This window comes from Vicugna pacos, unplaced genomic scaffold, assembly GCF_048564905.1.
Source record: "Vicugna pacos unplaced genomic scaffold, VicPac4 scaffold_20, whole genome shotgun sequence".
Taxonomy (NCBI): Eukaryota; Metazoa; Chordata; class Mammalia; order Artiodactyla; family Camelidae; genus Vicugna; species Vicugna pacos.
Window position 1 is genome coordinate 15,449,046 of NW_027328741.1, and position 72,089 is coordinate 15,521,134.

Sequence of the window (72,089 nt, forward strand, 5' to 3'; positions counted from 1 at the left end):
TGAAACTGGTGATAGGAAGAAACTACAAAGTCAAAGTAAATATTTCAGAGTGCATAGGTAACTTGTTTGGTGGTTGAAACATCAGTCATACGCATGTTCACAACTCAGAAATTCAAGTTTGAGGAATACGTGATGCATGAAACATGTTCGTAATACGGAATGCCATGGTTATGTAAACAATGTAAATTACATATATATTGGTGAGAATTCGCTCAAAGAGTGTTTTCTGGTGCCAAATGTCCGATTTTAGAACCTGGTGATAGGAAAAACCTATGAAGTCAGAGTAAATATTTCTAAGTCTTTATACGCCTTGTTCGGAGGGTGAAAGGTCTGTAATCCACATGCTCACAAGTCAGAAACTCATGATTGCCAAATCCGTCATACATGTATAATGTACGGAACCCGGAATGCCATGTTGTTGGAATACATGTATATTACATATCTGTTAGGTGGAAATCGTTCCAGAACTATTTTTCTGTGAAAAAATCACGAATTTGAACCTGGGGTTAGGGAAAGCTTGTGAAAATTTGTACACGTGTCTAGATGAAAATATTCCTTTTTTTAGAGGATGAAAGATTAGTAATCCACATGCTCTCAACTCAGGAATGCATGTTTGTCAAATCCGTCATACATGTAGCATGTACGGAACCCGGAAAGCCATGTTGATGGAATTCATTTAAATTATATATCTGTTAGGTGGAAATCGCCCCAGAAATATTTTTCTGTGAAAAATGCACGAATTCGAATCTGGTGTTAGGGAAAGCTTGTGAAAATGTGTACACGGGTCTAGATGAAATTATTCCTTTTATAGAGGATGAAAGATTAGAAATCCACATGCTCTCAACTCAGGAATGCATGTTTGTCAAAGCCGTCACGTATGTAGCATGTAAGGAACACGGAATATCATGTAGATGGAATCTACTCAAATTACATATCTCTAGGGTAGAATTCGCAACAAGAGGGTTTTTCTGGGATCAAAGTGTGATTCTTGAAACTGGTGATAGGAAGAAGCTACGAAGTCAAAGTAAATATTTCAGAGTGCATAAGTAACTTGTTTGGTGGTTGAAATATCAGTCATGCGCATGTTCACAACTCAGAAATGCATGTTTGATGAATCCGTGATGCATGAAACATGCTCGTAATACGGAATTCCATGGTTATGTCAACAATGTAAATTACATGTGTATTGGTGAGAATTCGCTCAAAGAGTGTTTTCTGGTGCCAAATGTCCGATTTTAGAACCTGGTGATAGAAAAATCTGTGAAGTCAGAGTAAATAATTCTAAGTGTATATACGCATTGTTTGGTGGATGAAAGGTCAGTAATCCACATGCTCACAAGTCAGAACTGCATGATTGCCGAATCCATCATGCATGTAGCATGTACGGAACCCGGAATGCCATGTTGATGTAATTCATTTAAATTACATACCTATTAGGTGGAAATCGCTCCAGAAATATTTTTTTGTGAAAAATGCACGAATTCGAACCTGGTTTTAGGGAAAGCTTGTGAAAATGTGTACACGTGTCTAGATGAAAATATTCCTTTCATAGAGGATGAAAGATTAGTAATCCACATGCTCTCAACTCAGGAATGCATGTTTGTCAAAGCCGTCATGTATGTAGCATGTTCGGAACACGGAATATAATTTAGATTTAATCTATTCAAATTACATATGTCTAGGGAAGAATTCGCTCCAAGAGAGTTTTTCTGGGATCAAAGTGTGATTCTTGAAACTGGTGATAGGAAGAACCTACGAAGTAAAAATAAATATTTCATAGTGCATAGGTAACTTGTTTGGTGGTTGAAACATCAGTCATGTGCATGTTCACAACTCAGAAATTCAAGTTTGAGGAATCCGTGATGCATGAAACATGTTCGTAATACGGAATGCCATGGTTAATTAAACAATGTAAATTACATGTGTATTTGTGAGAATTCACTCAAAGAGTGTTTTCTGGTGCCAGATGTCCGATTTTAGAACCTGGTGATAGAAAAATCTATGAAGTCAGAGTAAATAATTCTAAGTGTATATACGCATTGTTTGGTGGATGAAAGGTCAGTAATCCACATGCTCACAAGTCAGAACTGCATGATTGTCGAATCCGTCATGCATGAAGCATGTACGGAACCCGGAATGCCATGTTGATGGAATTCATGTAAATTACATACCTATTAGGTGGAAATCGCTCCAGAAATATTTTTTTGTGAAAAATGCACGAATTCGAACCTGGTTTTAGGGAAAGCTTGTGAAAATGTGTACACGTGTCTAGATGAAAATAGTACTTCTATAGAGGAGGAAAGATTAGTAATCCAGATGCCCTCAACTCAGGAATGTATATTTGTCGAATCCGTCATGTATGTAGCATGTACGTAACACGGAATATCATGTAGATGGAATCTATTCAAATTACATATGTCTAGGGAAGGATTCGCTCCAAGAGGGTTTTTGTGGGATCAAAGTGTGATTCTTGAAACTGGTGATAGGAAGAAGATACAAAGTCAAAGTAAATAATTCAGAGTGCATAGGTAACTTGTTTGGTGGTTGAAACATCAGTCATGCGCATGTTCACAAATCAGTAATGCATGTTTGAAGAATCCGTGATGCATGAAACATGCTCGTAATACGGAATACCATGGTTATGTAAACAATGTAAATTACATGTGTATTGGTGAGAATTCACTCAAAGTGTGTTTTCTGGTGCCAGATGTCCGATTTTAGAACCTGGTGATAGGAAAATCTATGAAGTCAGAGTAAATAGTTCTAAGTGTATATACGCATTGTTTGGTGGATGAAAGGTCAGTAATCCACATGCTCACAAGTCAGAAACGCATGATTGCCAAATCCGTCATACATGTAGAATGTACGGAACCCGGAATGTCATGTTGTTGGAATACATGTAAATTATATATCTGTTAGGTGGAAATCGTTCCAGAATTATTTTTCTGTGAAAAATTCACGAATTTGTACCTAGTTTTAGGGAAAGCTTGTGAAAATTTCTACACGTGTCTAGATGAAAATATTCCATTATAGAGGATGAAAGATTAGTAATCCACATGCTCTCAACTCTCGAATGCATGTTTGTCAAATCCGTCATACATGTAGCATGTACGGAACCCGGAAATCCATGTTGATGGAATTCATGTAAGTTACATACCTATTAGGTGGAAATCGCTCCAGAATTATTTTTCTGTGAAAAATGCACGAATTCGAACCTGGTGTTAGGGAAAGCTTGTGAAAATGTGTACACGTGTCTAGATGAAAATATTCCTTTAATAGAGGATGAAAGATTAGTATTCCACATGCTCTCAACTCAGGAATGCATGTTTGTCAAAGCCGTCATGTATGTAGCATGTACGGAACACGGAATATCATGTAGATGGAATCTATTCAATTTACATATGTCTAGGGAGAATTCGCTCCAAGAGGGTTTTTGTGGGATCAAAGTGTGATTCTTGAAACTGGTGATAGGAAGAAGCTACAAAGACAAAGTAAATATTTCAGAGTGCATAAGTAACTTGTTTGGTGTTTGAAACATCAGTCATGCGCATGTTCACAACTCAGAAATGCATGTTTGAGGAATCCGAGATGCATGAAACATGCTCGTAATACGGAATTCCATGGTTATGTAAACAATGTAAATTACATGTGTATTGGTGAGAATTCGCTCAAAGAGTGTTTTCTGGTGTCAGATGTCCGATTTTAGAACCTGGTGATAGAAAAAACTATGAAGTCAGAGGAAATATTTCTAAGTCTATATAAACCTTGTTCAGAGGGTGAAAGGTCTGTAATCCACATGCTCACAAGTCAGAAACGCATGATTGACAAATCCGTCATACATGTAGCATGTACGGAACCCGGAAAGCCATGTTGATGGAATTCATTTAAATTACATATCTGTTAGGTGGAAATCGCCCCAGAAATATTTTTCTGTGAAAAATGCACGAATTCGAATCTGGTGTTAGGGAAAGCTTGTGAAAATGTGTACACGGGTCTAGATGAAATTATTCCTTTTATAGAGGATGAAAGATTTTTAATCCACATGCTCTCAACTCAGGAATGCACGTTTGTCAAAGCCGTCACGTATGTAGTATGTAAGGAACACGGAATATCATGTAGATGGAATCTACTCAAATTACATATCTCTAGGCTAGAATTCGCAAGAAGAGGGTTTTTCTGGGATCAAATTGTGATTCTTGAAACTGGTGATAGGAAGAAGCTACGAAGTGAAAATAAATATTTCAGAGTGCATAGGTAACTTGTTTGGTGGTTGAAACATCAGTCATGCGCATGTTCTCAACTCAGAAATGCATGTTTGAGCAATCCGTGATGCATGAAACATGTTCGTAATACGGAATGCCATGGTTATGTAAACAATGTAAATTACATGTGTATTTGTGAGTATTTACTCAAAGAGTGTTTTCTGGTGCCAAATGTCCGATTTTAGAACCTGGTGATAGAAAAATCTATGAAGTCAGAGTAAATAATTCTAAGTGTATATACGCATTGTTTGGTGGATGAAAGGTCAGTAATCCACATGCTCACAAGTCAGAACTGCATGATTGCCGAATCCGTCATGCATGTAGCATGTACGGATCCCGGAATGCCATGTTGATGGAATTCATGTAAATTATATACCTATTAGGTGGAAATCGCTCCAGAAATATTTTTTTGTGAAAAATGCACGAATTCGAACCTGGTTTTAGGGAAAGCTTGTGAAAATGTGTACACGTGTCTAGATGAAAATAGTACTTTTATAGAGGAGGAAAGATTAGTAATCCAGATGGCCTCAACTCAGGAATGTATATTTGTCGAATCCGTCATGTATGTAGCATGTACGGAACACGTAATATCATGTAGATGGAATCTATGCAAATTACATATGTCTAGGGAAGAATTCGCTCCAAGAGGTTTTTTGTGGGATCAAAGTGTGATTCTTGAAACTGGTGATAGGAAGAAGCTTCAAAGTCAAAGTAAATATTTCAGAGTGCATAGGTAACGTGTTTGGTGGTTGAAACATCAGTCATGCGCATGTTCACAACTCAGTAATGCATGTTTGAGGAATCCGTGATGCATGAAACATGCTCGTAATACGGAATTCCATGGATATGTAAACAATGTAAATTACATGTGTATTGGTGAGAATTCGCTCAAAGAGTGTTTTCTGGTGCCAAATGTCCGATTTTAGAACCTGGTGATAGGAAAAACCTATGAAGTCAGAATAAATATTTCTAAGACTATATACGCCTTGTTTGGAGGGTGAAAGGTGAGTAATCCACATGCTCACAAGTCAGAAACGCATGATTGCCAAATCCGTCATACATGTAGCATGTACGGAACCCGGAATGCCATGTTGTTGGAATACATGTATATTACATATCTGTTAGGTGGAAATCGGTCCAGAACTATTTTTATGTGAAAAATTCACGAATTTGAACCTGGGGTTAGGGAAAGCTTGTGAAAATTTGTACACGTGTCTAGATGAAAATATTCCTTTATAGAGGATGAAAGATTAGTAATCCACATGCTCTCAACTCAGGAATGCATGTTTGTCCAATCCGTCATACATGTAGCATGTACGGAACCCGGAAAGTCATGTTGATGGAATTCATGTAAATTACATACCTATTAGGTGGAAATAGCTCCAGAACTATTTTTCTGTGAAAAATGCACGAATTCGAACCTGCTGTTAGGGAAAGCTGTGAAAATATGTACACGAGTCTAGATGAATATATTCCTTTTATAGAGGATGAAAGATTAGTAATCCACATGCTCTCAACTCAGGAATGCATGTTTGTCAAAGCCGTCATGTATGTAGCATGTACGGAACACGGAATAACATGTAGATGGAATCTATTCAAATTACATATGTCTAGGGGAGAATTTGCTCCAAGAGGGTTTTTGTGGGATCAAAGTGTGATTCTTGAAACTGGTGATAGGAAGAAGCTACAAAGTCAAAGTAAATATTTCAGAGTGCATAGGTAACTTGTTTGGTGGTTGAAAAATCAGTCATGCGAATGTTCACAACTCAGAAATTCAAGTTTGAGGAATCCGTGATGCATGAAACATGTTCGTAATACGGAATGCCATGGTTATGTAAACAATGAAAATTACATGTGTATTTGTGAGAATTCACTCCAAGAGTGTTTTTGGTGCCAGATGTCCGATTATAGAACCTGGTGATAGAAAAATCTATGAAGTCAGAGTAAATAATTCTAAGTGTATATACGCATTGTTTGGTGGATGAAAGGTCAGTAATCCACATGCTCACAAGTCAGGACTGCATGATTGCCGAATCCGTTATGCATGTAGCATGTACGGAACCCGGAATGCCATGTTGATGGAATTCATGTAAATTACATACCTATTAGGTGGAAATCGCTCCAGAAATATTTTTTTGTGAAAAATGCACGAATTCGAACCTGGTTTTATGGAAAGCTTGTGAAAATGTGTACACGTGTCTAGATGAATATAGTACTTTTATAGAGGAGGAAAGATTAGTAATCCAGATGCCCTCAACTCAGGAATGTATATTTGTCGAATCCGTCATGTATATAGCATGTTCGGAACACGGAATATCATGTAGATGGAATCTATGCAAATTACATATGTCTAGGGAAGAATTCGCTCCAAGAGGGTTTTTGTGGGATCTAAGTGTGATTCTTGAAACTGGTGATAGGAAGAAACTACAAAGTCAAAGTAAATATTTCAGAGTGCATAGGTAACTTGTTTGGTGGTTGAAACATCAGTCATGCGCATGTTCACAACTCAGAAATTCAAGTTTGAGGAATACGTGATGCATGAAACATGTTCGTAATACGGAATGCCATGGTTATGTAAACAATGTAAATTACATATGTATTGGTGAGAATTCGCTCAAAGAGTGTTTTCTGGTGCCAAATGTCCGATTTTAGAACCTGGTGATAGGAAAAACCTATGAAGTCAGAGTAAATATTTCTAAGTCTTTATACGCCTTGTTCGGAGGGTGAAAGTTCTGTAATCCACATGCTCACAAGTCAGAAACGCATGATTGCCAAATCCGTCATACATGTAGCATGTACGGAACCCGGAATGCCATGTTGTTGGAATACATGTATATTACATATCTGTTAGGTGGAAATCGGTCCAGAACTATTTTTATGTGAAAAATTCACGAATTTGAACCTGGGGTTAGGGAAAGCTTGTGAAAATTTGTACACGTGTCTAGATGAAAATATTCCTTTATAGAGGACGAAAGATTAGTAATCCACATGCTCTCAACTCAGGAATGCATGTTTGTCCAATCCGTCATACATGTAGCATGTACGGAACCCGGAAAGCCATGTTGATGGAATTCATGTAAATTACATACCTATTAGGTGGAAATAGCTCCAGAACTATTTTTCTGTGAAAAATGCACGAATTCGAACCTGCTGTTAGGGAAAGCTGTGAAAATATGTACACGAGTCTAGATGAATATATTCCTTTTATAGAGGATGAAAGATTAGTAATCCACATGCTCTCAACTCAGGAATGCATGTTTGTCAAAGCCGTCATGTATGTAGCATGTACGGAACACGGAATAACATGTAGATGGAATCTATTCAAATTACATATGTCTAGGGGAGAATTTGCTCCAAGAGGGTTTTTGTGGGATCAAAGTGTGATTCTTGAAACTGGTGATAGGAAGAAGCTACAAAGTCAAAGTAAATATTTCAGAGTGCATAGGTAACTTGTTTGGTGGTTGAAAAATCAGTCATGCGAATGTTCACAACTCAGAAATTCAAGTTTGAGGAATCCGTGATGCATGAAACATGTTCGTAATACGGAATGCCATGGTTATGTAAACAATGTAAATTACATGTGTATTTGTGAGAATTCACTCCAAGAGTGTTTTTGGTGCCAGATGTCCGATTATAGAACCTGGTGATAGAAAAATCTATGAAGTCAGAGTAAATAATTCTAAGTGTATATACGCATTGTTTGGTGGATGAAAGGTCAGTAATCCACATGCTCACAAGTCAGGACTGCATGATTGCCGAATCCGTTATGCATGTAGCATGTACGGAACCCGGAATGCCATGTTGATGGAATTCATGTAAATTACATACCTATTAGGTGGAAATCGCTCCAGAAATATTTTTTTGTGAAAAATGCACGAATTCGAACCTGGTTTTATGGAAAGCTTGTGAAAATGTGTACACGTGTCTAGATGAATATAGTACTTTTATAGAGGAGGAAAGATTAGTAATCCAGATGCCCTCAACTCAGGAATGTATATTTGTCGAATCCGTCATGTATATAGCATGTTCGGAACACGGAATATCATGTAGATGGAATCTATGCAAATTACATATGTCTAGGGAAGAATTCGCTCCAAGAGGGTTTTTGTGGGATCTAAGTGTGATTCTTGAAACTGGTGATAGGAAGAAACTACAAAGTCAAAGTAAATATTTCAGAGTGCATAGGTAACTTGTTTGGTGGTTGAAACATCAGTCATGCGCATGTTCACAACTCAGAAATTCAAGTTTGAGGAATACGTGATGCATGAAACATGTTCGTAATACGGAATGCCATGGTTATGTAAACAATGTAAATTACATAAGTATTGGTTAGAATTCGCTCAAAGAGTGTTTTCTGGTGCCAAATGTCCGATTTTAGAACCTGGTGATAGGAAAAACCTATGAAGTCAGAGTAAATATTTCTAAGTCTTTATACGCCTTGTTCGGAGGGTGAAAGTTCTGTAATCCACATGCTCACAAGTCAGAAACGCATGATTGCCAAATCCGTCATACATGTAGCATGTACGGAACCCGGAATGCCATGTTGTTGGAATACATGTATATTACATATCTGTTAGGTGGAAATCGGTCCAGAACTATTTTTATGTGAAAAATTCACGAATTTGAACCTGGGGTTAGGGAAAGCTTGTGAAAATTTGTACACGTGTCTAGATGAAAATATTCCTTTATAGAGGATGAAAGATTAGTAATCCACATGCTCTCAACTCAGGAATGCATGTTTGTCCAATCCGTCATACATGTAGCATGTACGGAACCCGGAAAGCCATGTTGATGGAATTCATGTAAATTACATACCTATTAGGTGGAAATAGCTCCAGAACTATTTTTCTGTGAAAAATGCACGAATTCGAACCTGCTGTTAGGGAAAGCTGTGAAAATATGTACACGAGTCTAGATGAATATATTCCTTTTATAGAGGATGAAAGATTAGTAATCCACATGCTCTCAACTCAGGAATGCATGTTTGTCAAAGCCGTCATGTATGTAGCATGTACGGAACACGGAATAACATGTAGATGGAATCTATTCAAATTACATATGTCTAGGGGAGAATTTGCTCCAAGAGGGTTTTTGTGGGATCAAAGTGTGATTCTTGAAACTGGTGATAGGAAGAAGCTACAAAGTCAAAGTAAATATTTCAGAGTGCATAGGTAACTTGTTTGGTGGTTGAAAAATCAGTCATGCGAATGTTCACAACTCAGAAATTCAAGTTTGAGGAATCCGTGATGCATGAAACATGTTCGTAATACGGAATGCCATGGTTATGTAAACAATGTAAATTACATGTGTATTTGTGAGAATTCACTCCAAGAGTGTTTTCTGGTGCCAGATGTCCGATTATAGAACCTGGTGATAGAAAAATCTATGAAGTCAGAGTAAATAATTCTAAGTGTATATACGCATTGTTTGGTGGATGAAAGGTCAGTAATCCACATGCTCACAAGTCAGGACTGCATGATTGCCGAATCCGTTATGCATGTAGCATGTACGGAACCCGGAATGCCATGTTGATGGAATTCATGTAAATTACATACCTATTAGGTGGAAATCGCTCCAGAAATATTTTTTTGTGAAAAATGCACGAATTCGAACCTGGTTTTATGGAAAGCTTGTGAAAATGTGTACACGTGTCTAGATGAATATAGTACTTTTATAGAGGAGGAAAGATTAGTAATCCAGATGCCCTCAACTCAGGAATGTATATTTGTCGAATCCGTCATGTATATAGCATGTTCGGAACACGGAATATCATGTAGATGGAATCTATGCAAATTACATATGTCTAGGGAAGAATTCGCTCCAAGAGGGTTTTTGTGGGATCTAAGTGTGATTCTTGAAACTGGTGATAGGAAGAAACTACAAAGTCAAAGTAAATATTTCAGAGTGCATAGGTAACTTGTTTGGTGGTTGAAACATCAGTCATACGCATGTTCACAACTCAGAAATTCAAGTTTGAGGAATACGTGATGCATGAAACATGTTCGTAATACGGAATGCCATGGTTATGTAAACAATGTAAATTACATATATATTGGTGAGAATTCGCTCAAAGAGTGTTTTCTGGTGCCAAATGTCCGATTTTAGAACCTGGTGATAGGAAAAACCTATGAAGTCAGAGTAAATATTTCTAAGTCTTTATACGCCTTGTTCGGAGGGTGAAAGGTCTGTAATCCACATGCTCACAAGTCAGAAACTCATGATTGCCAAATCCGTCATACATGTATAATGTACGGAACCCGGAATGCCATGTTGTTGGAATACATGTATATTACATATCTGTTAGGTGGAAATCGTTCCAGAACTATTTTTCTGTGAAAAAATCACGAATTTGAACCTGGGGTTAGGGAAAGCTTGTGAAAATTTGTACACGTGTCTAGATGAAAATATTCCTTTTTTTAGAGGATGAAAGATTAGTAATCCACATGCTCTCAACTCAGGAATGCATGTTTGTCAAATCCGTCATACATGTAGCATGTACGGAACCCGGAAAGCCATGTTGATGGAATTCATTTAAATTATATATCTGTTAGGTGGAAATCGCCCCAGAAATATTTTTCTGTGAAAAATGCACGAATTCGAATCTGGTGTTAGGGAAAGCTTGTGAAAATGTGTACACGGGTCTAGATGAAATTATTCCTTTTATAGAGGATGAAAGATTAGAAATCCACATGCTCTCAACTCAGGAATGCATGTTTGTCAAAGCCGTCACGTATGTAGCATGTAAGGAACACGGAATATCATGTAGATGGAATCTACTCAAATTACATATCTCTAGGGTAGAATTCGCAACAAGAGGGTTTTTCTGGGATCAAAGTGTGATTCTTGAAACTGGTGATAGGAAGAAGCTACGAAGTCAAAGTAAATATTTCAGAGTGCATAAGTAACTTGTTTGGTGGTTGAAATATCAGTCATGCGCATGTTCACAACTCAGAAATGCATGTTTGATGAATCCGTGATGCATGAAACATGCTCGTAATACGGAATTCCATGGTTATGTCAACAATGTAAATTACATGTGTATTGGTGAGAATTCGCTCAAAGAGTGTTTTCTGGTGCCAAATGTCCGATTTTAGAACCTGGTGATAGAAAAATCTGTGAAGTCAGAGTAAATAATTCTAAGTGTATATACGCATTGTTTGGTGGATGAAAGGTCAGTAATCCACATGCTCACAAGTCAGAACTGCATGATTGCCGAATCCATCATGCATGTAGCATGTACGGAACCCGGAATGCCATGTTGATGTAATTCATTTAAATTACATACCTATTAGGTGGAAATCGCTCCAGAAATATTTTTTTGTGAAAAATGCACGAATTCGAACCTGGTTTTAGGGAAAGCTTGTGAAAATGTGTACACGTGTCTAGATGAAAATATTCCTTTCATAGAGGATGAAAGATTAGTAATCCACATGCTCTCAACTCAGGAATGCATGTTTGTCAAAGCCGTCATGTATGTAGCATGTACGGAACACGGAATATAATTTAGATTTAATCTATTCAAATTACATATGTCTAGGGAAGAATTCGCTCCAAGAGAGTTTTTCTGGGATCAAAGTGTGATTCTTGAAACTGGTGATAGGAAGAACCTACGAAGTAAAAATAAATATTTCATAGTGCATAGGTAACTTGTTTGGTGGTTGAAACATCAGTCATGTGCATGTTCACAACTCAGAAATTCAAGTTTGAGGAATCCGTGATGCATGAAACATGTTCGTAATACGGAATGCCATGGTTAATTAAACAATGTAAATTACATGTGTATTTGTGAGAATTCACTCAAAGAGTGTTTTCTGGTGCCAGATGTCCGATTTTAGAACCTGGTGATAGAAAAATCTATGAAGTCAGAGTAAATAATTCTAAGTGTATATACGCATTGTTTGGTGGATGAAAGGTCAGTAATCCACATGCTCACAAGTCAGAACTGCATGATTGTCGAATCCGTCATGCATGAAGCATGTACGGAACCCGGAATGCCATGTTGATGGAATTCATGTAAATTACATACCTATTAGGTGGAAATCGCTCCAGAAATATTTTTTTGTGAAAAATGCACGAATTCGAACCTGGTTTTAGGGAAAGCTTGTGAAAATGTGTACACGTGTCTAGATGAAAATAGTACTTCTATAGAGGAGGAAAGATTAGTAATCCAGATGCCCTCAACTCAGGAATGTATATTTGTCGAATCCGTCATGTATGTAGCATGTACGTAACACGGAATATCATGTAGATGGAATCTATTCAAATTACATATGTCTAGGGAAGGATTCGCTCCAAGAGGGTTTTTGTGGGATCAAAGTGTGATTCTTGAAACTGGTGATAGGAAGAAGATACAAAGTCAAAGTAAATAATTCAGAGTGCATAGGTAACTTGTTTGGTGGTTGAAACATCAGTCATGCGCATGTTCACAAATCAGTAATGCATGTTTGAAGAATCCGTGATGCATGAAACATGCTCGTAATACGGAATACCATGGTTATGTAAACAATGTAAATTACATGTGTATTGGTGAGAATTCACTCAAAGTGTGTTTTCTGGTGCCAGATGTCCGATTTTAGAACCTGGTGATAGGAAAATCTATGAAGTCAGAGTAAATAGTTCTAAGTGTATATACGCATTGTTTGGTGGATGAAAGGTCAGTAATCCACATGCTCACAAGTCAGAAACGCATGATTGCCAAATCCGTCATACATGTAGAATGTACGGAACCCGGAATGTCATGTTGTTGGAATACATGTAAATTATATATCTGTTAGGTGGAAATCGTTCCAGAATTATTTTTCTGTGAAAAATTCACGAATTTGTACCTAGTTTTAGGGAAAGCTTGTGAAAATTTCTACACGTGTCTAGATGAAAATATTCCATTATAGAGGATGAAAGATTAGTAATCCACATGCTCTCAACTCTCGAATGCATGTTTGTCAAATCCGTCATACATGTAGCATGTACGGAACCCGGAAATCCATGTTGATGGAATTCATGTAAGTTACATACCTATTAGGTGGAAATCGCTCCAGAATTATTTTTCTGTGAAAAATGCACGAATTCGAACCTGGTGTTAGGGAAAGCTTGTGAAAATGTGTACACGTGTCTAGATGAAAATATTCCTTTAATAGAGGATGAAAGATTAGTATTCCACATGCTCTCAACTCAGGAATGCATGTTTGTCAAAGCCGTCATGTATGTAGCATGTACGGAACACGGAATATCATGTAGATGGAATCTATTCAATTTACATATGTCTAGGGAGAATTCGCTCCAAGAGGGTTTTTGTGGGATCAAAGTGTGATTCTTGAAACTGGTGATAGGAAGAAGCTACAAAGACAAAGTAAATATTTCAGAGTGCATAAGTAACTTGTTTGGTGTTTGAAACATCAGTCATGCGCATGTTCACAACTCAGAAATGCATGTTTGAGGAATCCGAGATGCATGAAACATGCTCGTAATACGGAATTCCATGGTTATGTAAACAATGTAAATTACATGTGTATTGGTGAGAATTCGCTCAAAGAGTGTTTTCTGGTGTCAGATGTCCGATTTTAGAACCTGGTGATAGAAAAAACTATGAAGTCAGAGGAAATATTTCTAAGTCTATATAAACCTTGTTCAGAGGGTGAAAGGTCTGTAATCCACATGCTCACAAGTCAGAAACGTATGATTGACAAATCCGTCATACATGTAGCATGTACGGAACCCGGAAAGCCATGTTGATGGAATTCATTTAAATTACATATCTGTTAGGTGGAAATCGCCCCAGAAATATTTTTCTGTGAAAAATGCACGAATTCGAATCTGGTGTTAGGGAAAGCTTGTGAAAATGTGTACACGGGTGTAGATGAAATTATTCCTTTTATAGAGGATGAAAGATTTTTAATCCACATGCTCTCAACTCAGGAATGCACGTTTGTCAAAGCCGTCACGTATGTAGTATGTAAGGAACACGGAATATCATGTAGATGGAATCTACTCAAATTACATATCTCTAGGCTAGAATTCGCAAGAAGAGGGTTTTTCTGGGATCAAATTGTGATTCTTGAAACTGGTGATAGGAAGAAGCTACGAAGTGAAAATAAATATTTCAGAGTGCATAGGTAACTTGTTTGGTGTTTGAAACATCAGTCATGCGCATGTTCTCAACTCAGAAATGCATGTTTGAGCAATCCGTGATGCATGAAACATGTTCGTAATACGGAATGCCATGGTTATGTAAACAATGTAAATTACATGTGTATTTGTGAGTATTTACTCAAAGAGTGTGTTCTGGTGCCAAATGTCCGATTTTAGAACCTGGTGATAGAAAAATCTATGAAGTCAGAGTAAATAATTCTAAGTGTATATACGCATTGTTTGGTGGATGAAAGGTCAGTAATCCACATGCTCACAAGTCAGAACTGCATGATTGCCGAATCCGTCATGCATGTAGCATGTACGGATCCCGGAATGCCATGTTGATGGAATTCATGTAAATTATATACCTATTAGGTGGAAATCGCTCCAGAAATATTTTTTTGTGAAAAATGCACGAATTCGAACCTGGTTTTAGGGAAAGCTTGTGAAAATGTGTACACGTGTCTAGATGAAAATAGTACTTTTATAGAGGAGGAAAGATTAGTAATCCAGATGGCCTCAACTCAGGAATGTATATTTGTCGAATCCGTCATGTATGTAGCATGTACGGAACACGTAATATCATGTAGATGGAATCTATGCAAATTACATATGTCTAGGGAAGAATTCGCTCCAAGAGGTTTTTTGTGGGATCAAAGTGTGATTCTTGAAACTGGTGATAGGAAGAAGCTTCAAAGTCAAAGTAAATATTTCAGAGTGCATAGGTAACGTGTTTGGTGGTTGAAACATCAGTCATGCGCATGTTCACAACTCAGTAATGCATGTTTGAGGAATCCGTGATGCATGAAACATGCTCGTAATACGGAATTCCATGGATATGTAAACAATGTAAATTACATGTGTATTGGTGAGAATTCGCTCAAAGAGTGTTTTCTGGTGCCAAATGTCCGATTTTAGAACATGGTGATAGGAAAAACCTATGAAGTCAGAGGAAATATTTGTAAGTATATATACGCCTTTTTTGGAGGGTGAAAGGTCTGTAATCCACATGCTCACAAGTCAGAAACGCATGATTGCCAAATTCGTCATACATGTAGCATGTACGGAACCCGAAATGCCATGTTGTTGGAATACATGTAAATTACATATCTGTTAGGTGGAAAACGCTCCAGAACTATTTTTCTGTGAAAAATGCACGAATTTGAACCTGGTGTTAGGGAAAGCTTGTGAAAATGTGTACACGTGTCTAGATGTAAATATTACATTTAAAGAGGAGGAAAGATTATTAATCCAGATGACCACAACTCAGGAATGTATATTTGTCAAATCCATCATGTATGTAGCATGTACAGAACACGAAATATCATGTAGATTGAATGTATTCAAATTATATATGTCTAGGGAAGAATTCGCTCCAAGAGGGTTTTTGTGGGATCAAAGTGTGATTCTTGAAACTGGTGATAGGAAGAAGCTACAAAGTCAAAGTAAATATTTCAGAGTGCATAGGTAACTTGTTTGGTGGTTGAAACATCAGTCATGCGCATGTTCACAACTCAGAAATGCATGTTTGAGGAATCCGTGATGCATGAAACATGCTCGTAATACGGAATTCCATGGTTATGTAAACAATGTAAATTACATGTGTATTGGTGAGAATACGATCAAAGAGTGTTTTCTGGTGCCAAATGTCCGATTTAAGAACCTGGTGATAGGAAGAACCTATGAAGTCAGAGGAAATATTTCTAAGTATTTATACGCCTTGTTCAGAGTGTGAAAGGTCTGTAATCCACATGCTCACAAGTCAGAAACGCATGATTGCCAAATCCGTCATACATGAAGCATGTACGGAACCCGGAATGCCATGTTGTTGGAATATATGAAAATTATATATCTGTTAGGTGGAAAACGCTCCAGAACTATTTTTCTGTGAAAAATTCACGAATTCGAACCTGGTGTTAGGGAAAGCTTGTGAAAATGTGTACACGGGTTTAGATGAAATTATTCCTTTTATAGAGAATGAAAGATTAGAAATCCACATGCTCTCAACTCAGGAATGCATGTTTGTCAAAGCCGTCATGTATGTAGCATGTACGGAACACGGAATATCATGTAGATGGAATCTATTCAAATTACATATGTCTAGGGAAGAATTCGCTCCAAGAGAGTTTTTCTGGGATCAAAGTGTGATTCTTGAAACTGGTGATAGGAAGAAGCTACGAAGTAAAAATAAATATTTCAGAGTGCATAGGTAAATTGTTTGGTGGTTGAAACATCAGTCATGCGCATGTTCACAACTCAGAAATTCAAGTGTGAGGAATCCTTGATGCATGAAACATGTTCGTAATACGGAATGCCATGGTTATGTAAACAATGTAAATTACATGTGTATTTGTGAGAATTCACTCAAAGAGTGTTTTCTGGTGCCAGATGTCCAATTTTAGAACCTGGTGATAGAAAAATCTATGAAGTCAGAGTAAATAATTCTAAGTGTATATACGCATTGTTTGGTGGAGGAAAGGTCAGTAATACACATGCTCACAAGTGAGAACTGCATGATTGCCGAATCTGTCATGCATGTAGCATGTACGAAACCCGGAATGCCATGTTGATGGAATTCGTGTAAATTACATACCTATTAGGTGGAAATAGCTCCAGAAATATTTTTTGTGAAAAATGCACGAATTCGAACCTGGTTTTAGGGAAAGCTTGTGAAAATGTGTACACGTGTCTAGATGTAAATATTACTTTTAAAGAGGAGGAAAGATTATTAATCCAGATGACCACAACTCAGGAATGTATATTTGTCAAATCCATCATGTATGTAGCATGTACAGAACACGGAATATCATGTAGATGGAATGTATTCAAATTATATATGTCTAGGGAAGAATTCGCTCCAAGAGGGTTTTTGTGGGATCAAAGTTTGATTCTAGAATCTGGTGATAGGAAGAAGCTACAAAGTCAAAGTAAATATTTCAGAGTGCATAGGTAACTTGTTTGGTGGTTGAAACATCAGTCATGAGCATGTTCACAACTCAGACATGCATGTTTGAGGAATCCGTGATGCATGAAACATGCTCGTAATACGGAATTCCATGGTTATGTAAACAATGAAAATTACATGTGTATTGGTGAGAATTCGATCAAAGAGTGTTTTCTGGTGCCAAATGTCCGATTTAAGAACCTGGTGATAGGAAAAACCTATGAAGTCAGAGGAAATATTTCTAAGTATTTATACGCCTTGTTCAGAGGGTGAAAGGTCTGTAATCCACATGCTCACAAGTCAGAAACGCATGATTGCCAAATCCGTCATACATGTAGCATGTACGGAACCCGGAATGCCATGTTGTTGGAATATATGTAAATTATATATCTGTTAGGTGGAAAACGCTCCAGAAATATTTTTCTGTGAAAAATTCACGAATTCGAACCTGGTGTTAGGGAAAGCTTGTGAAAATGTGTACACGGGTTTAGATGAAATTATTCCTTTTATAGAGAATGAAAGATTAGAAATCCACATGCTCTCAACTCAGGAATGCATGTTTGTCAAATCAGTCATTCATGTAGCATGTACGGAACCCGGAAAACCATGTTGATGAAATTCATGTAAATTACATAACTATTAGGTGGAAATCTCTCCAGAACTATTTTTCTGTGAAAAATGCTCGAATTCGAACCTGGTGTTAGGGAAAGCTTGTGAAAATGTGAACACGTGTCTAGATGAAAATATTCCTTTAATAGAGGATGAAAGATTAGTAATCCACATGCTCTCAACTCAGGAATGCATGTTTGTCAAAGCCGTTATGTATGTAGCATGTACCGAACACGGAATAAAATGTAGATGGAATCTATTCAAATTACATATGTCTAGGGAAGAATTCGCTCCAAGAGGCTTTTTGTGGGATCAAAGTGTGATTCTTGAAACTGGTGATAGGAAGAAGCCTCAAAGTCAAAGTAAATATTTCAGAGTGCATAAGTAACTTGTTTGGTGGTTGAAACATCAGTCATGCGCATGTTCACAACTCAGAAATGCATGTTTGAGGAATCCGTGATGCATGAAACATGCTCGTAATACGGAATTCCATGGTTATGTAAACAATGTAAATTACATGTCTATTGGTGAGAATTCGCTCAAAGAGTGTTTTCTGGTGCCAAATGTCCGATTTTAGAACCTGGTGGTAGAAAAAACCTATGAAGCCAGAGGAAATATTTCTAAGTTTATATACGCCTTGTTCGGAGGGTGAAAGGTCTGTAATCCACATGCTCACAAGTCAGAAACGCATGATTGCCAAATCCGTCATGCATGTAGCATGTACGGAACCCGGAATGCCATGTTGTTGGAATACAGGTAAATTACATATCTGTTAGGTGGAAAATGTTCCAGAACGATTTCTCTGTGAAAAATGCATGAATTCGAACCTGGTGTTAGGGAAAGCTTGTGAAAATGTGTACACGTGTCTAGATGAAAATATTCCATTTATAGAGGATGAAAGATTAGTAATCCACATGCTCTCAACTCAAGAATGCATGTTTGTCAAAGCCGTCATGTATGTAGCATGTACGGAACACGGAATATCATGTAGATTGAATCTATTCAAATTACATATGTCTAGGGAAGAATTCGCTCCAAGAGGGTTTTTTTGGGATCAAAGTGTGATTCTTGAAACTGGTGATAGGAAGAAGCTACGAAGTCAAAATAAATATTTCAGAGTGCATAGGTAACTTGTTTGTTGGTTGAAACATCATTCATGCGCATGTTCACAACTCAGAAATTCAAGTTTGAGGAATCCGTGATGCATGAAACATGTTCGTAATACGGAATGCCATGGTTATGTAAACAATGTAAATTACATGTGTATTTGTGAGAATTCATTCAAAGAGTGTTTTCTGGTGCCAGATGTCCGATTTTAGAACCTGGTGATAGAAAAATCTATGAAGTCAGAGTAAATAATTCTAAGTGTATATACGCATTGTTTGTTGGATGAAAGGTCAGTAATCCACATGCTCACAAGTCAGAACTGCATGATTGCCGAATCCGTCATGCATGTAGCATGTACGGATCCCGGAATGCCATGTTGATGGAATTCATGTAAATTACATACCTATTAGGTGGAAATCGCTCCAGAAATATTTTTTTGTGAAAAATGCACGAATTCGAACCTGGTTTTAGGGAAAGCTTGTGAAAATGTGTACACGTGTCTAGATGAAAATAGTACTTTTATTGAGGAGGAAAGATTAGTAATCCTGATGGCCTCAACTCAGGAATGTATATTTGTCGAATCCGTCTTGTATGTAGCATGTACGGAACACGGAATATCATGTAGATGGAATCTATGCAAATTACATATATCTAGGGAAGAATTCGCTCCAAGAGGGTTTTTGTGGGATCAAAGTGTGATTCTTGAAACTGGTGATAGGAAGAAGCTACAAAGTCAAAGTAAATATTTCAGAGTGCATAGGTAACTTGTTTGGTGGTTGAAACATCAGTCATGCGCATGTTCACAACTCAGAAATGCATGTTTGAGGAATCCGTGATGCATGAAACATGCTCGTAATACGGAATTCCATGGTTATATAAACAATGTAAATTACATGTGTATTGGTGAGAATTCGCTCAAAGAGTGTTTTCTGGTGCCAAATGTCCGATTTTAGAACCTGGTGATAGGAAAAACCTATGAAGTCCGAAGAAATATTTCTAAGTCTTTATACGCCTTGTTCGGAGCGTGAAAGGTCTGTAATCCACATGCTCACAAGTCAGAAACGCATGATTGCCAAATCCGTCATACATGTAGAATGTACGGAACCCGGAATGCCATGTTGTTGGAATACATGTATATTACATATCTGTTAGGTGGAAATCGTTCCAGAACATTTTTTTCTGTGAAAAATTTACGAATTCGAACCTGGGGTTAGGGAAATCTTGTGAAAATTTGTACACGTGTCCAGATGAAAATATTCCTTTATAGAGGATGAAAGATAAGTAATCCACATGCTCTCAACTCAGGAATGCATGTTTGTCAAATCCGTCATACAAGTAGCATGTACGGAACCCGGAAAGCCACGTGGATGGAATTCATGTAAATTACATACCTATTTGTTGGAAATCGCTCCAGAACTATTTTTCTGTGAAAAATGCACGAATTCGAACATGGTGTTAGGGAAAGCTTGTGAAAATGTGTACACGTGTCTAGATGAAATTAGTATTTTTATAGAGGAGGAAAGATTAGTAATCCAGATGCCCTCAACTTAGGAATGTATATTTGTCGAATCCGTCATGTATGTAGCATGTACAGAACACGGAATATCATGTAGATGGAATCTATTCAAATTACATACGTCTAGGGAAGAATTCGCTCCAAGAGGGTTTTTGTGGAATCAAAGTGTGATTCTTGAAACTGGTGATAGGAAGAAGCTACAAAGTCAAAGTAAATATTTCAGAGTGCATAGGTAACTTGTTTGGTGGTTGAAACATCAGTCATGCGCATGTTCACAACTCAGAAATGCATGTTTGAAGAATCCGTGTTGCATGAGACATGCTCGTAATACGGAATTCCATGGTTATGTATACAATGTATATTACATGTGTATTGGTGAGAATTCGCTCAAAGAGTGTTTTCTGGTGCCAAATGTCCGATTTTAGATCCTGGTGATAGGAAAAACCTATGAAGTCAGAGTAAATATTTCTAAGTCTTTATACGCCTTGTTCAGTGGGTGAAAGGTCTGTAATCCACATGCTCACAAGTCAGAAACGCATGATTGCCAAATCCGTCATACATGTATCATGTACGGAACCCGGAATGCCATGTTGTTGGAATACATGTAAATTACATATCTGTTAGGTGGAAAACGCTCCAGAAATATTTTTCTGTGAAAAATGCACGAATTCGGACCTGGTGTAAGTTAAAGCTTGCGAAAATGTGTAAACATGCCTAGATGAAAATAGTACATTTATAGAGGTGGAAAGATTAGTAATCCACATGCTCTCAACTCAGGAATGCATGTTTGTCAAAGCCGTCATGTATATAGCATGTAAGGAACACGGAATATCATGTAGATGGGATCTATGCAAATTACATATGTGTAGGGAAGAATTCGCTCCAAGAGGGTTTTTGTGGGATCAAAGTGTGATTCTTGAAACTGGTGATAGGAAGAAGCTACAAAGTCAAAGTAAATATTTCAGAGTGCATAGGTAACTTGTTTGGTGGTTGAAACATCAGTCATGCGCATGTTCACAACTCAGAAATGCATGTTTGAGGAATCCGTGATGCATGAAACATGCTCGTAATACGGAATTCCATGGTTATGTAAACAATCTAAATTACATGTCTATTGGTGAGAATTCGCTCAAAGAGTGTTTTCTGGTGCCAAATGTCCGATTTTAGAACCTGGTGGTAGAAAAAACCTATGAAGCCAGAGGAAATATTTCTAAGTTTATATACGCCTTGTTCGGAGGGTGAAAGGTCTGTAATCCACATGCTCACAAGTCAGAAACGCATGATTGCCATATCCGTCATACATGTAGCATGTACGGAACCCGGAATGCCATGTTGTTGGAATACAGGTAAATTACATATCTGTTAGGTGGAAAATGTTCCAGAACGATTTCTCTGTGAAAAATGCATGAATTCGAACCTGGTGTTAGGGAAAGCTTGTGAAAATGTGTACACGTGTCTAGATGAAAATATTCCATTTATAGAGGATGAAAGATTAGTAATCCACATGCTCTCAACTCAAGAATGCATGTTTGTCAAAGCCGTCATGTATGTAGCATGTACGGAACACGGAATATCATGTAGATTGAATCTATTCAAATTACATATGTCTAGGGAAGAATTCGCTCCAAGAGGTTTTTTTTGGGATCAAAGTGTGATTCTTGAAACTGGTGATAGGAAGAAGCTACGAAGTCAAAATAAATATTTCAGAGTGCATAGGTAACTTGTTTGTTGGTTGAAACATCATTCATGCGCATGTTCACAACTCAGAAATTCAAGTTTGAGGAATCCGTGATGCATGAAACATGTTCGTAATACGGAATGCCATGGTTATGTAAACAATGTAAATTACATGTGTATTTGTGAGAATTCACTCAAAGAGTGTTTTCTGGTGCCAGATGTCCGATTTTAGATCCTGGTGATAGAAAAATCTATGAAGTCAGAGTAAATAATTCTAAGTGTATATACGCATTGTTTGTTGGATGAAAGGTCAGTAATCCACATGCTCACAAGTCAGAACTGCATGATTGTCGAATCCGTCATGCATGTAGCATGTACGGATCCCGGAATGCCATGTTGATGGAATTCATGTAAATTACATACCTATTAGGTGGAAATCGCTCCAGAAATATTTTTTTGTGAAAAATGCACGAATTCGAACCTGGTTTTAGGGAAAGCTTGTGAAAATGTGCACACGTGTCTAGATGAAAATAGTACTTTTATAGAGAAGGAAAGATTAGTAATCCTGATGGCCTCAACTCAGGAATGTATATTTGTCGAATCCGTCATGTATGTAGCATGTACGGAACACGGAATATCATGTAGATGGAATCTATGCAAATTACATATATCTAGGGAAGAATTCGCTCCAAGAGGGTTTTTGTGGGATCAAAGTGTGATTCTTGAAACTGGTGATAGGAAGAAGCTACAAAGTCAAAGTAAATATTTCAGAGTGTATAGGTAACTTGTTTGGTGGTTGAAACATCAGTCATGCGCATGTTCACAACTCAGAAATGCATGTTTGAGGAATCCGTGATGCATGAAACATGCTCGTAATACGGAATTCCATGGTTATATAAACAATGTAAATTACATGTGTATTGGTGAGAATTCGCTCAAAGAGTGTTTTCTGGTGCCAAATGTCCGATTTTAGAACCTGGTGATAGGAAAAACCTATGAAGTCCGAAGAAATATTTCTAAGTCTTTATACGCCTTGTTCGGAGCGTGAAAGGTCTGTAATCCACATGCTCACAAGTCAGAAACGCATGATTGCCAAATCCGTCATACATGTATAATGTACGGAACCCGGAATGCCATGTTGTTGGAATACATGTATATTACATATCTGTTAGGTGGAAATCGTTCCAGAACTTTTTTTCTGTGAAAAATTTACGAATTCGAACCTGGGGTTAGGGAAAGCTTGTGAAAATTTGTACACGTGTCTAGATGAAAATATTCCTTTATAGAGGATGAAAGATAAGTAATCCACATGCTCTCAACTCAGGAATGCACGTTTGTCAAATCCGTCATACAAGTAGCATGTACGGAACCCGGAAAGCCACGTTGATGGAATTCATGTAAATTACATACCTATTTGTTGGAAATCGCTCCAGAACTATTTTTCTGTGAAAAATGCACGAATTCGAACCTGGTGTTAGGGAAAGCTTGTGAAAATGTGTACACGTGTCTAGATGAAATTAGTACTTTTATAGAGGAGGAAAGATTAGTAATCCAGATGCCCTCAACTTAGGAATGTATATTTGTCGAATCCGTCATGTATGAAGCATGTACAGAACACGGAATACCATGTAGATGGAATCTATTCAAATTACATACGTCTAGGGAAGAATTCGCTCCAAGAGGGTTTTTGTGGAATCAAAGTGTGATTCTTGAAACTGGTGATAGGAAGAAGCTACAAAGTCAAAGTAAATATTTCAGAGTGCATAGGTAACTTGTTTGGTGGTTGAAACATCAGTCATGCGCATGTTCACAACTCAGAAATGCATGTTTGAAAAATCCGTGTTGCCTGAGACGTGCTCGTAATACGGAATTCCATGGTTATGTAAACAATGTATATTACATGTGTATTGGTGAGAATTCGCTCAAAGAGTGTTTTCTGGTGCCAAATGTCCGATTTTAGATCCTGGTGATAGGAAAAACCTATGAAGTCAGAGTAAATATTTCTAAGTCTTTATACGCCTTGTTCAGTGGGTGAAAGGTCTGTAATCCACATGCTCACAAGTCAGAAACGCATGATTGCCAAATCCGTCATACATGTATCATGTACGGAACCCGGAATGCCATGTTGTTGGAATACATGTAAATTACATATCTGTTAGGTGGAAAACGCTCCAGAAATATTTTTCTGTGAAAAATGCACGAATTCGGACCTGGTGTAAGCTAAAGCTTGCGAAAATGTGTAAACTTGCCTAGATGAAAATAGTACTTTTATAGAGGAGGAAAGATTAGTAATCCACATGCTCTCAACTCAGGAATGCATGTTTGTCAAAGCCGTCATGTATATAGCATGTAAGGAACACGGAATATCATGTAGATGGGATCTATGCAAATTACATATGTCTAGGGAAGAATTCGCTCCAAGAGGGTTTTTGTGGGATCAAAGTGTGATTCTTGAAACTGGTGATAGGAAGAAGCTACAAATTAAAGTAAATATTTCAGAGTGCATAGGTAAATTGTTTGGTGGTTGAAACATCAGTCATGCGCATGTTCACAATTCAGAAATGCATGTTTGAAGAATCCGAGATGCATGAAACATGCTCGTAATACGGAATGCCATGGTTATTTAAACAATGTAAATTACATGTGTATTTGTGAGAATTAGCTCAAAGAGTGTTTTCTGGTGCCAAATGTCCGATTTTAGAACCTGGTAATAGGAAAAACCTATGAAGTCAGAGTAAATATTTCTAAGTATATATACGCCTTGTTCGGAGTGTGAAAGTTCTGTATCAACATGCTCACAAGTCAGAAACGCATGATTGCCAAATCCATCATACATGTAGCATGTACGGAACCCAGAATGCCATGTTGTTGGAATACATGTAAATTACATATCTGTAAGTTGGAAATCGTTCCAGAATTATTTTTCTGTGAAAAATTCACGAATTCGAACCTGGTGTTAGGGAAAGCTTGTGAAAATTTGCACACGTGTCTAGAAGAAAATATTCCATATAGAGGATGAAAGATTAGTAATCCACATGCTCTCAACTCAGGAATGCATGTTTGTCAAATCCGTCATACATGTAGCATGTACGGAACCCGGAAAGCCATGTTGATGGAATTCATGTAAATTACATACCTACTAGGTGGAAATCGCTCCAGAAATATTTTTTTGTGAAAAATGCACGAATTCGAACCTGGTTTTAGGGAAAGCTTGTGAAAATGTGTACACGTGTCTAGATGAATATAGTACTTTTATAGAGGAGGAAAGATTACTAATCCAGATGCCCTCAACTCAGGAAAGTATATTTGTCGAATCCGTCATGTATGTAGCATGTACGGAACACGGAATATCATTTAGATGGAATCTATTCAAATTACATATCTCTAGGGAAGCATTCGCTCCAAGTGGGTTTTTCTGGGATCAATGTGTGATTATTGAAATTGGTGATAGGAAGAAGCTACAAAGTCAAAGTAAATATTTCAGAGTGCATAGGTAACTTGTTTGGTGTTTGAAACATCAGTCATGCGCATGTTCACAACTCAGAAATTCAAGTTTGAGGAATCCGTGATGCATGAAACTTGTTCGTAATTCGGAATTCCATGGTTATGTAAACAATGTAAATTACATGTCTATTGGTGAGAATACGCTCAAAGAGTGTTTTCTGGTGCCAGATGTCCGATTTTAGAACCTGGTGATAGAAAAATCTATGAAGTCAGTGTAAATAATTCTAAGTGTATATACGCATTGTTTGGTGGATGAAAGGTCAGTAATACACATGCTCACAAGTCAGAACTGCATGATTGCGAATCCGTCATTCATGTAGTATGTACGGAACCCGGAATGCCATGTTGATGGAATTCATGTAAATTACATACATATGAGGTGGAAATCGCTCCAGAAATATTTTTTTGTGAAAAATGCACGAATTCGAACCTGGTTTTAGGGAAAGCTTGTGAAAATGTGTACACGTGTCTAGATGAAAATAGTACTTTTATAGAGGAGGAAAGATTAGTAATCCACATGCTCTCAACTCAGGAATGCATGTTTGTCAAAGCCGTCATGTATGTAGCATGTACGGAAGACGGAATATCATGTAGATGGAATCTATGCAAATTACATATGTCTAGGGGAGAATTCGCTCCAAGAGTTTTTTTGTGGGATCTAAGTGTGATTCTTGAAACTGGTGATAGGAAGAAGCTACAAAGTCAAAGTAAATATTTCAGAGTGCATAGGTAACTTGTTTGGTGGTTGAAACATCAGTCATGCGCATGTTCACAACTCAGAAATGCATGTTTGAGGAATCCGTGATGCATGAAACATGCTCGTAATACGGAATTCCATGGTTATGTAAACAATGTAAATTACATGTGTATTGGTGAGAATACGCTCAAAGAGTGTTTTCTGGTGCCAAATGTCCGATTTTAGAACCTGGTGATAGGAAAAACCTATGAAGTCAGAGTAAATATTTCTAAGTCTTTATACGCCTTGTTCGGAGCGTGAAAGGTCTGTAATCCACATGCTCACAAGTCAGAAACGCATGATTGTCAAATCCATCATACATGTAGAATGTACAGAACCCGGAATGCCATGTTGTTGGAATACATGTAAATTACATATCTGTTAGGTGGAAATCGTTCCAGAAAATTTTTCTGTGAAAAATTCACGAATTTGTACCTAGTTTTAGGGAAAGCTTGTGAAAATTTCTACACGTGTCTAGATGAAAATATTCCATTATAGAGGATGAAAGATTAGTAATCCACATGCTCTCAACTCTCGAATGCATGTTTGTCAAATCCGTCATACATGTAGCATGTACGGAACCCGGAAATCCATGTTGATGGAATTCATGTAAGTTACATACCTATTAGGTGGAAATCGCTCCAGAATTATTTTTCTGTGAAAAATGCACGAATTCGAACCTGGTGTTAGGGAAAGCTTGTGAAAATGTGTACACGTGTCTAGATGAAAATATTCCTTTAATAGAGGATGAAAGATTAGTATTCCACATGCTCTCAACTCAGGAATGCATGTTTGTCAAAGCCGTCATGTATGTAGCATGTACGGAACACGGAATATCATGTAGATGGAATCTATTCAATTTACATATGTCTAGGGAGAATTCGCTCCAAGAGGGTTTTTGTGGGATCAAAGTGTGATTCTTGAAACTGGTGATAGGAAGAAGCTACAAAGACAAAGTAAATATTTCAGAGTGCATAAGTAACTTGTTTGGTGTTTGAAACATCAGTCATGCGCATGTTCACAACTCAGAAATGCATGTTTGAGGAATCCGAGATGCATGAAACATGCTCGTAATACGGAATTCCATGGTTATGTAAACAATGTAAATTACATGTGTATTGGTGAGAATTCGCTCAAAGAGTGTTTTCTGGTGTCAGATGTCCGATTTTAGAACCTGGTGATAGAAAAAACTATGAAGTCAGAGGAAATATTTCTAAGTCTATATAAACCTTGTTCAGAGGGTGAAAGGTCTGTAATCCACATGCTCACAAGTCAGAAACGCATGATTGCCAAATCCGTCATACATGTAGCATGTACGGAACCCGGAATGCCATGTTGTTGGAATATATGTAAATTACATATCTGTTAGGTGGAAAACGCTCCAGAATTATTTTTCTGGGAAAAATGCACGAATTCGAACCTAGTGTTAGGGAAAGCTTGTGAAAATGTGTACACGGGTCTAGATGAAAATATTCCTTTTATAGAGGATGAAAGATTTGTAATCCACATGCTCTCAACTCAGGAATGCATGTTTGTCAAAGCCGTCATGTATGTAGCATGTACGGAACACGGAATAACATGTAGATGGAATCTATTCAAATTACATATGTCTAGGGGAGAATTCGCTCCAAGAGGTTTTTTGTGGGATCAAAGTGTGATTCTTGAAACTGGTGATAGGAAGAAGCTACAAAGTCAAAGTAAATATTTCAGAGTGCATAGGTAACTTGTTTGGTGGTTGAAAAATCAGTCATGCGAATGTTCACAACTCAGAAATTCAAGTTTGAGGAATCCGTGATGCATGAAACATGTTCGTAATACGGAATGCCATGGTTATGTAAACAATGTAAATTACATGTGTATTTGTGAGAATTCACTCCAAGAGTGTTTTCTGGTGCCAGATGTCCGATTATAGAACCTGGTGATAGAAAAATCTATGAAGTCAGAGTAAATAATTCTAAGTGTATATACGCATTGTTTGGTGGATGAAAGGTCAGTAATCCACATGCTCACAAGTCAGGACTGCATGATTGCCGAATCCGTTATGCATGTAGCATGTACGGAACCCGGAATGCCATGTTGATGGAATTCATGTAAATTACATACCTATTAGGTGGAAATCGCTCCAGAAATATTTTTTTGTGAAAAATGCACGAATTCGAACCTGGTTTTATGGAAAGCTTGTGAAAATGTGTACACGTGTCTAGATGAATATAGTACTTTTATAGAGGAGGAAAGATTAGTAATCCAGATGCCCTCAACTCAGGAATGTATATTTGTCGAATCCGTCATGTATATAGCATGTTCGGAACACGGAATATCATGTAGATGGAATCTATGCAAATTACATATGTCTAGGGAAGAATTCGCTCCAAGAGGGTTTTTGTGGGATCTAAGTGTGATTCTTGAAACTGGTGATAGGAAGAAACTACAAAGTCAAAGTAAATATTTCAGAGTGCATAGGTAACTTGTTTGGTGGTTGAAACATCAGTCATGCGCATGTTCACAACTCAGAAATTCAAGTTTGAGGAATACGTGATGCATGAAACATGTTCGTAATACGGAATGCCATGGTTATGTAAACAATGTAAATTACATATGTATTGGTGAGAATTCGCTCAAAGAGTGTTTTCTGGTGCCAAATGTCCGATTTTAGAACCTGGTGATAGGAAAAACCTATGAAGTCAGAGTAAATATTTCTAAGTCTTTATACGCTTTGTTCGGAGGGTGAAAGGTCTGTAATCCACATGCTCACAAGTCAGAAACTCATGATTGCCAAATCCGTCATACATGTATAATGTACGGAACCCGGAATGCCATGTTGTTGGAATACATGTATATTACATATCTGTTAGGTGGAAATCGTTCCAGAACTATTTTTCTGTGAAAAAATCACGAATTTGAACCTGGGGTTAGGGAAAGCTTGTGAAAATTTGTACACGTGTCTAGATGAAAATGTTCCTTTTTTTAGAGGATGAAAGATTAGTAATCCACATGCTCTCAACTCAGGAATGCATGTTTGTCAAATCCGTCATACATGTAGCATGTACGGAACCCGGAAAGACATGTTGATGGAATTCATTTAAATTACATATCTGTTAGGTGGAAATCGCCCCAGAAATATTTTTCTGTGAAAAATGCACGAATTCGAATCTGGTGTTAGGGAAAGCTTGTGAAAATGTGTACACGGGTCTAGATGAAATTATTCCTTTTATAGAGGATGAAAGATTTTTAATCCACATGCTCTCAACTCAGGAATGCATGTTTGTCAAAGCCGTCACGTATGTAGCATGTAAGGAACACGGAATATCATGTAGATGGAATCTACTCAAATTACATATCTCTAGGGTAGAATTCGCAACAAGAGGGTTTTTCTGGGATCAAAGTGTGATTCTTGAAACTGGTGATAGGAAGAAGCTACGAAGTCAAAGTAAATATTTCAGAGTGCATAAGTAACTTGTTTGGTGGTTGAAATATCAGTCATGCGCATGTTCACAACTCAGAAATGCATGTTTGATGAATCCGTGATGCATGAATCATGCTCGTAATACGGAGTTCCATGGTTATGTCAACAATGTAAATTACATGTGTATTGGTGAGTATTCGCTCAAAGAGTGTTTTCTGGTGCCAAATGTCCGATTTTAGAACCTGGTGATAGAAAAATCTGTGAAGTCAGAGTAAATAATTCTAATTCTATATACGCATTGTTTGGTGGATGAAAGGTCAGTAATCCACATGCTCACAAGTCAGAAATGCATGATTGCCGAATCCATCATGCATGTAGCATGTACGGAACCCGGAATGCCATGTTGATGTAATTCATTTAAATTACATACCTATTAGGTGGAAATCGCTCCAGAAATATTTTTTTGTGAAAAATGCACGAATTCGAACCTGGTTTTAGGGAAAGCTTGTGAAAATGTGTACACGTGTCTAGATGAAAATATTCCTTTCATAGAGGATGAAAGATTAGTAATCCACATGCTCTCAACTCAGGAATGCATGTTTGTCAAAGCCGTCATGTATGTAGCATGTACGGAACACGGAATATAATTTAGATTTAATCTATTCAAATTACATATGTCTAGGGAAGAATTCGCTCCAAGAGAGTTTTTCTGGGATCAAAGTGTGATTCTTGAAACTGGTGATAGGAAGAACCTACGAAGTAAAAATAAATATTTCATAGTGCATAGGTAACTTGTTTGGTGGTTGAAACATCAGTCATGTGCATGTTCACAACTCAGAAATTCAAGTTTGAGGTATCCGTGATGCATGAAACATGTTCGTAATACGGAATGCCATGGTTAATTAAAAAATGTAAATTACATGTGTATTTGTGAGAATTCACTCAAAGAGTGTTTTCTGGTGCCAGATGTCCGATTTTAGAACCTGGTGATAGAAAAATCTATGAAGTCAGAGTAAATAATTCTAAGTGTATATACGCATTGTTTGGTGGATGAAAGGTCAGTAATCCACATGCTCACAAGTCAGAACTGCATAATTGTCGAATCCGTCATGCATGAAGCATGTACGGAACCCGGAATGCCATGTTGATGGAATTCATGTAAATTACATACCTATTAGGTGGAAATCGCTCCAGAAATATTTTTTTGTGAAAAATGCACGAATTCGAACCTGGTTTTAGGGAAAGCTTGTGAAAATGTGTACACGTGTCTAGATGAAAATAGTACTTTTATAGAGGAGGAAAGATTAGTAATCCAGATGCCCTCAACTCAGGAATGTATATTTGTCGAATCCGTCATGTATGTAGCATGTACGTAACACGGAATATCATGTAGATGGAATCTATTCAAATTACATATGTCTAGGGAAGGATTCGCTCCAAGAGGGTTTTTGTGGGATCAAAGTGTGATTCTTGAAACTGGTGATAGGAAGAAGATACAAAGTCAAAGTAAATAATTCAGAGTGCATAGGTAACTTGTTTGGTGGTTGAAACATCAGTCATGCGCATGTTCACAAATCAGTAATGCATGTTTGAAGAATCCGTGATGCATGAAACATGCTCGTAATACGGAATACCATGGTTATGTAAACAATGTAAATTACATGTGTATTGGTGAGAATTCACTCAAAGTGTGTTTTCTGGTGCCAGATGTCCGATTTTAGAACCTGGTGATAGGAAAATCTATGAAGTCAGAGTAAATAGTTCTAAGTGTATATACGCATTGTTTGGTGGATGAAAGGTCAGTAATCCACATGCTCACAAGTCAGAAACGCATGATTGCCAAATCCGTCATACATGTAGAATGTACGGAACCCGGAATGTCATGTTGTTGGAATACATGTAAATTATATATCTGTTAGGTGGAAATCGTTCCAGAATTATTTTTCTGTGAAAAATTCACGAATTTGTACCTAGTTTTAGGGAAAGCTTGTGAAAATTTCTACACGTGTCTAGATGAAAATATTCCATTATAGAGGATGAAAGATTAGTAATCCACATGCTCTCAACTCTCGAATGCATGTTTGTCAAATCCGTCATACATGTAGCATGTACGGAACCCGGAAAGCCATGTTGATGGAATTCATGTAAATTACATACCTATTAGGTGGAAATAGCTCCAGAACTATTTTTCTGTGAAAAATGCACGAATTCGAACCTGCTGTTAGGGAAAGCTTGTGAAAATATGTACACGAGTCTAGATGAATATATTCCTTTTATAGAGGATGAAAGATTAGTAATCCACATGCTCTCAACTCAGGAATGCATGTTTGTCAAAGCCGTCATGTATGTAGCATGTACGGAACACGGAATAACATGTAGATGGAATCTATTCAAATTACATATGTCTAGGGGAGAATTCGCTCCAAGAGGTTTTTTGTGGGATCAAAGTGTGATTCTTGAAACTGGTGATAGGAAGAAGCTACAAAGTCAAAGTAAATATTTCAGAGTGCATAGGTAACTTGTTTGGTGGTTGAAAAATCAGTCATGCGAATGTTCACAACTCAGAAATTCAAGTTTGAGGAATCCGTGATGCATGAAACATGTTCGTAATACGGAATGCCATGGTTATGTAAACAATGTAAATTACATGTGTATTTGTGAGAATTCACTCCAAGAGTGTTTTCTGGTGCCAGATGTCCGATTATAGAACCTGGTGATAGAAAAATCTATGAAGTCAGAGTAAATAATTCTAAGTGTATATACGCATTGTTTGGTGGATGAAAGGTCAGTAATCCACATGCTCACAAGTCAGGACTGCATGATTGCCGAATCCGTTATGCATGTAGCATGTACGGAACCCGGAATGCCATGTTGATGGAATTCATGTAAATTACATACCTATTAGGTGGAAATCGCTCCAGAAATATTTTTTTGTGAAAAATGCACGAATTCGAACCTGGTTTTATGGAAAGCTTGTGAAAATGTGTACACGTGTCTAGATGAATATAGTACTTTTATAGAGGAGGAAAGATTAGTAATCCAGATGCCCTCAACTCAGGAATGTATATTTGTCGAATCCGTCATGTATATAGCATGTTCGGAACACGGAATATCATGTAGATGGAATCTATGCAAATTACATATGTCTAGGGAAGAATTCGCTCCAAGAGGGTTTTTGTGGGATCTAAGTGTGATTCTTGAAACTGGTGATAGGAAGAAACTACAAAGTCAAAGTAAATATTTCAGAGTGCATAGGTAACTTGTTTGGTGGTTGAAACATCAGTCATACGCATGTTCACAACTCAGAAATTCAAGTTTGAGGAATACGTGATGCATGAAACATGTTCGTAATACGGAATGCCATGGTTATGTAAACAATGTAAATTACATATATATTGGTGAGAATTCGCTCAAAGAGTGTTTTCTGGTGCCAAATGTCCGATTTTAGAACCTGGTGATAGGAAAAACCTATGAAGTCAGAGTAAATATTTCTAAGTCTTTATACGCCTTGTTCGGAGGGTGAAAGGTCTGTAATCCACATGCTCACAAGTCAGAAACTCATGATTGCCAAATCCGTCATACATGTATAATGTACGGAACCCGGAATGCCATGTTGTTGGAATACATGTATATTACATATCTGTTAGGTGGAAATCGTTCCAGAACTATTTTTCTGTGAAAAAATCACGAATTTGAACCTGGGGTTAGGGAAAGCTTGTGAAAATTTGTACACGTGTCTAGATGAAAATATTCCTTTTTTTAGAGGATGAAAGATTAGTAATCCACATGCTCTCAACTCAGGAATGCATGTTTGTCAAATCCGTCATACATGTAGCATGTACGGAACCCGGAAAGCCATGTTGATGGAATTCATTTAAATTATATATCTGTTAGGTGGAAATCGCCCCAGAAATATTTTTCTGTGAAAAATGCACGAATTCGAATCTGGTGTTAGGGAAAGCTTGTGAAAATGTGTACACGGGTCTAGATGAAATTATTCCTTTTATAGAGGATGAAAGATTAGAAATCCACATGCTCTCAAATCAGGAATGCATGTTTGTCAAAGCCGTCACGTATGTAGCATGTAAGGAACACGGAATATCATGTAGATGGAATCTACTCAAATTACATATCTCTAGGGTAGAATTCGCAACAAGAGGGTTTTTCTGGGATCAAAGTGTGATTCTTGAAACTGGTGATAGGAAGAAGCTACGAAGTCAAAGTAAATATTTCAGAGTGCATAAGTAACTTGTTTGGTGGTTGAAATATCAGTCATGCGCATGTTCACAACTCAGAAATGCATGTTTGATGAATCCGTGATGCATGAAACATGCTCGTAATACGGAATTCCATGGTTATGTCAACAATGTAAATTACATGTGTATTGGTGAGAATTCGCTCAAAGAGTGTTTTCTGGTGCCAAATGTCCGATTTTAGAACCTGGTGATAGAAAAATCTGTGAAGTCAGAGTAAATAATTCTAAGTGTATATACGCATTGTTTGGTGGATGAAAGGTCAGTAATCCACATGCTCACAAGTCAGAACTGCATGATTGCCGAATCCATCATGCATGTAGCATGTACGGAACCCGGAATGCCATGTTGATGTAATTCATTTAAATTACATACCTATTAGGTGGAAATCGCTCCAGAAATATTTTTTTGTGAAAAATGCACGAATTCGAACCTGGTTTTAGGGAAAGCTTGTGAAAATGTGTACACGTGTCTAGATGAAAATATTCCTTTCATAGAGGATGAAAGATTAGTAATCCACATGCTCTCAACTCAGGAATGCATGTTTGTCAAAGCCGTCATGTATGTAGCATGTTCGGAACACGGAATATAATTTAGATTTAATCTATTCAAATTACATATGTCTAGGGAAGAATTCGCTCCAAGAGAGTTTTTCTGGGATCAAAGTGTGATTCTTGAAACTGGTGATAGGAAGAACCTACGAAGTAAAAATAAATATTTCATAGTGCATAGGTAACTTGTTTGGTGGTTGAAACATCAGTCATGTGCATGTTCACAACTCAGAAATTCAAGTTTGAGGAATCCGTGATGCATGAAACATGTTCGTAATACGGAATGCCATGGTTAATTAAACAATGTAAATTACATGTGTATTTGTGAGAATTCACTCAAAGAGTGTTTTCTGGTGCCAGATGTCCGATTTTAGAACCTGGTGATAGAAAAATCTATGAAGTCAGAGTAAATAATTCTAAGTGTATATACGCATTGTTTGGTGGATGAAAGGTCAGTAATCCACATGCTCACAAGTCAGAACTGCATGATTGTCGAATCCGTCATGCATGAAGCATGTACGGAACCCGGAATGCCATGTTGATGGAATTCATGTAAATTACATACCTATTAGGTGGAAATCGCTCCAGAAATATTTTTTTGTGAAAAATGCACGAATTCGAACCTGGTTTTAGGGAAAGCTTGTGAAAATGTGTACACGTGTCTAGATGAAAATAGTACTTCTATAGAGGAGGAAAGATTAGTAATCCAGATGCCCTCAACTCAGGAATGTATATTTGTCGAATCCGTCATGTATGTAGCATGTACGTAACACGGAATATCATGTAGATGGAATCTATTCAAATTACATATGTCTAGGGAAGGATTCGCTCCAAGAGGGTTTTTGTGGGATCAAAGTGTGATTCTTGAAACTGGTGATAGGAAGAAGATACAAAGTCAAAGTAAATAATTCAGAGTGCATAGGTAACTTGTTTGGTGGTTGAAACATCAGTCATGCGCATGTTCACAAATCAGTAATGCATGTTTGAAGAATCCGTGATGCATGAAACATGCTCGTAATACGGAATACCATGGTTATGTAAACAATGTAAATTACATGTGTATTGGTGAGAATTCACTCAAAGTGTGTTTTCTGGTGCCAGATGTCCGATTTTAGAACCTGGTGATAGGAAAATCTATGAAGTCAGAGTAAATAGTTCTAAGTGTATATACGCATTGTTTGGTGGATGAAAGGTCAGTAATCCACATGCTCACAAGTCAGAAACGCATGATTGCCAAATCCGTCATACATGTAGAATGTACGGAACCCGGAATGTCATGTTGTTGGAATACATGTAAATTATATATCTGTTAGGTGGAAATCGTTCCAGAATTATTTTTCTGTGAAAAATTCACGAATTTGTACCTAGTTTTAGGGAAAGCTTGTGAAAATTTCTACACGTGTCTAGATGAAAATATTCCATTATAGAGGATGAAAGATTAGTAATCCACATGCTCTCAACTCTCGAATGCATGTTTGTCAAATCCGTCATACATGTAGCATGTACGGAACCCGGAAATCCATGTTGATGGAATTCATGTAAGTTACATACCTATTAGGTGGAAATCGCTCCAGAATTATTTTTCTGTGAAAAATGCACGAATTCGAACCTGGTGTTAGGGAAAGCTTGTGAAAATGTGTACACGTGTCTAGATGAAAATATTCCTTTAATAGAGGATGAAAGATTAGTATTCCACATGCTCTCAACTCAGGAATGCATGTTTGTAAAAGCCGTCATGTATGTAGCATGTACGGAACACGGAATATCATGTAGATGGAATCTATTCAATTTACATATGTCTAGGGAGAATTCGCTCCAAGAGGGTTTTTGTGGGATCAAAGTGTGATTCTTGAAACTGGTGATAGGAAGAAGCTACAAAGACAAAGTAAATATTTCAGAGTGCATAAGTAACTTGTTTGGTGTTTGAAACATCAGTCATGCGCATGTTCACAACTCAGAAATGCATGTTTGAGGAATCCGAGATGCATGAAACATGCTCGTAATACGGAATTCCATGGTTATGTAAACAATGTAAATTACATGTGTATTGGTGAGAATTCGCTCAAAGAGTGTTTTCTGGTGTCAGATGTCCGATTTTAGAACCTGGTGATAGAAAAAACTATGAAGTCAGAGGAAATATTTCTAAGTCTATATAAACCTTGTTCAGAGGGTGAAAGGTCTGTAATCCACATGCTCACAAGTCAGAAACGCATGATTGACAAATCCGTCATACATGTAGCATGTACGGAACCCGGAAAGCCATGTTGATGGAATTCATTTAAATTACATATCTGTTAGGTGGAAATCGCCCCAGAAATATTTTTCTGTGAAAAATGCACGAATTCGAATCTGGTGTTAGGGAAAGCTTGTGAAAATGTGTACACGGGTCTAGATGAAATTATTCCTTTTATAGAGGATGAAAGATTTTTAATCCACATGCTCTCAACTCAGGAATGCACGTTTGTCAAAGCCGTCACGTATGTAGTATGTAAGGAACACGGAATATCATGTAGATGGAATCTACTCAAATTACATATCTCTAGGCTAGAATTCGCAAGAAGAGGGTTTTTCTGGGATCAAATTGTGATTCTTGAAACTGGTGATAGGAAGAAGCTACGAAGTGAAAATAAATATTTCAGAGTGCATAGGTAACTTGTTTGGTGGTTGAAACATCAGTCATGCGCATGTTCTCAACTCAGAAATGCATGTTTGAGCAATCCGTGATGCATGAAACATGTTCGTAATACGGAATGCCATGGTTATGTAAACAATGTAAATTACATGTGTATTTGTGAGTATTTACTCAAAGAGTGTTTTCTGGTGCGAAAAATGTCCGATTTTAGAACCTGGTGATAGAAAAATCTATGAAGTCAGAGTAAATAATTCTAAGTGTATATACGCATTGTTTGGTGGATGAAAGGTCAGTAATCCACATGCTCACAAGTCAGAACTGCATGATTGCCGAATCCGTCATGCATGTAGCATGTACGGATCCCGGAATGCCATGTTGATGGAATTCATGTAAATTATATACCTATTAGGTGGAAATCGCTCCAGAAATATTTTTTTGTGAAAAATGCACGAATTCGAACCTGGTTTTAGGGAAAGCTTGTGAAAATGTGTACACGTGTCTAGATGAAAATAGTACTTTTATAGAGGAGGAAAGATTAGTAATCCAGATGGCCTCAACTCAGGAATGTATATTTGTCGAATCCGTCATGTATGTAGCATGTACGGAACACGTAATATCATGTAGATGGAATCTATGCAAATTACATATGTCTAGGGAAGAATTCGCTCCAAGAGGTTTTTTGTGGGATCAAAGTGTGATTCTTGAAACTGGTGATAGGAAGAAGCTTCAAAGTCAAAGTAAATATTTCAGAGTGCATAGGTAACGTGTTTGGTGGTTGAAACATCAGTCATGCGCATGTTCACAACTCAGTAATGCATGTTTGAGGAATCCGTGATGCATGAAACATGCTCGTAATACGGAATTCCATGGATATGTAAACAATGTAAATTACATGTGTATTGGTGAGAATTCGCTCAAAGAGTGTTTTCTGGTGCCAAATGTCCGATTTTAGAACCTGGTGATAGGAAAAACCTATGAAGTCAGAATAAATATTTCTAAGACTATATACGCCTTGTTTGGAGGGTGAAAGGTGAGTAATCCACATGCTCACAAGTCAGAAACGCATGATTGCCAAATCCGTCATACATGTAGCATGTACGGAACCCGGAATGCCATGTTGTTGGAATACATGTATATTACATATCTGTTAGGTGGAAATCGGTCCAGAACTATTTTTATGTGAAAAATTCACGAATTTGAACCTGGGGTTAGGGAAAGCTTGTGAAAATTTGTACACGTGTCTAGATGAAAATATTCCTTTATAGAGGATGAAAGATTAGTAATCCACATGCTCTCAACTCAGGAATGCATGTTTGTCCAATCCGTCATACATGTAGCATGTACGGAACCCGGAAAGTCATGTTGATGGAATTCATGTAAATTACATACCTATTAGGTGGAAATAGCTCCAGAACTATTTTTCTGTGAAAAATGCACGAATTCGAACCTGCTGTTAGGGAAAGCTGTGAAAATATGTACACGAGTCTAGATGAATATATTCCTTTTATAGAGGATGAAAGATTAGTAATCCACATGCTCTCAACTCAGGAATGCATGTTTGTCAAAGCCGTCATGTATGTAGCATGTACGGAACACGGAATAACATGTAGATGGAATCTATTCAAATTACATATGTCTAGGGGAGAATTTGCTCCAAGAGGGTTTTTGTGGGATCAAAGTGTGATTCTTGAAACTGGTGATAGGAAGAAGCTACAAAGTCAAAGTAAATATTTCAGAGTGCATAGGTAACTTGTTTGGTGGTTGAAAAATCAGTCATGCGAATGTTCACAACTCAGAAATTCAAGTTTGAGGAATCCGTGATGCATGAAACATGTTCGTAATACGGAATGCCATGGTTATGTAAACAATGAAAATTACATGTGTATTTGTGAGAATTCACTCCAAGAGTGTTTTTGGTGCCAGATGTCCGATTATAGAACCTGGTGATAGAAAAATCTATGAAGTCAGAGTAAATAATTCTAAGTGTATATACGCATTGTTTGGTGGATGAAAGGTCAGTAATCCACATGCTCACAAGTCAGGACTGCATGATTGCCGAATCCGTTATGCATGTAGCATGTACGGAACCCGGAATGCCATGTTGATGGAATTCATGTAAATTACATACCTATTAGGTGGAAATCGCTCCAGAAATATTTTTTTGTGAAAAATGCACGAATTCGAACCTGGTTTTATGGAAAGCTTGTGAAAATGTGTACACGTGTCTAGATGAATATAGTACTTTTATAGAGGAGGAAAGATTAGTAATCCAGATGCCCTCAACTCAGGAATGTATATTTGTCGAATCCGTCATGTATATAGCATGTTCGGAACACGGAATATCATGTAGATGGAATCTATGCAAATTACATATGTCTAGGGAAGAATTCGCTCCAAGAGGGTTTTTGTGGGATCTAAGTGTGATTCTTGAAACTGGTGATAGGAAGAAACTACAAAGTCAAAGTAAATATTTCAGAGTGCATAGGTAACTTGTTTGGTGGTTGAAACATCAGTCATGCGCATGTTCACAACTCAGAAATTCAAGTTTGAGGAATACGTGATGCATGAAACATGTTCGTAATACGGAATGCCATGGTTATGTAAACAATGTAAATTACATATGTATTGGTGAGAATTCGCTCAAAGAGTGTTTTCTGGTGCCAAATGTCCGATTTTAGAACCTGGTGATAGGAAAAACCTATGAAGTCAGAGTAAATATTTCTAAGTCTTTATACGCCTTGTTCGGAGGGTGAAAGTTCTGTAATCCACATGCTCACAAGTCAGAAACGCATGATTGCCAAATCCGTCATACATGTAGCATGTACGGAACCCGGAATGCCATGTTGTTGGAATACATGTATATTACATATCTGTTAGGTGGAAATCGGTCCAGAACTATTTTTATGTGAAAAATTCACGAATTTGAACCTGGGGTTAGGGAAAGCTTGTGAAAATTTGTACACGTGTCTAGATGAAAATATTCCTTTATAGAGGATGAAAGATTAGTAATCCACATGCTCTCAACTCAGGAATGCATGTTTGTCCAATCCGTCATACATGTAGCATGTACGGAACCCGGAAAGCCATGTTGATGGAATTCATGTAAATTACATACCTATTAGGTGGAAATAGCTCCAGAACTATTTTTCTGTGAAAAATGCACGAATTCGAACCTGCTGTTAGGGAAAGCTGTGAAAATATGTACACGAGTCTAGATGAATATATTCCTTTTATAGAGGATGAAAGATTAGTAATCCACATGCTCTCAACTCAGGAATGCATGTTTGTCAAAGCCGTCATGTATGTAGCATGTACGGAACACGGAATAACATGTAGATGGAATCTATTCAAATTACATATGTCTAGGGGAGAATTTGCTCCAAGAGGGTTTTTGTGGGATCAAAGTGTGATTCTTGAAACTGGTGATAGGAAGAAGCTACAAAGTCAAAGTAAATATTTCAGAGTGCATAGGTAACTTGTTTGGTGGTTGAAAAATCAGTCATGCGAATGTTCACAACTCAGAAATTCAAGTTTGAGGAATCCGTGATGCATGAAACATGTTCGTAATACGGAATGCCATGGTTATGTAAACAATGTAAATTACATGTGTATTTGTGAGAATTCACTCCAAGAGTGTTTTTGGTGCCAGATGTCCGATTATAGAACCTGGTGATAGAAAAATCTATGAAGTCAGAGTAAATAATTCTAAGTGTATATACGCATTGTTTGGTGGATGAAAGGTCAGTAATCCACATGCTCACAAGTCAGGACTGCATGATTGCCGAATCCGTTATGCATGTAGCATGTACGGAACCCGGAATGCCATGTTGATGGAATTCATGTAAATTACATACCTATTAGGTGGAAATCGCTCCAGAAATATTTTTTTGTGAAAAATGCACGAATTCGAACCTGGTTTTATGGAAAGCTTGTGAAAATGTGTACACGTGTCTAGATGAATATAGTACTTTTATAGAGGAGGAAAGATTAGTAATCCAGATGCCCTCAACTCAGGAATGTATATTTGTCGAATCCGTCATGTATATAGCATGTTCGGAACACGGAATATCATGTAGATGGAATCTATGCAAATTACATATGTCTAGGGAAGAATTCGCTCCAAGAGGGTTTTTGTGGGATCTAAGTGTGATTCTTGAAACTGGTGATAGGAAGAAACTACAAAGTCAAAGTAAATATTTCAGAGTGCATAGGTAACTTGTTTGGTGGTTGAAACATCAGTCATGCGCATGTTCACAACTCAGAAATTCAAGTTTGAGGAATACGTGATGCATGAAACATGTTCGTAATACGGAATGCCATGGTTATGTAAACAATGTAAATTACATATGTATTGGTGAGAATTCGCTCAAAGAGTGTTTTCTGGTGCCAAATGTCCGATTTTAGAACCTGGTGATAGGAAAAACCTATGAAGTCAGAGTAAATATTTCTAAGTCTTTATACGCCTTGTTCGGAGGGTGAAAGTTCTGTAATCCACATGCTCACAAGTCAGAAACGCATGATTGCCAAATCCGTCATACATGTAGCATGTACGGAACCCGGAATGCCATGTTGTTGGAATACATGTATATTACATATCTGTTAGGTGGAAATCGGTCCAGAACTATTTTTATGTGAAAAATTCACGAATTTGAACCTGGGGTTAGGGAAAGCTTGTGAAAATTTGTACACGTGTCTAGATGAAAATATTCCTTTATAGAGGATGAAAGATTAGTAATCCACATGCTCTCAACTCAGGAATGCATGTTTGTCCAATCCGTCATACATGTAGCATGTACGGAACCCGGAAAGCCATGTTGATGGAATTCATGTAAATTACATACCTATTAGGTGGAAATAGCTCCAGAACTATTTTTCTGTGAAAAATGCACGAATTCGAACCTGCTGTTAGGGAAAGCTGTGAAAATATGTACACGAGTCTAGATGAATATATTCCTTTTATAGAGGATGAAAGATTAGTAATCCACATGCTCTCAACTCAGGAATGCATGTTTGTCAAAGCCGTCATGTATGTAGCATGTACGGAACACGGAATAACATGTAGATGGAATCTATTCAAATTACATATGTCTAGGGGAGAATTTGCTCCAAGAGGGTTTTTGTGGGATCAAAGTGTGATTCTTGAAACTGGTGATAGGAAGAAGCTACAAAGTCAAAGTAAATATTTCAGAGTGCATAGGTAACTTGTTTGGTGGTTGAAAAATCAGTCATGCGAATGTTCACAACTCAGAAATTCAAGTTTGAGGAATCCGTGATGCATGAAACATGTTCGTAATACGGAATGCCATGGTTATGTAAACAATGTAAATTACATGTGTATTTGTGAGAATTCACTCCAAGAGTGTTTTCTGGTGCCAGATGTCCGATTATAGAACCTGGTGATAGAAAAATCTATGAAGTCAGAGTAAATAATTCTAAGTGTATATACGCATTGTTTGGTGGATGAAAGGTCAGTAATCCACATGCTCACAAGTCAGGACTGCATGATTGCCGAATCCGTTATGCATGTAGCATGTACGGAACCCGGAATGCCATGTTGATGGAATTCATGTAAATTACATACCTATTAGGTGGAAATCGCTCCAGAAATATTTTTTTGTGAAAAATGCACGAATTCGAACCTGGTTTTATGGAAAGCTTGTGAAAATGTGTACACGTGTCTAGATGAATATAGTACTTTTATAGAGGAGGAAAGATTAGTAATCCAGATGCCCTCAACTCAGGAATGTATATTTGTCGAATCCGTCATGTATATAGCATGTTCGGAACACGGAATATCATGTAGATGGAATCTATGCAAATTACATATGTCTAGGGAAGAATTCGCTCCAAGAGGGTTTTTGTGGGATCTAAGTGTGATTCTTGAAACTGGTGATAGGAAGAAACTACAAAGTCAAAGTAAATATTTCAGAGTGCATAGGTAACTTGTTTGGTGGTTGAAACATCAGTCATACGCATGTTCACAACTCAGAAATTCAAGTTTGAGGAATACGTGATGCATGAAACATGTTCGTAATACGGAATGCCATGGTTATGTAAACAATGTAAATTACATATATATTGGTGAGAATTCGCTCAAAGAGTGTTTTCTGGTGCCAAATGTCCGATTTTAGAACCTGGTGATAGGAAAAACCTATGAAGTCAGAGTAAATATTTCTAAGTCTTTATACGCCTTGTTCGGAGGGTGAAAGGTCTGTAATCCACATGCTCACAAGTCAGAAACTCATGATTGCCAAATCCGTCATACATGTATAATGTACGGAACCCGGAATGCCATGTTGTTGGAATACATGTATATTACATATCTGTTAGGTGGAAATCGTTCCAGAACTATTTTTCTGTGAAAAAATCACGAATTTGAACCTGGGGTTAGGGAAAGCTTGTGAAAATTTGTACACGTGTCTAGATGAAAATATTCCTTTTTTTAGAGGATGAAAGATTAGTAATCCACATGCTCTCAACTCAGGAATGCATGTTTGTCAAATCCGTCATACATGTAGCATGTACGGAACCCGGAAAGCCATGTTGATGGAATTCATTTAAATTATATATCTGTTAGGTGGAAATCGCCCCAGAAATATTTTTCTGTGAAAAATGCACGAATTCGAATCTGGTGTTAGGGAAAGCTTGTGAAAATGTGTACACGGGTCTAGATGAAATTATTCCTTTTATAGAGGATGAAAGATTAGAAATCCACATGCTCTCAACTCAGGAATGCATGTTTGTCAAAGCCGTCACGTATGTAGCATGTAAGGAACACGGAATATCATGTAGATGGAATCTACTCAAATTACATATCTCTAGGGTAGAATTCGCAACAAGAGGGTTTTTCTGGGATCAAAGTGTGATTCTTGAAACTGGTGATAGGAAGAAGCTACGAAGTCAAAGTAAATATTTCAGAGTGCATAAGTAACTTGTTTGGTGGTTGAAATATCAGTCATGCGCATGTTCACAACTCAGAAATGCATGTTTGATGAATCCGTGATGCATGAAACATGCTCGTAATACGGAATTCCATGGTTATGTCAACAATGTAAATTACATGTGTATTGGTGAGAATTCGCTCAAAGAGTGTTTTCTGGTGCCAAATGTCCGATTTTAGAACCTGGTGATAGAAAAATCTGTGAAGTCAGAGTAAATAATTCTAAGTGTATATACGCATTGTTTGGTGGATGAAAGGTCAGTAATCCACATGCTCACAAGTCAGAACTGCATGATTGCCGAATCCATCATGCATGTAGCATGTACGGAACCCGGAATGCCATGTTGATGTAATTCATTTAAATTACATACCTATTAGGTGGAAATCGCTCCAGAAATATTTTTTTGTGAAAAATGCACGAATTCGAACCTGGTTTTAGGGAAAGCTTGTGAAAATGTGTACACGTGTCTAGATGAAAATATTCCTTTCATAGAGGATGAAAGATTAGTAATCCACATGCTCTCAACTCAGGAATGCATGTTTGTCAAAGCCGTCATGTATGTAGCATGTACGGAACACGGAATATAATTTAGATTTAATCTATTCAAATTACATATGTCTAGGGAAGAATTCGCTCCAAGAGAGTTTTTCTGGGATCAAAGTGTGATTCTTGAAACTGGTGATAGGAAGAACCTACGAAGTAAAAATAAATATTTCATAGTGCATAGGTAACTTGTTTGGTGGTTGAAACATCAGTCATGTGCATGTTCACAACTCAGAAATTCAAGTTTGAGGAATCCGTGATGCATGAAACATGTTCGTAATACGGAATGCCATGGTTAATTAAACAATGTAAATTACATGTGTATTTGTGAGAATTCACTCAAAGAGTGTTTTCTGGTGCCAGATGTCCGATTTTAGAACCTGGTGATAGAAAAATCTATGAAGTCAGAGTAAATAATTCTAAGTGTATATACGCATTGTTTGGTGGATGAAAGGTCAGTAATCCACATGCTCACAAGTCAGAACTGCATGATTGTCGAATCCGTCATGCATGAAGCATGTACGGAACCCGGAATGCCATGTTGATGGAATTCATGTAAATTACATACCTATTAGGTGGAAATCGCTCCAGAAATATTTTTTTGTGAAAAATGCACGAATTCGAACCTGGTTTTAGGGAAAGCTTGTGAAAATGTGTACACGTGTCTAGATGAAAATAGTACTTCTATAGAGGAGGAAAGATTAGTAATCCAGATGCCCTCAACTCAGGAATGTATATTTGTCGAATCCGTCATGTATGTAGCATGTACGTAACACGGAATATCATGTAGATGGAATCTATTCAAATTACATATGTCTAGGGAAGGATTCGCTCCAAGAGGGTTTTTGTGGGATCAAAGTGTGATTCTTGAAACTGGTGATAGGAAGAAGATACAAAGTCAAAGTAAATAATTCAGAGTGCATAGGTAACTTGTTTGGTGGTTGAAACATCAGTCATGCGCATGTTCACAAATCAGTAATGCATGTTTGAAGAATCCGTGATGCATGAAACATGCTCGTAATACGGAATACCATGGTTATGTAAACAATGTAAATTACATGTGTATTGGTGAGAATTCACTCAAAGTGTGTTTTCTGGTGCCAGATGTCCGATTTTAGAACCTGGTGATAGGAAAATCTATGAAGTCAGAGTAAATAGTTCTAAGTGTATATACGCATTGTTTGGTGGATGAAAGGTCAGTAATCCACATGCTCACAAGTCAGAAACGCATGATTGCCAAATCCGTCATACATGTAGAATGTACGGAACCCGGAATGTCATGTTGTTGGAATACATGTAAATTATATATCTGTTAGGTGGAAATCGTTCCAGAATTATTTTTCTGTGAAAAATTCACGAATTTGTACCTAGTTTTAGGGAAAGCTTGTGAAAATTTCTACACGTGTCTAGATGAAAATATTCCATTATAGAGGATGAAAGATTAGTAATCCACATGCTCTCAACTCTCGAATGCATGTTTGTCAAATCCGTCATACATGTAGCATGTACGGAACCCGGAAATCCATGTTGATGGAATTCATGTAAGTTACATACCTATTAGGTGGAAATCGCTCCAGAATTATTTTTCTGTGAAAAATGCACGAATTCGAACCTGGTGTTAGGGAAAGCTTGTGAAAATGTGTACACGTGTCTAGATGAAAATATTCCTTTAATAGAGGATGAAAGATTAGTATTCCACATGCTCTCAACTCAGGAATGCATGTTTGTCAAAGCCGTCATGTATGTAGCATGTACGGAACACGGAATATCATGTAGATGGAATCTATTCAATTTACATATGTCTAGGGAGAATTCGCTCCAAGAGGGTTTTTGTGGGATCAAAGTGTGATTCTTGAAACTGGTGATAGGAAGAAGCTACAAAGACAAAGTAAATATTTCAGAGTGCATAAGTAACTTGTTTGGTGTTTGAAACATCAGTCATGCGCATGTTCACAACTCAGAAATGCATGTTTGAGGAATCCGAGATGCATGAAACATGCTCGTAATACGGAATTCCATGGTTATGTAAACAATGTAAATTACATGTGTATTGGTGAGAATTCGCTCAAAGAGTGTTTTCTGGTGTCAGATGTCCGATTTTAGAACCTGGTGATAGAAAAAACTATGAAGTCAGAGGAAATATTTCTAAGTCTATATAAACCTTGTTCAGAGGGTGAAAGGTCTGTAATCCACATGCTCACAAGTCAGAAACGCATGATTGACAAATCCGTCATACATGTAGCATGTACGGAACCCGGAAAGCCATGTTGATGGAATTCATTTAAATTACATATCTGTTAGGTGGAAATCGCCCCAGAAATATTTTTCTGTGAAAAATGCACGAATTCGAATCTGGTGTTAGGGAAAGCTTGTGAAAATGTGTACACGGGTCTAGATGAAATTATTCCTTTTATAGAGGATGAAAGATTTTTAATCCACATGCTCTCAACTCAGGAATGCACGTTTGTCAAAGCCGTCACGTATGTAGTATGTAAGGAACACGGAATATCATGTAGATGGAATCTACTCAAATTACATATCTCTAGGCTAGAATTCGCAAGAAGAGGGTTTTTCTGGGATCAAATTGTGATTCTTGAAACTGGTGATAGGAAGAAGCTACGAAGTGAAAATAAATATTTCAGAGTGCATAGGTAACTTGTTTGGTGTTTGAAACATCAGTCATGCGCATGTTCTCAACTCAGAAATGCATGTTTGAGCAATCCGTGATGCATGAAACATGTTCGTAATACGGAATGCCATGGTTATGTAAACAATGTAAATTACATGTGTATTTGTGAGTATTTACTCAAAGAGTGTGTTCTGGTGCCAAATGTCCGATTTTAGAACCTGGTGATAGAAAAATCTATGAAGTCAGAGTAAATAATTCTAAGTGTATATACGCATTGTTTGGTGGATGAAAGGTCAGTAATCCACATGCTCACAAGTCAGAACTGCATGATTGCCGAATCCGTCATGCATGTAGCATGTACGGATCCCGGAATGCCATGTTGATGGAATTCATGTAAATTATATACCTATTAGGTGGAAATCGCTCCAGAAATATTTTTTTGTGAAAAATGCACGAATTCGAACCTGGTTTTAGGGAAAGCTTGTGAAAATGTGTACACGTGTCTAGATGAAAATAGTACTTTTATAGAGGAGGAAAGATTAGTAATCCAGATGGCCTCAACTCAGGAATGTATATTTGTCGAATCCGTCATGTATGTAGCATGTACGGAACACGTAATATCATGTAGATGGAATCTATGCAAATTACATATGTCTAGGGAAGAATTCGCTCCAAGAGGTTTTTTGTGGGATCAAAGTGTGATTCTTGAAACTGGTGATAGGAAGAAGCTTCAAAGTCAAAGTAAATATTTCAGAGTGCATAGGTAACGTGTTTGGTGGTTGAAACATCAGTCATGCGCATGTTCACAACTCAGTAATGCATGTTTGAGGAATCCGTGATGCATGAAACATGCTCGTAATACGGAATTCCATGGATATGTAAACAATGTAAATTACATGTGTATTGGTGAGAATTCGCTCAAAGAGTGTTTTCTGGTGCCAAATGTCCGATTTAAGAACCTGGTGATAGGAAGAACCTATGAAGTCAGAGGAAATATTTCTAAGTATTTATACGCCTTGTTCAGAGTGTGAAAGGTCTGTAATCCACATGCTCACAAGTCAGAAACGCATGATTGCCAAATCCGTCATACATGAAGCATGTACGGAACCCGGAATGCCATGTTGTTGGAATATATGAAAATTATATATCTGTTAGGTGGAAAACGCTCCAGAACTATTTTTCTGTGAAAAATTCACGAATTCGAACCTGGTGTTAGGGAAAGCTTGTGAAAATGTGTACACGGGTTTAGATGAAATTATTCCTTTTATAGAGAATGAAAGATTAGAAATCCACATGCTCTCAACTCAGGAATGCATGTTTGTCAAAGCCGTCATGTATGTAGCATGTACGGAACACGGAATATCATGTAGATGGAATCTATTCAAATTACATATGTCTAGGGAAGAATTCGCTCCAAGAGAGTTTTTCTGGGATCAAAGTGTGATTCTTGAAACTGGTGATAGGAAGAAGCTACGAAGTAAAAATAAATATTTCAGAGTGCATAGGTAAATTGTTTGGTGGTTGAAACATCAGTCATGCGCATGTTCACAACTCAGAAATTCAAGTGTGAGGAATCCTTGATGCATGAAACATGTTCGTAATACGGAATGCCATGGTTATGTAAACAATGTAAATTACATGTGTATTTGTGAGAATTCACTCAAAGAGTGTTTTCTGGTGCCAGATGTCCAATTTTAGAACCTGGTGATAGAAAAATCTATGAAGTCAGAGTAAATAATTCTAAGTGTATATACGCATTGTTTGGTGGAGGAAAGGTCAGTAATACACATGCTCACAAGTGAGAACTGCATGATTGCCGAATCTGTCATGCATGTAGCATGTACGAAACCCGGAATGCCATGTTGATGGAATTCGTGTAAATTACATACCTATTAGGTGGAAATAGCTCCAGAAATATTTTTTGTGAAAAATGCACGAATTCGAACCTGGTTTTAGGGAAAGCTTGTGAAAATGTGTACACGTGTCTAGATGTAAATATTACTTTTAAAGAGGAGGAAAGATTATTAATCCAGATGACCACAACTCAGGAATGTATATTTGTCAAATCCATCATGTATGTAGCATGTACAGAACACGGAATATCATGTAGATGGAATGTATTCAAATTATATATGTCTAGGGAAGAATTCGCTCCAAGAGGGTTTTTGTGGGATCAAAGTTTGATTCTAGAATCTGGTGATAGGAAGAAGCTACAAAGTCAAAGTAAATATTTCAGAGTGCATAGGTAACTTGTTTGGTGGTTGAAACATCAGTCATGAGCATGTTCACAACTCAGACATGCATGTTTGAGGAATCCGTGATGCATGAAACATGCTCGTAATACGGAATTCCATGGTTATGTAAACAATGTAAATTACATGTGTATTGGTGAGAATTCGATCAAAGAGTGTTTTCTGGTGCCAAATGTCCGATTTAAGAACCTGGTGATAGGAAAAACCTATGAAGTCAGAGGAAATATTTCTAAGTATTTATACGCCTTGTTCAGAGGGTGAAAGGTCTGTAATCCACATGCTCACAAGTCAGAAACGCATGATTGCCAAATCCGTCATACATGTAGCATGTACGGAACCCGGAATGCCATGTTGTTGGAATATATGTAAATTATATATCTGTTAGGTGGAAAACGCTCCAGAAATATTTTTCTGTGAAAAATTCACGAATTCGAACCTGGTGTTAGGGAAAGCTTGTGAAAATGTGTACACGGGTTTAGATGAAATTATTCCTTTTATAGAGAATGAAAGATTAGAAATCCACATGCTCTCAACTCAGGAATGCATGTTTGTCAAATCAGTCATTCATGTAGCATGTACGGAACCCGGAAAACCATGTTGATGAAATTCATGTAAATTACATAACTATTAGGTGGAAATCTCTCCAGAACTATTTTTCTGTGAAAAATGCTCGAATTCGAACCTGGTGTTAGGGAAAGCTTGTGAAAATGTGAACACGTGTCTAGATGAAAATATTCCTTTAATAGAGGATGAAAGATTAGTAATCCACATGCTCTCAACTCAGGAATGCATGTTTGTCAAAGCCGTTATGTATGTAGCATGTACCGAACACGGAATAAAATGTAGATGGAATCTATTCAAATTACATATGTCTAGGGAAGAATTCGCTCCAAGAGGCTTTTTGTGGGATCAAAGTGTGATTCTTGAAACTGGTGATAGGAAGAAGCCTCAAAGTCAAAGTAAATATTTCAGAGTGCATAAGTAACTTGTTTGGTGGTTGAAACATCAGTCATGCGCATGTTCACAACTCAGAAATGCATGTTTGAGGAATCCGTGATGCATGAAACATGCTCGTAATACGGAATTCCATGGTTATGTAAACAATGTAAATTACATGTCTATTGGTGAGAATTCGCTCAAAGAGTGTTTTCTGGTGCCAAATGTCCGATTTTAGAACCTGGTGGTAGAAAAAACCTATGAAGCCAGAGGAAATATTTCTAAGTTTATATACGCCTTGTTCGGAGGGTGAAAGGTCTGTAATCCACATGCTCACAAGTCAGAAACGCATGATTGCCAAATCCGTCATGCATGTAGCATGTACGGAACCCGGAATGCCATGTTGTTGGAATACAGGTAAATTACATATCTGTTAGGTGGAAAATGTTCCAGAACGATTTCTCTGTGAAAAATGCATGAATTCGAACCTGGTGTTAGGGAAAGCTTGTGAAAATGTGTACACGTGTCTAGATGAAAATATTCCATTTATAGAGGATGAAAGATTAGTAATCCACATGCTCTCAACTCAAGAATGCATGTTTGTCAAAGCCGTCATGTATGTAGCATGTACGGAACACGGAATATCATGTAGATTGAATCTATTCAAATTACATATGTCTAGGGAAGAATTCGCTCCAAGAGGGTTTTTTTGGGATCAAAGTGTGATTCTTGAAACTGGTGATAGGAAGAAGCTACGAAGTCAAAATAAATATTTCAGAGTGCATAGGTAACTTGTTTGTTGGTTGAAACATCATTCATGCGCATGTTCACAACTCAGAAATTCAAGTTTGAGGAATCCGTGATGCATGAAACATGTTCGTAATACGGAATGCCATGGTTATGTAAACAATGTAAATTACATGTGTATTTGTGAGAATTCATTCAAAGAGTGTTTTCTGGTGCCAGATGTCCGATTTTAGAACCTGGTGATAGAAAAATCTATGAAGTCAGAGTAAATAATTCTAAGTGTATATACGCATTGTTTGTTGGTTGAAAGGTCAGTAATCCACATGCTCACAAGTCAGAACTGCATGATTGCCGAATCCGTCATGCATGTAGCATGTACGGATCCCGGAATGCCATGTTGATGGAATTCATGTAAATTACATACCTATTAGGTGGAAATCGCTCCAGAAATATTTTTTTGTGAAAAATGCACGAATTCGAACCTGGTTTTAGGGAAAGCTTGTGAAAATGTGTACACGTGTCTAGATGAAAATAGTACTTTTATTGAGGAGGAAAGATTAGTAATCCTGATGGCCTCAACTCAGGAATGTATATTTGTCGAATCCGTCTTGTATGTAGCATGTACGGAACACGGAATATCATGTAGATGGAATCTATGCAAATTACATATATCTAGGGAAGAATTCGCTCCAAGAGGGTTTTTGTGGGATCAAAGTGTGATTCTTGAAACTGGTGATAGGAAGAAGCTACAAAGTCAAAGTAAATATTTCAGAGTGCATAGGTAACTTGTTTGGTGGTTGAAACATCAGTCATGCGCATGTTCACAACTCAGAAATGCATGTTTGAGGAATCCGTGATGCATGAAACATGCTCGTAATACGGAATTCCATGGTTATATAAACAATGTAAATTACATGTGTATTGGTGAGAATTCGCTCAAAGAGTGTTTTCTGGTGCCAAATGTCCGATTTTAGAACCTGGTGATAGGAAAAACCTATGAAGTCCGAAGAAATATTTCTAAGTCTTTATACGCCTTGTTCGGAGCGTGAAAGGTCTGTAATCCACATGCTCACAAGTCAGAAACGCATGATTGCCAAATCCGTCATACATGTAGAATGTACGGAACCCGGAATGCCATGTTGTTGGAATACATGTATATTACATATCTGTTAGGTGGAAATCGTTCCAGAACATTTTTTTCTGTGAAAAATTTACGAATTCGAACCTGGGGTTAGGGAAATCTTGTGAAAATTTGTACACGTGTCCAGATGAAAATATTCCTTTATAGAGGATGAAAGATAGGTAATCCACATGCTCTCAACTCAGGAATGCATGTTTGTCAAATCCGTCATACAAGTAGCATGTACGGAACCCGGAAAGCCACGTGGATGGAATTCATGTAAATTACATACCTATTTGTTGGAAATCGCTCCAGAACTATTTTTCTGTGAAAAATGCACGAATTCGAACATGGTGTTAGGGAAAGCTTGTGAAAATGTGTACACGTGTCTAGATGAAATTAGTATTTTTATAGAGGAGGAAAGATTAGTAATCCAGATGCCCTCAACTTAGGAATGTATATTTGTCGAATCCGTCATGTATGTAGCATGTACAGAACACGGAATATCATGTAGATGGAATCTATTCAAATTACATATGTCTAGGGAAGAATTCGCTCCAAGAGGGTTTTTGTGGAATCAAAGTGTGATTCTTGAAACTGGTGATAGGAAGAAGCTACAAAGTCAAAGTAAATATTTCAGAGTGCATAGGTAACTTGTTTGGTGGTTGAAACATCAGTCATGCGCATGTTCACAACTCAGAAATGCATGTTTGAAGAATCCGTGTTGCATGAGACATGCTCGTAATACGGAATTCCATGGTTATGTAAACAATGTATATTACATGTGTATTGGTGAGAATTCGCTCAAAGAGTGTTTTCTGGTGCCAAATGTCCGATTTTAGATCCTGGTGATAGGAAAAACCTATGAAGTCAGAGTAAATATTTCTAAGTCTTTATACGCCTTGTTCAGTGGGTGAAAGGTCTGTAATCCACATGCTCACAAGTCAGAAACGCATGATTGCCAAATCCGTCATACATGTATCATGTACGGAACCCGGAATGCCATGTTGTTGGAATACATGTAAATTACATATCTGTTAGGTGGAAAACGCTCCAGAAATATTTTTCTGTGAAAAATGCACGAATTCGGACCTGGTGTAAGTTAAAGCTTGCGAAAATGTGTAAACATGCCTAGATGAAAATAGTACATTTATAGAGGTGGAAAGATTAGTAATCCACATGCTCTCAACTCAGGAATGCATGTTTGTCAAAGCCGTCATGTATATAGCATGTAAGGAACACGGAATATCATGTAGATGGGATCTATGCAAATTACATATGTGTAGGGAAGAATTCGCTCCAAGAGGGTTTTTGTGGGATCAAAGTGTGATTCTTGAAACTGGTGATAGGAAGAAGCTACAAAGTCAAAGTAAATATTTCAGAGTGCATAGGTAACTTGTTTGGTGGTTGAAACATCAGTCATGCGCATGTTCACAACTCAGAAATGCATGTTTGAGGAATCCGTGATGCATGAAACATGCTCGTAATACGGAATTCCATGGTTATGTAAACAATCTAAATTACATGTCTATTGGTGAGAATTCGCTCAAAGAGTGTTTTCTGGTGCCAAATGTCCGATTTTAGAACCTGGTGGTAGAAAAAACCTATGAAGCCAGAGGAAATATTTCTAAGTTTATATACGCCTTGTTCGGAGGGTGAAAGGTCTGTAATCCACATGCTCACAAGTCAGAAACGCATGATTGCCATATCCGTCATACATGTAGCATGTACGGAACCCGGAATGCCATGTTGTTGGAATACAGGTAAATTACATATCTGTTAGGTGGAAAATGTTCCAGAACGATTTCTCTGTGAAAAATGCATGAATTCGAACCTGGTGTTAGGGAAAGCTTGTGAAAATGTGTACACGTGTCTAGATGAAAATATTCCATTTATAGAGGATGAAAGATTAGTAATCCACATGCTCTCAACTCAAGAATGCATGTTTGTCAAAGCCGTCATGTATGTAGCATGTACGGAACACGGAATATCATGTAGATTGAATCTATTCAAATTACATATGTCTAGGGAAGAATTCGCTCCAAGAGGTTTTTTTTGGGATCAAAGTGTGATTCTTGAAACTGGTGATAGGAAGAAGCTACGAAGTCAAAATAAATATTTCAGAGTGCATAGGTAACTTGTTTGTTGGTTGAAACATCATTCATGCGCATGTTCACAACTCAGAAATTCAAGTTTGAGGAATCCGTGATGCATGAAACATGTTCGTAATACGGAATGCCATGGTTATGTAAACAATGTAAATTACATGTGTATTTGTGAGAATTCACTCAAAGAGTGTTTTCTGGTGCCAGATGTCCGATTTTAGATCCTGGTGATAGAAAAATCTATGAAGTCAGAGTAAATAATTCTAAGTGTATATACGCATTGTTTGTTGGATGAAAGGTCAGTAATCCACATGCTCACAAGTCAGAACTGCATGATTGTCGAATCCGTCATGCATGTAGCATGTACGGATCCCGGAATGCCATGTTGATGGAATTCATGTAAATTACATACCTATTAGGTGGAAATCGCTCCAGAAATATTTTTTTGTGAAAAATGCACGAATTCGAACCTGGTTTTAGGGAAAGCTTGTGAAAATGTGCACACGTGTCTAGATGAAAATAGTACTTTTATAGAGAAGGAAAGATTAGTAATCCTGATGGCCTCAACTCAGGAATGTATATTTGTCGAATCCGTCATGTATGTAGCATGTACGGAACACGGAATATCATGTAGATGGAATCTATGCAAATTACATATATCTAGGGAAGAATTCGCTCCAAGAGGGTTTTTGTGGGATCAAAGTGTGATTCTTGAAACTGGTGATAGGAAGAAGCTACAAAGTCAAAGTAAATATTTCAGAGTGTATAGGTAACTTGTTTGGTGGTTGAAACATCAGTCATGCGCATGTTCACAACTCAGAAATGCATGTTTGAGGAATCCGTGATGCATGAAACATGCTCGTAATACGGAATTCCATGGTTATATAAACAATGTAAATTACATGTGTATTGGTGAGAATTCGCTCAAAGAGTGTTTTCTGGTGCCAAATGTCCGATTTTAGAACCTGGTGATAGGAAAAACCTATGAAGTCCGAAGAAATATTTCTAAGTCTTTATACGCCTTGTTCGGAGCGTGAAAGGTCTGTAATCCACATGCTCACAAGTCAGAAACGCATGATTGCCAAATCCGTCATACATGTAGAATGTACGGAACCCGGAATGCCATGTTGTTGGAATACATGTATATTACATATCTGTTAGGTGGAAATCGTTCCAGAACTTTTTTTCTGTGAAAAATTTACGAATTCGAACCTGGGGTTAGGGAAAGCTTGTGAAAATTTGTACACGTGTCTAGATGAAAATATTCCTTTATAGAGGATGAAAGATAAGTAATCCACATGCTCTCAACTCAGGAATGCACGTTTGTCAAATCCGTCATACAAGTAGCATGTACGGAACCCGGAAAGCCACGTTGATGGAATTCATGTAAATTACATACCTATTTGTTGGAAATCGCTCCAGAACTATTTTTCTGTGAAAAATGCACGAATTCGAACCTGGTGTTAGGGAAAGCTTGTGAAAATGTGTACACGTGTCTAGATGAAATTAGTACTTTTATAGAGGAGGAAAGATTAGTAATCCAGATGCCCTCAACTTAGGAATGTATATTTGTCGAATCCGTCATGTATGAAGCATGTACAGAACACGGAATACCATGTAGATGGAATCTATTCAAATTACATACGTCTAGGGAAGAATTCGCTCCAAGAGGGTTTTTGTGGAATCAAAGTGTGATTCTTGAAACTGGTGATAGGAAGAAGCTACAAAGTCAAAGTAAATATTTCAGAGTGCATAGGTAACTTGTTTGGTGGTTGAAACATCAGTCATGCGCATGTTCACAACTCAGAAATGCATGTTTGAAAAATCCGTGTTGCCTGAGACGTGCTCGTAATACGGAATTCCATGGTTATGTAAACAATGTATATTACATGTGTATTGGTGAGAATTCGCTCAAAGAGTGTTTTCTGGTGCCAAATGTCCGATTTTAGATCCTGGTGATAGGAAAAACCTATGAAGTCAGAGTAAATATTTCTAAGTCTTTATACGCCTTGTTCAGTGGGTGAAAGGTCTGTAATCCACATGCTCACAAGTCAGAAACGCATGATTGCCAAATCCGTCATACATGTATCATGTACGGAACCCGGAATGCCATGTTGTTGGAATACATGTAAATTACATATCTGTTAGGTGGAAAACGCTCCAGAAATATTTTTCTGTGAAAAATGCACGAATTCGGACCTGGTGTAAGCTAAAGCTTGCGAAAATGTGTAAACTTGCCTAGATGAAAATAGTACTTTTATAGAGGAGGAAAGATTAGTAATCCACATGCTCTCAACTCAGGAATGCATGTTTGTCAAAGCCGTCATGTATATAGCATGTAAGGAACACGGAATATCATGTAGATGGGATCTATGCAAATTACATATGTCTAGGGAAGAATTCGCTCCAAGAGGGTTTTTGTGGGATCAAAGTGTGATTCTTGAAACTGGTGATAGGAAGAAGCTACAAATTAAAGTAAATATTTCAGAGTGCATAGGTAAATTGTTTGGTGGTTGAAACATCAGTCATGCGCATGTTCACAATTCAGAAATGCATGTTTGAAGAATCCGAGATGCATGAAACATGCTCGTAATACGGAATGCCATGGTTATTTAAACAATGTAAATTACATGTGTATTTGTGAGAATTAGCTCAAAGAGTGTTTTCTGGTGCCAAATGTCCGATTTTAGAACCTGGTAATAGGAAAAACCTATGAAGTCAGAGTAAATATTTCTAAGTATATATACGCCTTGTTCGGAGTGTGAAAGTTCTGTATCAACATGCTCACAAGTCAGAAACGCATGATTGCCAAATCCATCATACATGTAGCATGTACGGAACCCAGAATGCCATGTTGTTGGAATACATGTAAATTACATATCTGTAAGTTGGAAATCGTTCCAGAATTATTTTTCTGTGAAAAATTCACGAATTCGAACCTGGTGTTAGGGAAAGCTTGTGAAAATTTGCACACGTGTCTAGAAGAAAATATTCCATATAGAGGATGAAAGATTAGTAATCCACATGCTCTCAACTCAGGAATGCATGTTTGTCAAATCCGTCATACATGTAGCATGTACGGAACCCGGAAAGCCATGTTGATGGAATTCATGTAAATTACATACCTACTAGGTGGAAATCGCTCCAGAAATATTTTTTTGTGAAAAATGCACGAATTCGAACCTGGTTTTAGGGAAAGCTTGTGAAAATGTGTACACGTGTCTAGATGAATATAGTACTTTTATAGAGGAGGAAAGATTACTAATCCAGATGCCCTCAACTCAGGAAAGTATATTTGTCGAATCCGTCATGTATGTAGCATGTACGGAACACGGAATATCATTTAGATGGAATCTATTCAAATTACATATCTCTAGGGAAGCATTCGCTCCAAGAGGGTTTTTCTGGGATCAATGTGTGATTATTGAAATTGGTGATAGGAAGAAGCTACAAAGTCAAAGTAAATATTTCAGAGTGCATAGGTAACTTGTTTGGTGTTTGAAACATCAGTCATGCGCATGTTCACAACTCAGAAATTCAAGTTTGAGGAATCCGTGATGCATGAAACTTGTTCGTAATTCGGAATTCCATGGTTATGTAAACAATGTAAATTACATGTCTATTGGTGAGAATACGCTCAAAGAGTGTTTTCTGGTGCCAGATGTCCGATTTTAGAACCTGGTGATAGAAAAATCTATGAAGTCAGTGTAAATAATTCTAAGTGTATATACGCATTGTTTGGTGGATGAAAGGTCAGTAATACACATGCTCACAAGTCAGAACTGCATGATTGCGAATCCGTCATTCATGTAGTATGTACGGAACCCGGAATGCCATGTTGATGGAATTCATGTAAATTACATACATATGAGGTGGAAATCGCTCCAGAAATATTTTTTTGTGAAAAATGCACGAATTCGAACCTGGTTTTAGGGAAAGCTTGTGAAAATGTGTACACGTGTCTAGATGAAAATAGTACTTTTATAGAGGAGGAAAGATTAGTAATCCACATGCTCTCAACTCAGGAATGCATGTTTGTCAAAGCCGTCATGTATGTAGCATGTACGGAAGACGGAATATCATGTAGATGGAATCTATGCAAATTACATATGTCTAGGGGAGAATTCGCTCCAAGAGTTTTTTTGTGGGATCTAAGTGTGATTCTTGAAACTGGTGATAGGAAGAAGCTACAAAGTCAAAGTAAATATTTCAGAGTGCATAGGTAACTTGTTTGGTGGTTGAAACATCAGTCATGCGCATGTTCACAACTCAGAAATGCATGTTTGAGGAATCCGTGATGCATGAAACATGCTCGTAATACGGAATTCCATGGTTATGTAAACAATGTAAATTACATGTGTATTGGTGAGAATACGCTCAAAGAGTGTTTTCTGGTGCCAAATGTCCGATTTTAGAACCTGGTGATAGGAAAAACCTATGAAGTCAGAGTAAATATTTCTAAGTCTTTATACGCCTTGTTCGGAGCGTGAAAGGTCTGTAATCCACATGCTCACAAGTCAGAAACGCATGATTGTCAAATCCATCATACATGTAGAATGTACAGAACCCGGAATGCCATGTTGTTGGAATACATGTAAATTACATATCTGTTAGGTGGAAATCGTTCCAGAAAATTTTTCTGTGAAAAATTCACGAATTTGTACCTAGTTTTAGGGAAAGCTTGTGAAAATTTCTACACGTGTCTAGATGAAAATATTCCATTATAGAGGATGAAAGATTAGTAATCCACATGCTCTCAACTCTCGAATGCATGTTTGTCAAATCCGTCATACATGTAGCATGTACGGAACCCGGAAATCCATGTTGATGGAATTCATGTAAGTTACATACCTATTAGGTGGAAATCGCTCCAGAATTATTTTTCTGTGAAAAATGCACGAATTCGAACCTGGTGTTAGGGAAAGCTTGTGAAAATGTGTACACGTGTCTAGATGAAAATATTCCTTTAATAGAGGATGAAAGATTAGTATTCCACATGCTCTCAACTCAGGAATGCATGTTTGTCAAAGCCGTCATGTATGTACCATGTACGGAACACGGAATATCATGTAGATGGAATCTATTCAATTTACATATGTCTAGGGAGAATTCGCTCCAAGAGGGTTTTTGTGGGATCAAAGTGTGATTCTTGAAACTGGTGATAGGAAGAAGCTACAAAGACAAAGTAAATATTTCAGAGTGCATAAGTAACTTGTTTGGTGTTTGAAACATCAGTCATGCGCATGTTCACAACTCAGAAATGCATGTTTGAGGAATCCGAGATGCATGAAACATGCTCGTAATACGGAATTCCATGGTTATGTAAACAATGTAAATTACATGTGTATTGGTGAGAATTCGCTCAAAGAGTGTTTTCTGGTGTCAGATGTCCGATTTTAGAACCTGGTGATAGAAAAAACTATGAAGTCAGAGGAAATATTTCTAAGTCTATATAAACCTTGTTCAGAGGGTGAAAGGTCTGTAATCCACATGCTCACAAGTCAGAAACGCATGATTGCCAAATCCGTCATACATGTAGCATGTACGGAACCCGGAATGCCATGTTGTTGGAATATATGTAAATTACATATCTGTTAGGTGGAAAACGCTCCAGAATTATTTTTCTGGGAAAAATGCACGAATTCGAACCTAGTGTTAGGGAAAGCTTGTGAAAATGTGTACACGGGTCTAGATGAAAATATTCCTTTTATAGAGGATGAAAGATTTGTAATCCACATGCTCTCAACTCAGGAATGCATGTTTGTCAAAGCCGTCATGTATGTAGCATGTACGGAACACGGAATAACATGTAGATGGAATCTATTCAAATTACATATGTCTAGGGGAGAATTCGCTCCAAGAGGTTTTTTGTGGGATCAAAGTGTGATTCTTGAAACTGGTGATAGGAAGAAGCTACAAAGTCAAAGTAAATATTTCAGAGTGCATAGGTAACTTGTTTGGTGGTTGAAAAATCAGTCATGCGAATGTTCACAACTCAGAAATTCAAGTTTGAGGAATCCGTGATGCATGAAACATGTTCGTAATACGGAATGCCATGGTTATGTAAACAATGTAAATTACATGTGTATTTGTGAGAATTCACTCCAAGAGTGTTTTCTGGTGCCAGATGTCCGATTATAGAACCTGGTGATAGAAAAATCTATGAAGTCAGAGTAAATAATTCTAAGTGTATATACGCATTGTTTGATGGATGAAAGGTCAGTAATCCACATGCTCACAAGTCAGGACTGCATGATTGCCGAATCTGTTATGCATGTAGCATGTACGGAACCCGGAATGCCATGTTGATGGAATTCATGTAAATTACATACCTATTAGGTGGAAATCGCTCCAGAAATATTTTTTTGTGAAAAATGCACGAATTCGAACCTGGTTTTATGGAAAGCTTGTGAAAATGTGTACACGTGTCTAGATGAATATAGTACTTTTATAGAGGAGGAAAGATTAGTAATCCAGATGCCCTCAACTCAGGAATGTATATTTGTCGAATCCGTCATGTATATAGCATGTTCGGAACACGGAATATCATGTAGATGGAATCTATGCAAATTACATATGTCTAGGGAAGAATTCGCTCCAAGAGGGTTTTTGTGGGATCTAAGTGTGATTCTTGAAACTGGTGATAGGAAGAAACTACAAAGTCAAAGTAAATATTTCAGAGTGCATAGGTAACTTGTTTGGTGGTTGAAACATCAGTCATGCGCATGTTCACAACTCAGAAATTCAAGTTTGAGGAATACGTGATGCATGAAACATGTTCGTAATACGGAATGCCATGGTTATGTAAACAATGTAAATTACATATGTATTGGTGAGAATTCGCTCAAAGAGTGTTTTCTGGTGCCAAATGTCCGATTTTAGAACCTGGTGATAGGAAAAACCTATGAAGTCAGAGTAAATATTTCTAAGTCTTTATACGCCTTGTTCGGAGGGTGAAAGGTCTGTAATCCACATGCTCACAAGTCAGAAACTCATGATTGCCAAATCCGTCATACATGTATAATGTACGGAACCCGGAATGCCATGTTGTTGGAATACATGTATATTACATATCTGTTAGGTGGAAATCGTTCCAGAACTATTTTTCTGTGAAAAAATCACGAATTTGAACCTGGGGTTAGGGAAAGCTTGTGAAAATTTGTACACGTGTCTAGATGAAAATGTTCCTTTTTTTAGAGGATGAAAGATTAGTAATCCACATGCTCTCAACTCAGGAATGCATGTTTGTCAAATCCGTCATACATGTAGCATGTACGGAACCCGGAAAGACATGTTGATGGAATTCATTTAAATTACATATCTGTTAGGTGGAAATCGCCCCAGAAATATTTTTCTGTGAAAAATGCACGAATTCGAATCTGGTGTTAGGGAAAGCTTGTGAAAATGTGTACACGGGTCTAGATGAAATTATTCCTTTTATAGAGGATGAAAGATTTTTAATCCACATGCTCTCAACTCAGGAATGCATGTTTGTCAAAGCCGTCACGTATGTAGCATGTAAGGAACACGGAATATCATGTAGATGGAATCTACTCAAATTATATATCTCTAGGGTAGAATTCGCAACAAGAGGGTTTTTCTGGGATCAAAGTGTGATTCTTGAAACTGGTGATAGGAAGAAGCTACGAAGTCAAAGTAAATATTTCAGAGTGCATAAGTAACTTGTTTGGTGGTTGAAATATCAGTCATGCGCATGTTCACAACTCAGAAATGCATGTTTGATGAATCCGTGATGCATGAAACATGCTCGTAATACGGAGTTCCATGGTTATGTCAACAATGTAAATTACATGTGTATTGGTGAGTATTCGCTCAAAGAGTGTTTTCTGGTGCCAAATGTCCGATTTTAGAACCTGGTGATAGAAAAATCTGTGAAGTCAGAGTAAATAATTCTAATTGTATATACGCATTGTTTGGTGGATGAAAGGTCAGTAATCCACATGCTCACAAGTCAGAAATGCATGATTGCCGAATCCATCATGCATGTAGCATGTACGGAACCCGGAATGCCATGTTGATGTAATTCATTTAAATTACATACCTATTAGGTGGAAATCGCTCCAGAAATATTTTTTTGTGAAAAATGCACGAATTCGAACCTGGTTTTAGGGAAAGCTTGTGAAAATGTGTACACGTGTCTAGATGAAAATATTCCTTTCATAGAGGATGAAAGATTAGTAATCCACATGCTCTCAACTCAGGAATGCATGTTTGTCAAAGCCGTCATGTATGTAGCATGTACGGAACACGGACTATAATTTAGATTTAATCTATTCAAATTACATATGTCTAGGGAAGAATTCGCTCCAAGAGAGTTTTTCTGGGATCAAAGTGTGATTCTTGAAACTGGTGATAGGAAGAACCTACGAAGTAAAAATAAATATTTCATAGTGCATAGGTAACTTGTTTGGTGGTTGAAACATCAGTCATGTGCATGTTCACAACTCAGAAATTCAAGTTTGAGGAATCCGTGATGCATGAAACATGTTCGTAATACGGAATGCCATGGTTAATTAAAAAATGTAAATTACATGTGTATTTGTGAGAATTCACTCAAAGAGTGTTTTCTGGTGCCAGATGTCCGATTTTAGAACCTGGTGATAGAAAAATCTATGAAGTCAGAGTAAATAATTCTAAGTGTATATACGCATTGTTTGGTGGATGAAAGGTCAGTAATCCACATGCTCACAAGTCAGAACTGCATAATTGTCGAATCCGTCATGCATGAAGCATGTACGGAACCCGGAATGCCATGTTGATGGAATTCATGTAAATTACATACCTATTAGGTGGAAATCGCTCCAGAAATATTTTTTTGTGAAAAATGCACGAATTCGAACCTGGTTTTAGGGAAAGCTTGTGAAAATGTGTACACGTGTCTAGATGAAAATAGTACTTTTATAGAGGAGGAAAGATTAGTAATCCAGATGCCCTCAACTCAGGAATGTATATTTGTCGAATCCGTCATGTATGTAGCATGTACGTAACACGGAATATCATGTAGATGGAATCTATTCAAATTACATATGTCTAGGGAAGGATTCGCTCCAAGAGGGTTTTTGTGGGATCAAAGTGTGATTCTTGAAACTGGTGATAGGAAGAAGATACAAAGTCAAAGTAAATAATTCAGAGTGCATAGGTAACTTGTTTGGTGGTTGAAACATCAGTCATGCGCATGTTCACAAATCAGTAATGCATGTTTGAAGAATCCGTGATGCATGAAACATGCTCGTAATACGGAATACCATGGTTATGTAAACAATGTAAATTACATGTGTATTGGTGAGAATTCACTCAAAGTGTGTTTTCTGGTGCCAGATGTCCGATTTTAGAACCTGGTGATAGGAAAATCTATGAAGTCAGAGTAAATAGTTCTAAGTGTATATACGCATTGTTTGGTGGATGAAAGGTCAGTAATCCACATGCTCACAAGTCAGAAACGCATGATTGCCAAATCCGTCATACATGTAGAATGTACGGAACCCGGAATGTCATGTTGTTGGAATACATGTAAATTATATATCTGTTAGGTGGAAATCGTTCCAGAATTATTTTTCTGTGAAAAATTCACGAATTTGTACCTAGTTTTAGGGAAAGCTTGTGAAAATTTCTACACGTGTCTAGATGAAAATATTCCATTATAGAGGATGAAAGATTAGTAATCCACATGCTCTCAACTCTCGAATGCATGTTTGTCAAATCCGTCATACATGTAGCATGTACGGAACCCGGAAAGCCATGTTGATGGAATTCATGTAAATTACATACCTATTAGGTGGAAATAGCTCCAGAACTATTTTTCTGTGAAAAATGCACGAATTCGAACCTGCTGTTAGGGAAAGCTTGTGAAAATATGTACACGAGTCTAGATGAATATATTCCTTTTATAGAGGATGAAAGATTAGTAATCCACATGCTCTCAACTCAGGAATGCATGTTTGTCAAAGCCGTCATGTATGTAGCATGTACGGAACACGGAATAACATGTAGATGGAATCTATTCAAATTACATATGTCTAGGGGAGAATTCGCTCCAAGAGGTTTTTTGTGGGATCAAAGTGTGATTCTTGAAACTGGTGATAGGAAGAAGCTACAAAGTCAAAGTAAATATTTCAGAGTGCATAGGTAACTTGTTTGGTGGTTGAAAAATCAGTCATGCGAATGTTCACAACTCAGAAATTCAAGTTTGAGGAATCCGTGATGCATGAAACATGTTCGTAATACGGAATGCCATGGTTATGTAAACAATGTAAATTACATGTGTATTTGTGAGAATTCACTCCAAGAGTGTTTTCTGGTGCCAGATGTCCGATTATAGAACCTGGTGATAGAAAAATCTATGAAGTCAGAGTAAATAATTCTAAGTGTATATACGCATTGTTTGGTGGATGAAAGGTCAGTAATCCACATGCTCACAAGTCAGGACTGCATGATTGCCGAATCCGTTATGCATGTAGCATGTACGGAACCCGGAATGCCATGTTGATGGAATTCATGTAAATTACATACCTATTAGGTGGAAATCGCTCCAGAAATATTTTTTTGTGAAAAATGCACGAATTCGAACCTGGTTTTATGGAAAGCTTGTGAAAATGTGTACACGTGTCTAGATGAATATAGTACTTTTATAGAGGAGGAAAGATTAGTAATCCAGATGCCCTCAACTCAGGAATGTATATTTGTCGAATCCGTCATGTATATAGCATGTTCGGAACACGGAATATCATGTAGATGGAATCTATGCAAATTACATATGTCTAGGGAAGAATTCGCTCCAAGAGGGTTTTTGTGGGATCTAAGTGTGATTCTTGAAACTGGTGATAGGAAGAAACTACAAAGTCAAAGTAAATATTTCAGAGTGCATAGGTAACTTGTTTGGTGGTTGAAACATCAGTCATACGCATGTTCACAACTCAGAAATTCAAGTTTGAGGAATACGTGATGCATGAAACATGTTCGTAATACGGAATGCCATGGTTATGTAAACAATGTAAATTACATATATATTGGTGAGAATTCGCTCAAAGAGTGTTTTCTGGTGCCAAATGTCCGATTTTAGAACCTGGTGATAGGAAAAACCTATGAAGTCAGAGTAAATATTTCTAAGTCTTTATACGCCTTGTTCGGAGGGTGAAAGGTCTGTAATCCACATGCTCACAAGTCAGAAACTCATGATTGCCAAATCCGTCATACATGTATAATGTACGGAACCCGGAATGCCATGTTGTTGGAATACATGTATATTACATATCTGTTAGGTGGAAATCGTTCCAGAACTATTTTTCTGTGAAAAAATCACGAATTTGAACCTGGGGTTAGGGAAAGCTTGTGAAAATTTGTACACGTGTCTAGATGAAAATATTCCTTTTTTTAGAGGATGAAAGATTAGTAATCCACATGCTCTCAACTCAGGAATGCATGTTTGTCAAATCCGTCATACATGTAGCATGTACGGAACCCGGAAAGCCATGTTGATGGAATTCATTTAAATTATATATCTGTTAGGTGGAAATCGCCCCAGAAATATTTTTCTGTGAAAAATGCACGAATTCGAATCTGGTGTTAGGGAAAGCTTGTGAAAATGTGTACACGGGTCTAGATGAAATTATTCCTTTTATAGAGGATGAAAGATTAGAAATCCACATGCTCTCAACTCAGGAATGCATGTTTGTCAAAGCCGTCACGTATGTAGCATGTAAGGAACACGGAATATCATGTAGATGGAATCTACTCAAATTACATATCTCTAGGGTAGAATTCGCAACAAGAGGGTTTTTCTGGGATCAAAGTGTGATTCTTGAAACTGGTGATAGGAAGAAGCTACGAAGTCAAAGTAAATATTTCAGAGTGCATAAGTAACTTGTTTGGTGGTTGAAATATCAGTCATGCGCATGTTCACAACTCAGAAATGCATGTTTGATGAATCCGTGATGCATGAAACATGCTCGTAATACGGAATTCCATGGTTATGTCAACAATGTAAATTACATGTGTATTGGTGAGAATTCGCTCAAAGAGTGTTTTCTGGTGCCAAATGTCCGATTTTAGAACCTGGTGATAGAAAAATCTGTGAAGTCAGAGTAAATAATTCTAAGTGTATATACGCATTGTTTGGTGGATGAAAGGTCAGTAATCCACATGCTCACAAGTCAGAACTGCATGATTGCCGAATCCATCATGCATGTAGCATGTACGGAACCCGGAATGCCATGTTGATGTAATTCATTTAAATTACATACCTATTAGGTGGAAATCGCTCCAGAAATATTTTTTTGTGAAAAATGCACGAATTCGAACCTGGTTTTAGGGAAAGCTTGTGAAAATGTGTACACGTGTCTAGATGAAAATATTCCTTTCATAGAGGATGAAAGATTAGTAATCCACATGCTCTCAACTCAGGAATGCATGTTTGTCAAAGCCGTCATGTATGTAGCATGTTCGGAACACGGAATATAATTTAGATTTAATCTATTCAAATTACATATGTCTAGGGAAGAATTCGCTCCAAGAGAGTTTTTCTGGGATCAAAGTGTGATTCTTGAAACTGGTGATAGGAAGAACCTACGAAGTAAAAATAAATATTTCATAGTGCATAGGTAACTTGTTTGGTGGTTGAAACATCAGTCATGTGCATGTTCACAACTCAGAAATTCAAGTTTGAGGAATCCGTGATGCATGAAACATGTTCGTAATACGGAATGCCATGGTTAATTAAACAATGTAAATTACATGTGTATTTGTGAGAATTCACTCAAAGAGTGTTTTCTGGTGCCAGATGTCCGATTTTAGAACCTGGTGATAGAAAAATCTATGAAGTCAGAGTAAATAATTCTAAGTGTATATACGCATTGTTTGGTGGATGAAAGGTCAGTAATCCACATGCTCACAAGTCAGAACTGCATGATTGTCGAATCCGTCATGCATGAAGCATGTACGGAACCCGGAATGCCATGTTGATGGAATTCATGTAAATTACATACCTATTAGGTGGAAATCGCTCCAGAAATATTTTTTTGTGAAAAATGCACGAATTCGAACCTGGTTTTAGGGAAAGCTTGTGAAAATGTGTACACGTGTCTAGATGAAAATAGTACTTCTATAGAGGAGGAAAGATTAGTAATCCAGATGCCCTCAACTCAGGAATGTATATTTGTCGAATCCGTCATGTATGTAGCATGTACGTAACACGGAATATCATGTAGATGGAATCTATTCAAATTACATATGTCTAGGGAAGGATTCGCTCCAAGAGGGTTTTTGTGGGATCAAAGTGTGATTCTTGAAACTGGTGATAGGAAGAAGATACAAAGTCAAAGTAAATAATTCAGAGTGCATAGGTAACTTGTTTGGTGGTTGAAACATCAGTCATGCGCATGTTCACAAATCAGTAATGCATGTTTGAAGAATCCGTGATGCATGAAACATGCTCGTAATACGGAATACCATGGTTATGTAAACAATGTAAATTACATGTGTATTGGTGAGAATTCACTCAAAGTGTGTTTTCTGGTGCCAGATGTCCGATTTTAGAACCTGGTGATAGGAAAATCTATGAAGTCAGAGTAAATAGTTCTAAGTGTATATACGCATTGTTTGGTGGATGAAAGGTCAGTAATCCACATGCTCACAAGTCAGAAACGCATGATTGCCAAATCCGTCATACATGTAGAATGTACGGAACCCGGAATGTCATGTTGTTGGAATACATGTAAATTATATATCTGTTAGGTGGAAATCGTTCCAGAATTATTTTTCTGTGAAAAATTCACGAATTTGTACCTAGTTTTAGGGAAAGCTTGTGAAAATTTCTACACGTGTCTAGATGAAAATATTCCATTATAGAGGATGAAAGATTAGTAATCCACATGCTCTCAACTCTCGAATGCATGTTTGTCAAATCCGTCATACATGTAGCATGTACGGAACCCGGAAATCCATGTTGATGGAATTCATGTAAGTTACATACCTATTAGGTGGAAATCGCTCCAGAATTATTTTTCTGTGAAAAATGCACGAATTCGAACCTGGTGTTAGGGAAAGCTTGTGAAAATGTGTACACGTGTCTAGATGAAAATATTCCTTTAATAGAGGATGAAAGATTAGTATTCCACATGCTCTCAACTCAGGAATGCATGTTTGTAAAAGCCGTCATGTATGTAGCATGTACGGAACACGGAATATCATGTAGATGGAATCTATTCAATTTACATATGTCTAGGGAGAATTCGCTCCAAGAGGGTTTTTGTGGGATCAAAGTGTGATTCTTGAAACTGGTGATAGGAAGAAGCTACAAAGACAAAGTAAATATTTCAGAGTGCATAAGTAACTTGTTTGGTGTTTGAAACATCAGTCATGCGCATGTTCACAACTCAGAAATGCATGTTTGAGGAATCCGAGATGCATGAAACATGCTCGTAATACGGAATTCCATGGTTATGTAAACAATGTAAATTACATGTGTATTGGTGAGAATTCGCTCAAAGAGTGTTTTCTGGTGTCAGATGTCCGATTTTAGAACCTGGTGATAGAAAAAACTATGAAGTCAGAGGAAATATTTCTAAGTCTATATAAACCTTGTTCAGAGGGTGAAAGGTCTGTAATCCACATGCTCACAAGTCAGAAACGCATGATTGACAAATCCGTCATACATGTAGCATGTACGGAACCCGGAAAGCCATGTTGATGGAATTCATTTAAATTACATATCTGTTAGGTGGAAATCGCCCCAGAAATATTTTTCTGTGAAAAATGCACGAATTCGAATCTGGTGTTAGGGAAAGCTTGTGAAAATGTGTACACGGGTCTAGATGAAATTATTCCTTTTATAGAGGATGAAAGATTTTTAATCCACATGCTCTCAACTCAGGAATGCACGTTTGTCAAAGCCGTCACGTATGTAGTATGTAAGGAACACGGAATATCATGTAGATGGAATCTACTCAAATTACATATCTCTAGGCTAGAATTCGCAAGAAGAGGGTTTTTCTGGGATCAAATTGTGATTCTTGAAACTGGTGATAGGAAGAAGCTACGAAGTGAAAATAAATATTTCAGAGTGCATAGGTAACTTGTTTGGTGGTTGAAACATCAGTCATGCGCATGTTCTCAACTCAGAAATGCATGTTTGAGCAATCCGTGATGCATGAAACATGTTCGTAATACGGAATGCCATGGTTATGTAAACAATGTAAATTACATGTGTATTTGTGAGTATTTACTCAAAGAGTGTTTTCTGGTGCCAAATGTCCGATTTTAGAACCTGGTGATAGAAAAATCTATGAAGTCAGAGTAAATAATTCTAAGTGTATATACGCATTGTTTGGTGGATGAAAGGTCAGTAATCCACATGCTCACAAGTCAGAACTGCATGATTGCCGAATCCGTCATGCATGTAGCATGTACGGATCCCGGAATGCCATGTTGATGGAATTCATGTAAATTATATACCTATTAGGTGGAAATCGCTCCAGAAATATTTTTTTGTGAAAAATGCACGAATTCGAACCTGGTTTTAGGGAAAGCTTGTGAAAATGTGTACACGTGTCTAGATGAAAATAGTACTTTTATAGAGGAGGAAAGATTAGTAATCCAGATGGCCTCAACTCAGGAATGTATATTTGTCGAATCCGTCATGTATGTAGCATGTACGGAACACGTAATATCATGTAGATGGAATCTATGCAAATTACATATGTCTAGGGAAGAATTCGCTCCAAGAGGTTTTTTGTGGGATCAAAGTGTGATTCTTGAAACTGGTGATAGGAAGAAGCTTCAAAGTCAAAGTAAATATTTCAGAGTGCATAGGTAACGTGTTTGGTGGTTGAAACATCAGTCATGCGCATGTTCACAACTCAGTAATGCATGTTTGAGGAATCCGTGATGCATGAAACATGCTCGTAATACGGAATTCCATGGATATGTAAACAATGTAAATTACATGTGTATTGGTGAGAATTCGCTCAAAGAGTGTTTTCTGGTGCCAAATGTCCGATTTTAGAACCTGGTGATAGGAAAAACCTATGAAGTCAGAATAAATATTTCTAAGACTATATACGCCTTGTTTGGAGGGTGAAAGGTGAGTAATCCACATGCTCACAAGTCAGAAACGCATGATTGCCAAATCCGTCATACATGTAGCATGTACGGAACCCGGAATGCCATGTTGTTGGAATACATGTATATTACATATCTTTTAGGTGGAAATCGGTCCAGAACTATTTTTATGTGAAAAATTCACGAATTTGAACCTGGGGTTAGGGAAAGCTTGTGAAAATTTGTACACGTGTCTAGATGAAAATATTCCTTTATAGAGGATGAAAGATTAGTAATCCACATGCTCTCAACTCAGGAATGCATGTTTGTCCAATCCGTCATACATGTAGCATGTACGGAACCCGGAAAGTCATGTTGATGGAATTCATGTAAATTACATACCTATTAGGTGGAAATAGCTCCAGAACTATTTTTCTGTGAAAAATGCACGAATTCGAACCTGCTGTTAGGGAAAGCTGTGAAAATATGTACACGAGTCTAGATGAATATATTCCTTTTATAGAGGATGAAAGATTAGTAATCCACATGCTCTCAACTCAGGAATGCATGTTTGTCAAAGCCGTCATGTATGTAGCATGTACGGAACACGGAATAACATGTAGATGGAATCTATTCAAATTACATATGTCTAGGGGAGAATTTGCTCCAAGAGGGTTTTTGTGGGATCAAAGTGTGATTCTTGAAACTGGTGATAGGAAGAAGCTACAAAGTCAAAGTAAATATTTCAGAGTGCATAGGTAACTTGTTTGGTGGTTGAAAAATCAGTCATGCGAATGTTCACAACTCAGAAATTCAAGTTTGAGGAATCCGTGATGCATGAAACATGTTCGTAATACGGAATGCCATGGTTATGTAAACAATGAAAATTACATGTGTATTTGTGAGAATTCACTCCAAGAGTGTTTTTGGTGCCAGATGTCCGATTATAGAACCTGGTGATAGAAAAATCTATGAAGTCAGAGTAAATAATTCTAAGTGTATATACGCATTGTTTGGTGGATGAAAGGTCAGTAATCCACATGCTCACAAGTCAGGACTGCATGATTGCCGAATCCGTTATGCATGTAGCATGTACGGAACCCGGAATGCCATGTTGATGGAATTCATGTAAATTACATACCTATTAGGTGGAAATCGCTCCAGAAATATTTTTTTGTGAAAAATGCACGAATTCGAACCTGGTTTTATGGAAAGCTTGTGAAAATGTGTACACGTGTCTAGATGAATATAGTACTTTTATAGAGGAGGAAAGATTAGTAATCCAGATGCCCTCAACTCAGGAATGTATATTTGTCGAATCCGTCATGTATATAGCATGTTCGGAACACGGAATATCATGTAGATGGAATCTATGCAAATTACATATGTCTAGGGAAGAATTCGCTCCAAGAGGGTTTTTGTGGGATCTAAGTGTGATTCTTGA